This window comes from Mercenaria mercenaria, chromosome 10, assembly GCF_021730395.1.
Source record: "Mercenaria mercenaria strain notata chromosome 10, MADL_Memer_1, whole genome shotgun sequence".
NCBI lineage: Eukaryota > Metazoa > Mollusca > Bivalvia > Venerida > Veneridae > Mercenaria > Mercenaria mercenaria.
This window is the reverse complement of record NC_069370.1, coordinates 28,473,224-28,545,312: the sequence shown is the minus strand read 5'-3', so window position 1 is coordinate 28,545,312 and position 72,089 is coordinate 28,473,224. Positions and strand designations below refer to the sequence as shown.

Below are 72,089 nucleotides of genomic sequence, written 5' to 3'. Positions count from 1 at the left end.
GTGCGCACGTAATACCTAATACGTGTGCAGGTACTAGTACAAAAAACATCATCGCACATACTATTAAAAAACATCTTCGTACGTATAAAGTAATACGTGCGCACGTACTAGTACAAAACACATCATCGTACATACTATAAAAACATCTTCGTACGTTAAAGTAATACGTGCGCACGTACTAGTACAAAAAATCATCGCACATACTATAAAAACATCTTCGTACGTATAAAGTATATGCAATGAACCGATTTTTATTGTATATATTAACCATAATTTTGCTTTTTACATTTTTTTTTTATTTTTTGTATGTTTGCCGTGCCAATTGATCTCAACAACATATAAGCTGGAATCTTTGTATGAAAGTTGAATTACAGTGCATGACATGGTACGATATATGTCGGCGCGCGCGCGCTCTGCGGTGCAGGAGCGTAGCCCAAAAAATCGGATGCCTATGAATTGCATCGTCAAGTTTCCGTTTTTTTTAAGTAACAGGAGAAAATATGCCATTTCTTAAACGGGAGATTTGTGGACTTTTCACCTTTTATATAGGTAGGTTGAATTACAGTGCATGACATGGTACGATATATGTCGGCGCGCGCGCGCTCTGCGGTGCAGGAGCGTAGCCCAAAAAATCGGGTGCCTATGCTTTTGTCGGGTTTTCTGATACCGACTTTCTGAGGTCACCTCTGTCTCAGAAGTAAACAAATGTAAACACATTTCTAAAATGCACAAAGCAATGCACAAATCATTATTAGTGAACTATTGGTTTAGAAGAAAACTCTTACCTCTAACTCCTCATCCATATTTAATTATCATTAACTAGATCTATCCAAAAACAAGAAAACAATCGATTTAATTTACACACGTGTTGTTTGTAAACTTTCTGAAAAGTTGATGACGCACTGTGCTGATGACGTCAACTTTTAAACTGGTATTTCCAAATAACGTCACGAACGTCAATAAGCCCGGTTTTGCTGGAGAACGGTAATAATGTTTTACTAAAACGAGACCAGGACGGAGAAGTATGTTCTTGTGACAGCAATAAGTGCAAAAAACGTCAATACATAAAATATTAACATATATTTGTCGCGGGACTCATATTTCCATGGTAATGTATTTTCTTACATTTTAAGCAGCTGTAAATGGTAAAAGGTTTTTCGATGGCCTCAGTGCAATTTTCTTATGACCTAAATAAAATATTATGGCTAATATTGGCATAATATCGAAGACTTATCATTGTATCCTATCGCATCTTAATGTTAAAAGTAACCATGGCAAAAGGGATGTTTAAAATATCTTATATCTTGCTTTTTTCGTGATTTTATTTATCTTTAATGTGTGTGTGTGCGTACGTGCGTGCGCGCGCACGCGCGCGCGTGTGTGTGTGTGTTTCCGTTGTAACATTAATTTAGTTTACGAAATTACTACTGGAATATGGATAGAATTTGCACAGTTATTAGATTTTATCTTGCCTCCTACAAGTTTCTTGCATTTCTATTGGTCAATAACGTCACGTGGAGACAAGATATATTCCATATCCTGCTAGTACATTTCAGATATGAATTTTGATTAAAAAAATGGCTGCCGCTTTGTTAATTTACAAAATATTAGATTATAGCATGTAAGTAAAGGGTAGTCGGCAAGATAAAATCGTTGCACAGCTTGTTGGTGACAGGATACGGGATATACGCTGTCGAGGAAATCCATATCAGGCGAAGCTCTCGCCTGATATGGATTTCCTCGACAGCGTATATCCCGTATCCTGCCGCCTGATATGGATTTCCTCGACAGCGTATATCCCGTATCCTGTCACCAACAAGCAGTGTAACTTATAATAAATACAAAATTATTACTGAAAACGGAAAAAAAAGGAATTTAAAATTAAACTGCCAAAATAATTACTAAAAATTATTTATCAACATCCATTTTCATACTTTACGCATGCCATTTCAATACACTGAGTACAAAAAGGCCGCAAGATCCATGTTGCAAATGTTGTCTCTTGCTTTACAAAATTCTTTGTTTTTTTTATGCTGTTCCTTTTATATCAATATTTCACATAAATTTCGTACTAAGAACTGAACATTTTGTCATATCGTATCGTATCGTGTCGAGTCGTGTCGTGTCGTATCGTATCGTGTCGTGTCGTGTCGTGTCGTGTCGTATCGTATCGTATCGTATCGTATCGTATCGTATCGTGTCGTGTCGTGTCGTGTCGTGTCGTATCGTATCGTATCGTATCGTATCGTGTCGTGTCGTGTCATACCAGATTTATATAGCGCCATGTCATCAAGCAGTTCATTAAAATACAGTCAAGCTAAACCGTTAAAAGGACTTTAGATATGTCTATTCAAGATCTCGAAGGTTCATCAAGCTGTTACATTGAAAACAAATCATTCAAAGGGTTTTCTTCTGTTTAAGCCCCGAAAGCCCTTTAATACATTCAAGCGTAACCATTTGAAAATCAGCCATGCCACGATGTTGGAGTTCTGTCTGCTGTTCGGGGGTGTGGGGGAGGGGCGGGGGGATAGAGGAAATTAAAACTGGTATCAAATATTCCTACTTCATGTCAGTGTTAAATTTTTAATAACAGAGAGTTTGATCTTTATTATTACGCTTCGACTGTTCCACAAAAATAAATCTGTTTCGGTCTTTCAATAGTTGTATTTCAAAATGCAGAAAATGGAAAGATTCAGAATATTTATCCATAATAAACTGTTCAGCTGGGTAATATGGTATTTTCTGCAAAATCCTACTTCATACTTCTTTTCATGATTACATAATAGCAATAAATATCTATACATGACAATTATGGTCATTACAGCAAGTGATTTATTATACCAGCATGTGCATATTTAACAGGTGTCCCACAACATTGCAGCCAGACTGGGACCCGAACCCGTTCACACGGAATACCGGTTTGAGGCCCAAACCAATAGAGCTACAGGACCGTATACGCTTTCTCTCCCGAAATGATGATGTGACTAAATTTTATTTTGTTCTCCAGTTTATTTGAGTACCAAATGTCGTAAGACTAAGCAAGTAACCCCTATTGGCTGCAATATGTCCTATGATGAGGAACCGGTGCCTCGTAAGGGCTTTGTTACACCTCAAAATGGTAGCAACACATTTTGGTAGTCACTACCAAAATTCGGCCGAGTTTTGGTAGCGACAAAATGCGTTGCAAGGGTACATATGATGTGTTAAGGATCATGGAATGGAACGTATTTTGGTAGTTTTTTTTCTAAATCAGGGGCTGTGCTCATTTTTACATTACGCATAAAAGAGAGAGATAAAAGGAGGGAAGGCCTCCTATAAAAATGGTGTTGGAGGGGTTCGGAGTTACCCTCCCGAGATATAGTTTTCGTATAAAAACAACCAAAAATGTAGATTCCTGTGCGTGCGAAAGGGGCCTAAAACGACGCTTCTTATGCAATAACATTGTATTGTTTTGTTCTTTTAATGTGCTAGTGCTGTTGGAGGGATAGTCCACCGAGATTTTTTAAAGCACGGAAATGTTGAATTCTGTAAAACGAAGTATAAATGTGAGGATGGCACGTGGATTCTCCACCTAGATATTTTTTTAAAACATCCCACATAAACATAAATGGTGAATTCTGTGCGTGTTTTAAGGGTCTTAGGTAAATATTTCCGGCAATAAAATTGTTTTCTCTTTAAAGGTGAGGGGTTTCGAGAGTCCACTACAGATATCTTTGAATTACATCGTAAAAAAATGATAAAATGTGGGCGTGGGCTTACTCAAATAATTTTCCAAAAACTAAATTCTCCGTCGTTAGATTTAGATTTTTATTTGTATGTATACATGCGAGTGGTATTTTGGGGTCCTCCCCTAACAACGCATGGAAATGTTGGGTTCTGTATGTTTAGATGGGTAAGAAATATATCATTTACTCAGAAATGACGCTTCCTCATCAATAAGGTATACAATGTCATGTATCTTATTATTTATCTACATATATAAATGCGAATGATTTTCTCTAAATATTCATCGCAGATTTTGACTTTCTTCTTCATTCGTATACGACGTATTATGAGAACGGTGGCAAGCGGGCGGCAAGCGGGCGGCTGGCGGGCGGCAAGCAGGCGGCTGCAAAAGTTGTTTACTAACTTATTTGAGCAGTTCTTATCCAATGTTCACAAAACTTGGTCAGAATGTTAACATCTCGGGCAAGTTCGATAATCAGCCGGATCGTCCCAATAGTTCCGGAGTTACGCCCCTTTCATTGCTCAAAATTGCAAGTATTGACAGCGTCCGCTCTTTAACTTGAGCAGTTCTTATCCAATATCCACCAAACTTGATCAGTATGCTGATTTGCATTATATCTCGGCCAAGATCGATAACTAGTCAGATCATCTCAGTAGCTCTGGAGTTATGCCCCTCGAATAACTCAAAATGGCGAATGTTGACAGTTTCCGCTCTCTTACTTGAGCAGTTTTTGGTCCAATGTTTACCAACCTTGGTCAGAATATTTATGGGCATATTATCTCGCGCAAGTTTGATAACCAGTAGCAAAAATAACTGCTAAATTACTTCTAACTGACCTCTCTCACGTGTGTTCCAATGATCCTGCTTGACTGAATCTAGGGCCGTTATATTTTCAAGGTCAAAAGGTCAAGGTCGGATGAGCGACTAAGTTCCATCATGACTCTCTTTGAAATAATATTGTCCATTCGTCACAAAATATTCTTTTTGTAAATCATGAGATTATTATTAATACCGTTTTGCGTTGGATGTGTACATATCCAACGCATTTTGGTACTACATTTTTGCAAACTACCAAATTGCGTTGAGTGTTACGCATTTTGGTAGTGACTACCAAAACTCGGCCGAATTTTGGTAGTGACTACCAAAATGCATTGCTACCATTTTGAGGTGCAACAGGGCTTTCCGATGCTCAACCGACTACCATTTATACGGTGTTCCGTTAGGGCCAGCGCCTGCTCCCTTTGAACGCGAAGCGCGAAGGTACGACGATGGTGACAGTCCGTCGTAGTGTTGCGCTTCATCATCGTAGTGTCGCGCTTTATCATCGTAGTGTCGCGCTTTGCCATCGCACTGTCGCGCTTCACCATCGTAGTGTCACCATCGTACTGTCGCGCTTCGCTATTGTACTGTCGCGCTTCGCTATCGCATTGTCGCACTTCACCATCGTAGCGTCACTACCGTACTGTCGCGCTTCGCCATCGCACTGTCGCGCTTCATCATTGTAGTGTCACCATCGTACAGTCGCACTTCGCCATCGCACTGTCGCGCTTCGCCATCGCACTGTCGCGCTTCACCATCGTACTATCGCTTCCTGTTAAGCATGCGCAAAAGAATTCACGTCAGACGGAGGGACGTGCTTTGGAGTTACTTACTAATAATCTTGTTTAACATAAATCTACATTTTTATCAAATACAATTCTTCAATTAAAACTTTATGGTCAGTGGACAAAAAGACAGGGTCGGTCGGGTAAGAGGAAACTAACAACTGTATTCTAGACCTAATTAACACTTTTGTATAAAATTTACCATAAAGCTTTATATTATGCAAATTTATACAAGCGTGTTTATTTATTATTTTTAGCTGACAATATATACTTTTAACGTTTCATGGCTTGAAATGAAAGAGTTGATTAAATAACATTTTCTCACAAAACAATTAATTACATGTAAACGCATTATCATTTATTTTTCCACAGAGAGGTTAATTTTGAATACAATGTTATTTTGTTCATAAATAACACTCGGTTGGGTGATATTCTTTTAAACAACAACCTACCGGTTGATATTCATATTTATTATCGCTTAAGTAAACAATGTAAAATAGCCATAGACCAACGGAGCCTATTTTTGAATAGTACATTTCAAACAATATTAAGGTATGATATTTTTAATATCATCATGCCAGATGATATTCATTCGAGTGACACTCTACCGGGGAATTTTCAGTTGAATAACACCCGGATAGTATTCGTTTGAATAACAGCTGCCGGGTGATATTCATTTAAATAACATCAGGACTGGTGATATTCATTTCAATAATACCCGTGCCGAAAAGCGTTCCAATTATTTGATGCCAATACTATACAATACAGAGTTAAATTAAAGTCGGTCCTTAAGTAAACAGAGAAAAGATGGTTTTAGCGCGACAGTACGATGGCGAAGCGCGACAGTACGATGGTGACACTACGATTGTGAAGCGCGATAGTGCGATGGCAAAACGCGACAGTACGGTGATAAGCGCGACAGTACGATGGCGAAGCGCGACAGTACTATGGTGACACTACGATGGTGAAGTGCAACAGTGCGATGGCGAAGACCATCGTACTGTCGCGCTTCGCAATCGTACCGTCGTACCTTCGCGCTTCGCGTTCACAGGGAGCAGGCGCTGGCCCTAACGGAACACCGTACATGTATAATGCAAGATGTTTTCCTCGTATTTTCCATTTGTGTTATATTTACGATGCCTCATAGATGCCAGAAAGAATATTGACACTGTTATTTTTCTTCAGAAAATCGATGTTACGTTTTGGAATGTACTCGAAAGTGATCATATAATGAAACTGTCAGTAGGCATGTGTTTGTCATACACATCACCGCTCTAATTTACCAGATCTCGAATCTATAATCAAAGCTCTGAAAGGACTGTTAGCCAGTGCTTATTGAGTGATATTTCAATCGATACACCTGAAGAATCAACATTTCATTGTGCATAGACCCGTCATGATTTGAACAATGTTAGTAGAGGTCCACTAGACAATGCTACATGTCAAATATCTAAGCTCTGTACATTGTGGTTCAAGACAAGAAGATGTTTTCCCTATACAACTCTATGTAAAACTAAGTTTGGCCCTTCAACCCTAACCCTAGAGCGGAGTGATTCCGAATATTTCGAATGTGAATATAAAGTTCATAATTACTCTAGAATCCGTTGCTGCTTGTTTTTGTTGTTTAAAACAGTAGTCCTCAGTTGCTCACACACTCACACAATACCAAGGTTATAGGCATACAGACACTAAATAGCCTGAGCACCTATGAAAAATGGTAGTCGCATAATGGCGGATTCAAATAGTTCTCAGTTTTTTTTGCTGTAAGAAGGATTTTTCCTTGAAATCATTGCTATATATTGGTTGAAATCATATTGCATGCCTATACTTGACATGCTGGTAGCATTTGCATGTTGAAAAAAAGACTCCAAACTGATTTAACATGTGAAATTTATTCATACACCCCTACCCTAAATTGTGATTGTCATTTCAGTGTAAAAATTACGGTGTGTCCGTTTGACCAGAAATATTTTTCTTGCATCAAACATGACCCCTACTTTTCTTTGGATATTTTTACAGTATAAATGTTGCTCTACAAGAAAATGTAAGTTAAAGAAATTTGAAATGGGTCTAGGTGTGTATTGCAGCATTGTGAAAACTTGTCATTTTATATAGAATATATAGTGGCGGCTATTTAGTGTGTTATAACCTATAAAAAATAAATATGGGACTACTTTTTACACGTCCAGAATATCCGGTTACATAGAAATAAAAGGTAAACTCAAACGACGCGAGGTTGAAACATGGTAGCTGATTTAGAGCTATAGACTGGCTAAAAAGGAAATTATGATAGAACATATTTATTTATCTATGCTAAAACAGACATCTCTGTAAACAAGATATAACTAAAACTGAACAACATGGTGAAATAAACTGTGATCAATAAACTTGTGTTATTGGATCTATATCATATGAAAATAAGTGTAAATACTTATTTGAAGGAGGAATCTGTTTGTAACATACTTTGCACATGTTCCGTTACCATTCCAGTAATCTTGTTGATTGTATCGTTATTTTCTCAGAAAACAGTAGAGGAATATTTAGTTATCAAGTTATTAAATACTCTTACAAAATAGTTTAGTTCCATACTTCTCAAGCAATAAATTTGTTTCCGTAACGGCGCTTTAAAATACGTTACCACAGTACTTTGCTGTATTTAGAAATATACTTTAAGGTATTAATTCTAACATTCTTTCTTTACTTTTGTCAACCAAAAAATCACCTGAAACATTCATTACACATTCAATGTTCCTTTAATGCATCTATCAGTTTAATTATACTAATATCAGTTTCTTAATTATGTTGTTCTTTTATTTGATGGTTTCAATATTGTTGTCAATAATTACATTTTACATTGATTATGTATTTTATGTATATATTCTGTATATCTCAATTATGTATACACCCCTGCATCCATACACTGATAATAGGGTTACAATTTGGGGCTCCGATTCATGGAAAATGTGTTTTTAATGGAATATTTATCTTTGTTTTGTGTGATTGTGAAGTGTATCTATGCAGTTATTTACGTGAGAAATAAAGCATTTTGTTTTTGAGTTTCAGAAACACATTCATTGTATTGAGATATTTATGGGCTTATTAATAAAATATTCACTGTTGAAAAGCAGCACTGAACAAAAACTAAACAACAAAATGAAATATTCAGGTAATCTTTAGATTTAAACTTATGAAATTGCAAAAAGCTGTCAAGGATGTGAACAATATTAAGTGTTTGAAAACCAAAATTGTTAAGAAAACAAATACTTAATGCTATTCAAAACTTCTAGGAAGATACTGAGTGCCTTCTGAACGACACTTCAGAGTTGCTGAAAACATTTTGCAATAGACTTACGAAGATCCTTTAGAAGCAAAGAACGCAACCAAGCAAATACTAGTAAATAGCAAACTCAGTTGGATCAAGTCTGTTTATGAGAGGTAATGAAGTGTGAAATACACCTTACGTCCCCCTAGTACTGGCTTAAGAAGAATTCTGTTTTAGTATACATGATCAAAAGGTCCAGAAAATCTAACAACAGTGAAACAAAGTACGAGGAGACTTTTTACAACCATCACATGACACTTAAAGACTTTTTGTGATAGCAAATATTTATTTTTAAGATGGTCCTTTGGAAGCAGAACAACACAACCAAGCTAAATAATAGCTGACTTGATTTGATTGTGTCTGTTCATTAGATGTAGTGAAATGTGAAACTGCCCTCACGTCCCTAGCACTAGCTTAAACAGTGTTCTGTTATAGTAAAATTGAATGAATTAGTTAATAAAATCTGAATCTAAAATCAGATGAAATGTCTGAAAAATATGAACTGTAGACAATTTGAGGCAGCAGTGTTACAAGAATCACATTCTGTACGTCTTGATTAAGAAGTGACTTACAATATTTTCACTTTAATGTTACCTACTATAGCATATATGCTCTCTTGTTGGTTAACTGTTATGAATAATGTGTTGTTTTATAACATATTATTTATAAAATGGAAAGCAATTGACAAAAGATAATAGGTTTCTAAAAAGCACTTTATTTTTTTATGAATGACATTTGATTACACTTTGATTCTGAAGCAATTTGTATAAAGCTTTCGAGTTTCTTGCAAGAGTTTGAACTTTTGACAAAGACAGGTAATGCCTTTGTTATCACCTTTGGTACGTAATTTAATTGATAATCAAACTTTACTTGTTATGACTGATGCATAGTTTCTCTTAGTGTTTCTCTTAATGTTCCGGTATATCCAGGAATATTCCACCACATAGTACATTTAGTCCTTGTCTGTACAATTTAAAATATTAAAAAAAATATTTTGTACATTCTGTCATTTTTATAAATGTTTCAAAATGACTACAATAGTCTTCTTTAATTCATATCTATCAAGTATAAATTTCTTATATCTTGATTTGGTATCACTAAAAGATAACAGTTTTGTCAACCTGGTAAAAGTTTTAAAATCTAAAGTTCTTACTTTAAATACCTGCATATTTTCTTTTGTTTGTTAGTTTTGGTTTAGCACCACTTTGCAACAGAAATTCAGTCATATAATGTTGAGCAGTTAACCTAACAAGTGTCCCTGGATTCTGTACCGGAACTACTCAGTTCTCTACAGGCAAGTGCTAAGTTCTCCGTATTATACAGGTGTAAGTCTATTGACTTCAGACGAATCGTCATGGAGAGCAAAGGCCTCATCCGTCTCAAGACCCTATGATTTGTCCTGTCGAGCTAGGGTTGGTTTTGTATACGTTGTTATAATGCTACTATTTTTAAAATTCAAAAAAACACTTTTTATAAAACTTGATTTTTACTCACAGGAATACTGCAAATTAAATATCAGCTGTATTATCATAATATTATAAATGCACAGATGGATATTATTGTATGTTTTATTGAAACTCCATCTAAAATTATAGTTACATGGATAGTGCAATATATATTTTAGGCAATTTCTGAAATAACAGAAGAAAACCTTTTTAAAACTTACCGCTAACAGTTTAAATAAATCAGTATGTGACAATTTGGGCTTCGATTTCTTCTTAAATATCTTTTAAAAAAGCAATGATAGTGGTAACGTATTTTAAAGTATGATACGGAAAAAATCACACTGTCTGACAAGTAATGCATAATGTATTATTATAGTACAAAATAAGTAATGTTTATTTATGTTTCTGGAATATTTTCTAAATAATTGATGCAATACAACAAGGTTGTTGAAATGGTAACGTAACATGTGTAATGTATGTTACATTTTTATTCTTCCTTCAATTAAGTGTTAACTGTATGTCTGCGAACATTATAGACCACATAAAAATTGTTATTTCATTGATGACAAATAATTATATCATTTTATTCAGTTTTAGTGGTCTCAGAATTTTATTCGTTGTTTGTGACACTTGTTCATTTTATGCATATTAGCTGAGCACATCCAGTTTTGAGTAAAAAAAAAAAATACCATAAGAGTAACAAAATAATATATTAAAAACACTGAGAGACTTTAAGAACAAATCAAAGCTGATTGATCCATTTAAATTGATTTGAAACTTAGAAAACGTTATTTTTTAACAAAATTTTGTCATTTTGTAACATTCTATTATTAAATTATGAATTGTTTTTTAAATTTGTTTAATTTAACATTAAAAGCTAGCATTTTTAAGCAATGTATTAGCTCTTTTTACACCATTTTTATTGTTTTTCACCAAAACTGACCAAGACATGAAAGATTTCATTATATGATTTTACATTTCAAAAATGACGTTTGCATTGGAAACTGTGAAATCTATATATAGTTCAAAAAGATTATTACATGAGAAACATTTTTTATTTTGAAGAGTGTAACTGCCGAACTAATGTGGTACCTAGGAAAAAAAGTCTAGTGGGTGTGCATGTATATAATGTAGGTCCCATACTGTTATAACATAATTGGTTTTTTTTGTTATAATATAGATTTAAATCCCCATTGTATTTAACCAGTTCACATAATAAAGATCAAACGTCTTAATGTAAAGTAAAACTATTCCACCTAGAACTGTGTTTAAATTCAATAGATCTGTCATATAAAAATCAAATGCATAAATTTTAAGATGCAAGCCCATTCGTTCTACCATGTAGGAAGAGAATACAGTGTCTGACAATAAACCCAAGGAAATAGAATCATTTTATCAACTTTAGAGATATTTCGACCTGATATTTGAAGTCATAATTCGCTAATAATTAGTGGCTCAAACATTGACCCATTTGTTACAAAAAAGACAGATTTAGAATAAATAAAGCAACCATGTATCAAAAATAATTATTGCAAATTATCTAACATTGTATAATAGCAGTATTTATAGAAATCATGGCAGATTATAATTTATACTGCAGTGAGATAATTATTACTACAGTAGGATATCAATGCATCTCCGCTCTTGTTTAAGCGCCATAGCTTCCATTTTTATCATGGACATGTTTTATTCAAATAAAATGAGCATTGGTTTGTGCGTATAATTTTTATCTATGTACGTTAATATTTTACAAATATAACAACAAAAACCCAAGTGTATAGTTAGAAAAAATAGTAATAATATAGTGTCAGTCGTTGGCCTTCACACGCAAAAATATCTTGTGTTATTTTAATTTTGCCAAGAAACAAAAAAAAAATTCTTTATAGGAACTTGAACAATGCTCCCACAAAATAGAATAGAGTGATGTGATTAGGTTAGCCTAATATTATTAAGTGTCACCAGTAAGAAAAAGAAGTACAGAGCATAGGAAGCAAAGGAAAATAGTTTCTTTTTGCAGATATAGTAAGCTGCCATGGGTTTTAACTAATGGTGATTTCTACTGCAGATATAGTTAGAAGCCAGGGTCTTTAAGTACTGGAGATTTCTGTTGCAGAAATAGTAAGATGCCAGGGCCATTACTGTTACAAACATAGCATGCTGCAAGGGTCTTTAGATAATTGAGAATGTTATAGTAAGATTCTAAAGTCTTCTAATTAATGGTGATTTCTGTTGCAGATATGATATACTAAGTTCTTTAAGTAATAGAGAAACTGTTGCCAAAATAGTAAGCTGCCATGGTCTTTAATTAATTTTAAGTTTGTATAAAACCCGTTCTGTAATAACAGAAATATAAAATCCATTTGGTATCAACAGAGAAAGTGTATTTAATTTTTAACCTGAAATATTAAGTAAAAAGGGGAATAATTCATCTAAAATTGGTGGAACAGTCATGACCCTTGTGTCACATGAAATGGTGGATGATGTGGAACAATTAGTTTAAGTTTGAATTAAACACCTTCTGTAATAACAAAAATATAGTGAAAATGCATAAAAAATATCCTATACTTCTAAGTAAAAGAGAGACATATTTCATGAAATATTGGTGTCAGAGTTATGGACCTTTGTGTCATATGATGTAAGTTAACTGATTTAAGTTTGAATCAAATTCATACCTCTTTTATATCATAGTTACCTTTTGTCATTTAATAATTGATAATAATGTAGATTTATTATATCCATGTGATAATTCCAAGCTTACATCTTAACAATAATGCATTATATTTTTCTATTAAACCGAAGTAAGTTATTCAAATTTTGACGCCTTCGTCAAGCTCTCTGCTCAGTTTGACAATTTAATGAACATAATATTGCACCCAATCAATAATGCAATGTGTCATTCTCATATGTTATGTACTATGTCATTCCTTTAAAGACATTATGTCCCTTTCCTATGTTTATCAGTGTGTAGTGTTACGTGCGTTTTTAATAAATAACCTAAATTTAGACAGCGTGACGTCACATGTACGGAATTAGTGTGACTAAGGCAACAGCCATTTACATGGTAAACGTTAAACCGTATGACAACGGACAGATACATCACTAATTGCTGACACGATTTGCCCATTTGTTTTGTGGGAAGTTATTTTGAATTGTGTGAAACACGTTTCTACTGTCACTTATTCAGCGGACTGGAAGGGAACAACTATTGTTTTCGTTGTTTGTTTGAATTTTTGTGTGTGTGTTTTTTTTTCACTTTTCGATCTGGAAAACTGGTATTTATTATTTATTTCATACCTTAGCACAACACAGAGAAACACTAAACTATGGCTCGAAAGTTTGTTTTTTCTTTTGTTGTTATTTGCTCAACAGTTTTGAGTTACGTTTATAGTGAAACAGGTATTGTTAGTGACCTTATAAAAGATGCGGTAGAAACGTCTAAAGACCTTTTCGTGGAGCCGCTCGGAGATTTGGCTGAAAACACAAAAGATGTTGTTAAAGACAGTATAGAGAACTCCGTAGATACTGTAAAAGATTATCAGGAACAGATTTTAGATCCATATAACGAAATCTTGGAAATGTTTATGGTAAAGACGGAACAAGAGTTTACTGAGAACATATTGGATTCTTTTCTTGACAAGTTTACAGACAGATTACACTGCAGCACGAGTTTAAACAAGCGGTCTTTATCTTGCACAGCGGCAATGGTAAGTTATTTGGCTCCATAATATCAATATTCTGTTCTGTATAAAAATTACAATTACCACCTAGGAAGACCATTCCCGTCAAAAACTTGACAGCAATCAAATTTTGTGAAAAAAAAAGATGACAAATCGCATCATGTACTAGTACGGTATATTTTTAATTTGAAGGTAGGTAGTGTTTCCATATTTTAATATGAAGGAAAGTAAAGATTCTGAAGTCTATATTTTTTATATGAGGTAGGAGATGGTCTTGTCTATATTTACTAATTTGAAGTGAGTAATGTTATTGTCTCTGTATTAATTTGAGTTGTAGTTGTGTTGTCTCATAGTTTTAATATGAATTAAGTAAAAAAGAAAAAATTCTGAAAGATTTAATATTTTCATTTGTGTGGACAGACTTTGGTTTTGTCATGATTATTTACTATGTCGCCAATTATTGACATGTTGACATACTGTTATTGTTCTGTAATTAATGGTTGGTATGTTTGTGTTTGTGTTTACTAACGGGTAACTCTGTGATTACAGCCTTATCGTCTTAAAACGACATTGTTACTAATTATTACATGACTCCTTATACAGATCGCCGGTCTAAAGAGTGTTCTATCGATACACAGTAGTCAAAGAATGAGTGAAATTCTTCGAAATTTATATATCTTTTAAAATTATGAAATAACGAACATAATAGTTCCAAACGAAATGCATTAAAAGAGAACAGTAAAGACCTATCCATTCCTATGAGGCCTTCCCGCGAAAAACAAGCATTTTTAAGTGATACTAGTCCGACAGTTGTAAAATTCATAATGTATAAATGTATTGTTTCAGTCTTATATAAAGATGATACGGCCATGCTTTTGATGATGAAGAAGTTTGTGAGTCGGCCACAACTTTATTGATTCCATTATCGAAATACTTGCACTTTTCATACAATAAGATATATTTCATTTTTATTGTCCAAGTCTTGTGCCAGTTGTGTCAGTACCATATCTCGTATACTGAATTATGTTCATAAAGATCTTAAGTAAGATCTGTATCAAATTACTCTTCTGGATAGATTTACGGCAGATTTTCTGTACATTTGTTAGAATGAACCTGCCCGTAAACGTACATATTGTAGATAGCACGTGTTTCCCATACGACTGCGGGTCGCCTATTATTGCTCCCAACTTAATTAGCATTGACCAACACGGTACTTAATGAGATGTTTCTGTGATATAAGAAAACCGGACAAGCGTTAGCAGTGACGTTATTTAATTTAGGAATAACATATGTAACTTTTACATTATAATTGATATTGTTATTTCCTATTCCACATCACGGTAATATTGTGAAATTTGTACGAGTGTGAGAACTCCATATTTCTTAAAATTCGAACGATATACTATATTCATTTAACGTTTTGCTCTATGTGCAGCAGAAGTGATCGAGATTTTTAAAGTTTGTAGTTCAATTTGTAACTGAAGGTAAAGATTAAACGAAAAAGCTGTACTGACTGTCACATGTACGTGTACTTACTGTCACGTGTACGTGTACTTTCATTAATCAGCGTATTCATCAACTTGAATATGATGAAAGTACAAGCTAAGTGAACTATTTCCGGGTGATTTTATTAGTCTGTGCATATTGCGTGAAGATTATATGAATTATTACCAACCGTTTTACTGTATAACTTAATACGAGGAAATAAGTCCAGCTATATAATATTATGCCAAAGTTTTATATTTCGAAAAATAAACAATCACAATACAACATCAATGTAAGCACCAAATATACATATTTTATGTATAAAGTGTATTGTATGTTAAGCTACAGTCACACATACGGATATGTCCGTGCGTTGAGGTACGGTGCGGATAGGGTTAGTCTGTGGGTGCATTATACCCCAGTCACACATACGGCGCGGATAGCTACGTCTAGCCACGGATAGAAACGACGTAATTCGTATCGATCCGTATCTGAGCCGTACCTCAAAGTAGTAATCCGTATCAATCCGTACCAAAACTTAGGCAAAAACGTATTCAAGACTTATCCCAAACTTGCAAGTTTCTCCAACTTTTGAACATGCACAAAAGTTTGAGCGATCCGTAGCCATTTGAGCGTGACTTTAGTCCAACTTGGTTGAAACTTATTCATCAGTAGTTAAACGTACTAAAACGTAGTTATCCGAAATTTCTGAAATGTACATTGCGGTAGCTGAACGTAGTTATCCGAGGCTGTCCGTACTTGAGCGTAGTTCAACGTAGTTCACCACAGACCCGTCCGTGCGCTGGGCAAGTTGCCAGGCGCAGTAAAACGCAATTCAACGTAGTACCCCGTACCTATCCGTACTTATTCGTATCCTGTACTGTTTTGTTTGATCCCCGTTTCTCACAATTTTTCCCGTACTAAGACGTACTTCTCCGTACTTATCCCCCCACAGACCAATCCCATCCGCACCGTACCTCAACGCACGGACATATCCGTATGTGTGACTGTAGCTTTAATAGGTTAAAATAGGACACACTCATGTCACTAAAGCAGAATCACTTATTTATTTATATTTAGTGTCAGATTTCTCCATGTAGGTTCGCCTCCCCTGCATGCGCGGCATACCAAATGCACCGAAACAACTTTGAAAAAGTAACGTGAGATAACCAGAGATTACACAAAAACAGTTTTTGAAAAAAAAATATTTACTGTTTTTTCTAGATAATGTGTTCTGGACTAATTAAGCTGTCATCCATCAGTCAGAAATGACAATAAAGACGCGTTTATGCCGTAGGCTAGATTATAAGTAACTATGTAAAAAGCTAAAAAAATGCATTTCTGAAAAACAATGTCTGAAAATAAAATAGTAAGTGATGAGCCTTTTCCTCTATGGCATGTCAAAGTTGCTAACTTATATTTGTATGTTATTATTATTATATGTTTGTTATTGTTATTCAATCTCGTGTCATTCATATTCTAAGTCTTACCATTGTTATTGTATATGTCGTTATTCTTATTGTATGTTCAACATTCTTATGGTAAACGTCATTATTGTTATTCTATATAGAGAATAATAGGTTAGTGCCGTAGATGAGAAAGTTTATCTGGCGAGGTGGAGGAGGTTATCGGGTGAGCCGAAGGCGAACCTGATAACGTCCGGAGCCGAGTCAGATAAACTTTCTCCATCTTAGGCACTAACCTATTATTCTATTTATCTTGTCATTACTTCATTTTCCGATATTTGGCAATTTATTTTACAAAAATGAGTGTGCGACAACCGCTTTAATAACGTCATATTCGTAATGACGTCACTTATATAATGACGTGATTACCGGCAAAATCGCAATAACTTCTTCGTTTTTAAATAAAAACTCATTATTTGACCACTCATTTTCTTAGGTCGGACTTTTCCAACACAATGATGATGGTTTCCTTGCAAAATTTCTTAAGACAACAATATCGATCATAAGGTCACATGATCAACCGACCGTATATCACTGGTCACATGATCAACTGACGGTATATCAAGAAAGATATACGGCACCCTGATATCGGGTCGAAAATACTGCAAGTGACAGGATAAATTTCGTTATTGTTATTGTATCTTTGATATTGTTATTCAATGTCGTGTCATTCATATTCTAAGTCTTACCATTGTTATTGTATATGTCGTCATTCTTATTGTATATTCGACATTCTTATTGTATGTTCGACATTCTTATGGTAAACGTCATTATTGTTATTCTATATTTCGTTATTGTTATTGTATCTCTGATATTGTGGTTCATTGTCTTGTCATTCATATTCTAAGTCTTATCATTGTTATTGTATATGTCGTTATTCTTATTGTATATTCGACATTCTTATGGTAAACGTCATTATTGTTATTCTATATTTCGTTATTGTTTTTGTATCTTTGATATTGTTATTCGATGTCGTGTCATTCATATTCTAAGTCTTACCATTGTTATTGTATATGTCGTTATTCTTATTGTATGTTCGACATTCTTATTGTATGTTCGACATTCTTATGGTAAACGTCATTATTGTTATTCTATATTTCGTTATTGTTATTGTATCTCTGATATTGTTATTCGATGTCGTGCTATTCATATTCTAAGTCTTACCATTGTTATTGTATATGTCGTTATTCTTATTGTATGTTCGACATTCTTATGGTAAAAGTCATTATTGTTATTCTATATTTCGTTATTCGTTATTGTATCCGTCATTCCGTCCGTCATTTCGTTCGTCCACAATTTCATGTCCGGTCCATAACTCTTTCATTCATCAACGGATTTTTATATTACTTGGCACAAATGTTCCCCATAATCAGACGACGTGTCAAACCCGGATCCCAATCTCATAGGTCAAGATCACACTGGTAAAAGGTAAACTGGACTTTCTTTTCGCAATTTCGTGTCCGGTTCATAACTCTGTCATTCATCAAGGGATTTTATTATTACTTGGCACTGATGTTCCCCATAATCAGACGACGTGTCATGCGCAAAATCCGGACCCCTAGCTCAAAGGTAAAGATCAAACTTAGAGGTCAAATATAAACAGGGCTTTTTATGCAATTTCATGTCTGGTCCATATATCTGTCATTCATCAAGGGATTTTTAATATTACTTGGCACAGATGTTCCCCATAATCGGACAAAGTGTCATGCGCAAAACCCAGACTCCTACCTCAAAGGTCAAGGTCACACTTGGAAGTCATAGGTAAAATGGGCTTTTTAATGCAATTTTGTGTCCAGTCCATAACTGTGTCATTCATCAACGGATTTTGATATTATTTGGTACAATTGTTTCCCATAATCAGACGACTTGTCATGCGCAAACCCGGACCCAAATCTCATAGGCCAAGGTCACACTGGTAAAAGGTAAACTTGGCTTTTTTCGCAATTTCGTGTCCGGTCCATAACTCTGTCATTCATCAAGGGATTTTAATATTATTTGGCACTGATGTTCCCCATAATCAGACGACGTGTCATGCGCAAAACCCAATCCCCTACCTAAAAGGTCAAGGTCACACTTGGAGGTCAAATGTAAACAGGGCGTTTTTATGCAATTTCATGTCCGGTCCGTAACTGTCATTCATCAAGGGATTTTTGATATTACTTGACAGAGATGTTCCCCATAGTCAGACGACTTGTCATGCGCAAAACCCGGATCCCTACCTCAAAGGTCAAAGTCACACTTTGAGGTCAAATGTAAACAGGGCTTTTAATACAATTTGTTTCCGGTCCATAACTTTGACATTCATTCAGGGATTTTTATATTACTTGGCACAGGTGTTCCCCGTAATCAGACGACGTGTCGTGCCCAAAACCCGGATCCCTACCTCAAAGGTCAAGGTCATTATTTCTTAAAATAGAAGTAATCTACAATTCTTATCTTTTTAATTAACTTTTGAATTGTAAGGGGTATTGGGTTCATACTTTGGGTTCTTACCAAACCCCTTGTGGGAATTCTTTTGGCTGGGGTCAGGTCAAGGTCACTTAGGTCATTCTTACTAAAAATAGAATTAATAGAAAAAAATGGCTTCTCTCAGGAACCGACACGCTTCTAACCGGCAAGAAAACAAAATCAGCAATGATAAGCATTCTTAATAATCTGGTAATGACCAAACCGTAAAAGTAAGAGAATATGTTCTCTCCATTTCTCGATGGAAACGTGGTCTACTTTCGTTTATGACGAGCCGATGAAAAGCCTTGTTACAAAATATGGGAAATAATTACATCATTCTGAGGGATATAAATAGCACAGCGACGATATACAAATACAATCGCATAACGTAGAATATGAATGACACGTTTTGTAACTAGAATCATCAGATATTGAACAACAATAATGACTTTTACCATAAGAATATCGAACATACAATAAGAATAACTACATATACAATAGCAATGGTAAGACTTAGAATATGAATGGCACGATATTGAACAACAATATCAAAGATACAATAACAATAACGAAATATGGAAAAACAATAATGACTTTTACAATAAGAATATCGAACATACAATAAGAATAACGACATATACAATAACAAAAGCAAAATTAAGGATATGAATGACACGACATTGAATAACAATAATAGACATACAATGACAATAATGTAGGTTATATAATTAAGCAACGTTTGACATGCCATATTCCTCGGTCACGCAAAAGCACAGAATTTTGGATCTGCTTTCTATTGCATAATTTCGTTCAAAAACCACTGCAACATTTTGTTTCGAGGGGCTAATAAAGAGTATTTTTAACTGTTCAATAACGGTCCTCTGATATTATGTGATATGTCAAGCATACCTATCATTGTTCGAAACATACTTACCTACCAGACAGGAGGAAACAAAGTGTCAATAGTTAACAATTCATATTTTTGTTTGTACGTCATCTTCTTGACAGCGTTTAACAACAAGACATAAAACAAAATAATAAAGTCCTACATTTATCATAAAAGCTTTATTCAGTTTTTTTCGGCATGACTTTTCTCTGACTCTAACTACAAACTTCTGTGCTCATGAAAACTGTACTCCGGTTTAATAACCATTAAAAGTTTGTAGTATTAATATACGACCATTATTTAAAACCTAGGTAAATAAAAATCTGTAAGTTAGAAAAACGTCTTAATATTTTCCCGTCGGTCAGACAGCTGATCCAAACATTCCCGAACCCTACAAGTTTCTTAAGATCTGGGCACAATTTAATGTGTAATTTGGCAAACAATTACTTGAACTAAACGTTGAGTAGTTTACAGTTTTTCAGTAACACAAGGAAAGTATTGCCGCAAAACCTATTCTAAATGTGTATGTCAATGTGTCTTAACATCCTTGTTTGTTCAGTGATGCAGAGAAGATATAACCTTAATTTGGCAAGTTCATGTCAGAGCAAAAGCGGGTGATGTATTGCATAATATATGATACAGTTTATTTTGTCACAGTACAAAGATTTAAGGCCAACCATTTCCCTTGTACTGCCGTGCAGAGGTATCACGTATATTATACAGAAGCCTTTGTTTTAGCACGCAGGTAGTAAGCAAGCACCAGAATATCACGAAATATTGTACAGATTACTTTCTTTTAGCACGAAATTAGTAAGCAAACATCAGACTTTACAATTTTTTTTTACAGATTTCTTACTTTTAGCATGCAGTTAAGCCAGCAACAGATATTACGCACACTGGTAATGCACAGACATTGTTTTAGAATCAATAAACTGATATATAATGATAAGCTACAACTGAAATAAAAAGTTTTCAACATAGCACTTTATATCATCTAGGAAATATAAAGTTAAACAAAAAGAACTAAAAATATCAAAATTCACTTTTTTCTAAATAAATCTGTTATAGGAACGGTGACCCCAACTTTTGTTCTTTCCATTTTGAAGCATTTGTGTGTGTGTCATTAAAGCTTCAAAATATTTTTTAGAATCTTAACGGCAGATTTTTTTTATATAAATTTAAATACGTTTTTCCATTGAAAATAAAGTGGGTGGGCTAATTATGTCAGCATGTAAAAATTTAACCTTTTCTACAACATTCAAAGAAACTTTATCAAACAATGTATTCAAAGAATATAACGCCTTTAATGCTTGGTTAGACAATGATTTTTGAGCTTGAAAATAGTTTCCATCCGACGACGACAGCGTAACACCTAAATACGTAAATATCTTAACAACTTTCAATTGTTCATTATTATAATACAATTCTACATTCTCTAATCTGTTACCAAGATTCAAGATTTTTATTGGCTCAAACATTTTACAATGTCTGTCGCCATACTACAATCGATGGCGGTTATATATACAAAATATGGGAAAAGTATGTTACTACAAATGTGTGAGAGACATATATAAAATTGACATATATTAATATTTAATTCCATTACCAGACTTAAACACCATAACGACTGTTTTATCAACATTTACAGTCAATCCCCATTTGTTACAATAAGTTTGCAGTTGGTTAAGTAACAATTGCAGGCATTCCTTAGAATATGAAAATAAAGCAGTGTCGTCTGCAAACAATAAGAGATATATTTGTAATTCATCCAAGGTGAACGTCTCATTAGTATCATTTTGCAAATTTTCATACATGTCATTTACGAAAAAAATAAACAAAAGAGGCGAGAGTGGTTCCCCTTGTTTTACATCCATATAACTGTCAAAATAATCAGACAGAGACCCATTCGCTTTCACACAAGATTTAACACAATTGTACATACTTCGCAACATAGATACTACTTTGGAAGACACGCCGTCATTAGCAATTTAAACCAAATACCATTCCTGTATATCATATCAAAACATTTTTGGAAATGTATGAATGATGCATAAACCTTTTTCTTTTCATGTTTAATTATTTTATCAATAATAGAACATAGAGCAAAAATACAGTCTACAGTAATTTTATCCTTTCTAAAGCCGTATTGAAATTCGTTCAGTAATTCTTCAGCCCATTTGGGCAGTCGCATATCTAATAGTACAGAAAAAAATCTTAGAAAATATACTGGTAAGAGTAATGCCCCTATATGTAATTGTTTACATCGTTTAAGTTGCCTTTTTTAGGTACTGGTATTACAATACCCTTACACCAAGATTCAGGATAGGTGCATGTATTAAATATATGATTGAACAATTTACACAAAACAGGCGCTATGACAGTCTTATTTTCTATGAATATTTCAGGGATGAGCTTGTCAACACCAGCACTCCCCCACCCCCTACCCCCGCCCCGTCTTTAAGGAAGAAATGGCCGTTATAACATCATCAATACAAAAATCACAATCTAACTGTTCTACATTTACAAAATTAATTTCATCACTACTTAAATTCTCTTCAACATTTACATTAATAAAATAGTAAGGAGTGAAAAATGATACAAGACCTAAGACTATACCCGTTATTGACGAGCGGGATATGTACCCGCTCCAAACCGGCTTTAAATATAATCTTTGATATATATTAATATTTTACAACAAAAAAGTTTATAAAACTATTTTTAGGTATTTTGTTAATCTAGGACATCACTGATTTGGAGGGAAACTGTTGTAGCGGGTTTGATATTTGTTTTCTTTGCGTGGAAATATTTAGACTTAATTTTATCATCACAAACATTGTCATTGTCATTGTTTGGAGTTTTGATGCAAAAGGATTGTATCCTGAAGGCGTAGCCCGAGGGATGTAATGATGTGCATCTGAACGACAGACAATTATTTTGTTCGGGGGCAGATCACTGTTTTAGATATATTGTTTCTTTTTAACAGGTTAATAATTTCTAGCTTGACTATTCAAAGAATAGATAGAGCTATTGGACTCACCCATGCGTATGCGTCCGCGTCCCGATTTGGTTAAGTCTTTGTATGTAAGCTGGTATCTCATTTGTGGGAATGGATTGAAGCTTGACACACTTATTCACTGTGATAAACTGACTTACATTGCACAGGTGCCATAACTCTACTTTGCATTTTTACAAACTTATGCACCTTTATCGACTTAGATGTTTTTGGTTAAGTTTTAGCATGTAAGTTGGTATCTCAGTACCCACTTATGGAAATTGATTGAATCTTCACACAATTGTCAATTGTCATGAGTTGATATGCACTATACAGGTTCCATAAACTTGTTTTGCAATTTTACAAAATTAAGCCCATTCATTCAATTGACAAGACTGTTGAATAGTCGAGCGTTGCTGTCCACCGACAGCTCTTGTTTAGATTTATAGCTAACATGGAATATAGTCAGGTTATTAAACTTTCAGCATTTTAATGTTTAGATATGATGTTGAAATTTCAGGAATGTGTGATAGAGTATTTTAATGTTTTACTTAATAGTCTCTACAATACTATGAATGGCATTGTACTTTTTATGACTTTTATATTTGTATGTATGTAATTATTTGTACAATGATGAGACTCAAATAAACAATAAACTACATACAACATTCAAACAAAAATACTTTATGCAAAAATTGAACGTAGCATGTCGAGAATAATGCAAAATAGTTGTATTTGTCACGCAGAACATGTCTTTGCCCAAAGGCAAATAAAGTCATGTGTTTACAGACTGTCACGATAATATGTTACATGCTGAATTATGTTAATATGCTAGTCACGTGGTCATCTGTAAAACAGACAAGACAGTAAACATATTAATCATAATTCATTTTACTTAATGATTCGACTTTATACCAACATGCATCCGAGTTGAGACATTGTAATTGCAGTAATTGTAATTGAACGTAGAAAAACTGCTGAATTCATTGAGTTATTTACGCAGTAGTCGTATTAGAACATACATGCAAAATTAAATATCATTCATTTATAGTTTGTTTCAATTCAACCTTTAACCGATTTTAAGCGTTTATGTTTCTGCTACGTAAATTACATGTATTTCAATGCTAATATGTTTATATGTAAAACTATATCAAATATTGTATTACTAGTTTCCTGCCTGAATAAGACTAAAGGTCGTTATCATTTGTGTGCGTCATATTAACCTTTTTTAAGTTTCTTCACTTTATATATGAATATATTTGTTTATTTCAGTCTTATCTAAGCACGATACAACATGCATGTGCAAGGTAATAAAACACAGTACTGCACACAGCCTTTCTTGAAAACGACCTATAAGATCTTTAATTATATTTACTATTAAAAGTGATTTTCCGTCCTAGTACACTACAGTTATACCTGTACACATTCTAACATGTAAAAACTGCAGGATAAAAGTTAGACCATAGCTGCTAAAGTTACTACACATTGTGCCGAAATGCGTTTAAAATAATACTAGTAAACACCAATGAACAGTTTTGAGAAATGCAGCATGATCACAATAAAAGTTTGTATTTTCTTTGTTATTTTAAGCATATATCACCTTTGTTGAAATTAGGAGAAGATTAGGCGATATTTCTCAACATGGATAAAATCAAATTGTTAATTTAAATAATGCATATAAGGCTTAAATACAGAACATCAGAACATATAGTTTATTAAGACTTAAGCCTAACAGCCCATCGTCATAAATAATACAATTTTACAAACATGCAAACACAAAGAAATGGTAATACATGTCAATACAGTCAAAACTTGTCAAAACGTGTGAGAGTGTTCATTTACATCGCCCAATAAATGTATAACAATCGTGGCAAATGTACATCAACTTTAAACTACAGGCGGTACCTTGACATTATAGATAAAAATATCAACAACCAACTTTAAATTATGTTTACCTGGTTTCTAACCACAAATGCTTGGATACAAAATTTAGCTAGTTTTATTAATACCGATTTCCTGTCCGAGTTTATAAGAGATATAGATTTAAAAACGCTCGGGTGTCTTACATAATATCTTGGAATAAACAGCTGTCTAAGATTACTATAATATGGACATTTTAAAACAAAGTGAAATTCGTCCTCTAAATCATTCAAATCACACATGGTACATTTTCTTTGACTTCTATCTACTTGTCTATGTCTTCCCGTTTCAATAGCAAGATTGTGTGAACTTAATCTTAACTTTGCAATTACATTTCTGTATTTTTTATTGTCTAAAATTTCTAAGTATTCAGATTTTACATATGACAACTTAATTTCTCTGTATATGTATAACGATGTACACGTGTTCATATTTGTACGCCAGTTCTGAATATAAATATCTCTCAGTCTTAGCCTAAATTCTGGTATAAACATATTTATATTTACAGATTCCGGAAATAACCAAATTTCTTCAAAACCCGAGTCTTGCAACAATTTTCGCACTTTGGATGTCCAGTTACTGACATTTTGATTGTGTTCTATACTATATCTTTGATTCTTTACTATATGATAGAGAATGCAATTTTCACTTTTAGATGTATTTAGCATTTGATTGGCAAGGCTTTAAAGGCTCTTAATTTACTAACGTACAATTGTAAAGATTTCGATCTTAAGCCTAAGTTATTATGTCAGTTGTTTGACTCATTTATAGGATCTATTTTATCACACTCTTCAGAGGTATGGGGCTATACGAAATCTAAGGAAATTGAACGTATTCACATTAAATTTTGCAAACGAATTTTAAATGTTAGAACCAGTACATGTAATGCAAGTATATATGGCGAGTTGGGACGATATCCCCTATATATAAACAGATATGTTAGAATAATCAAATATTGGTGTAAATTAATAAATACAGACAATATAATACTGCAATCTATTTATGAGTTAAATGTGTCTGATTGTCAAAAAGGTCTGAATAATTGGGTAACGAATGTTAAGAATATGTTAGATATGTATGGTCTAACAGAATATTTTACTAACTGGAATAGAATAGATTCTAAACTATTTCCAGAAATGTTTAAACGTAGAGTTATAGATAATTATCTGGAGAATTAGCTATAAAGAAACCGACTACATATCCATATCATTTATTTAAATATCTATTAATTTACGAGCTATATATATATATATATATATATATTTTGAAATGATCATGTAAAGTTTGGCAGTTGGTTGGCTATGACTGACTCTCATTAAAACTAGCATGTCAATACTAGATATTTGCAAATTAACCAAATAGCACAAGTATATAAAATTAAGCATTATTACTAAATCATGTATCTACAAATAATGATATTTCCATGTAAGATGTGAGAATATCTGATAAAATAAGCACTAGAATGCCTGAAACAGTCTTATATATCAACACCAAGTCACAGTTCATGTCCACGGATATTGGATGTCGTGGTGTGGTATATAACAACGCGGACACATGTCTTTATGTCGGCACTGTGTATTCCTTATTACCAGTTTGAATATCAACACTATGATAGATAACAGCGCCAGCACGTCTTTATGTCCACACCATGTGTTTCTTTATCGGTTTAATATAAACATTATGCAGAATACACAAATATTACCATTTATCACAAATGTCTGAAGGTTTAAAATATGGTAAACTGCGTTGTCAGGCATTCCATTGTGTTGTCAGCCATGCCGAAACCTAGATGTTGTTAGTTCTTTCTAGTCATATCTACATTTACACACGTGACCTGGAATATAAATTCAGAACAACGGCGCAGTATTGTTCCTAAATAACAAAAGATATAATAAGCTGGTGGGGGAGGGAGGGTTTTCAACATAATTTTAATGAGAGTTTACAAAACGTGACCTGTTTGTTCGGCTTCCCAGACAAAAAGGAGGAGCTCTGCGCGTTTCTTCTTGATGACGCAGGCTTGATGACGTAGTTATAAACCGCGTGCATGCCAACCAACAAGACCGGAGGAGTTAGCTCCCATAACATCTCCAGATAAAGACATCTATTTGGAGACAAGCTCCAAATAACTGTACTTATATACAGGTGTGGCACGGTTCTGTAGAAAATAGTTTAGTCTTAGATTTGTATAAACATTGTAAAAAGACGATAGCATATGAATATTATCTCGATGTAATGCCTAAAAGTCTTAGATTCAATATTACAAAAATCAGAGTATCCGCACACGCTCTTAGAATCCAAACCGGTAGATATGGCCAAAACAGAATACCACGCAACGAAAGATACTGTGTATGTTGTAGAACATTAGATATTGAAGACGAATATCATTTCATCTTAATATGCCAGTGTTATAATGATATAAGAAAGAAATATCTTAAGAAATATTACTACAATAGACCATCAATGATGAAATTTATTGAATTGATTACTACAAATAAAAGGAATGTTTTAAGCAATTTAGCTAAATATATTACAGAATCCATTGAAATAAGAAATACTATTATTAATGCTAATGGTTAATTGTAGCTTTGTGCCTAATATAATATGAAGTTCCAATTATATCACAGATGTTACGGTAAAGCCTTTGCCGATTCGTCAACCATGGGGAACCTACACCTACGGTGGACACCGCCGTAGGGTAGGGGGCACTCATGTGATGCTCACTGGGCACCACAGGGTGTGCAGCCATGAGGATGGTCTAAATGTGACCCTCTCCTGGCGGCTTGACACCTCGGCATATGGCGGTGCCTACGGTTCGTTACATACACTTTTCTCAATTCATTTGTCAATTTTGCATTTTGACCAATATTGTTATTTATGATTGATATAACCTTTGGGCAATATACTTTGCTTTGTACTCTCAAATGTGTACGGTTAACCTGTCATATATATTTGGGTACAGGCTACAATTGATTGGAACCAGTGTTAAGATACCTTTTATGATGTCGGTTGTATTATTCATCCTCAACTACATGTTAACTTACACTTTCACACGTGATACCATGTTTAATTGTATATTATGTACTATGTACAAGTCAAAAAAAAAATGTATGTTCTGTATTTAGCTTTAACCAATACTTAATAATACGAACATGCCTTTCAATATATAAAGGAAATCTACCACATTCAGCATACAAGGATAAAGTGTTAGTAGTCATTTTCACATTTAGTAACCGTTTACAAAATTTCTTATGTACACGTTCTATATTTTCTGCCTACATAAGTGATATTAAGATTGTTTATATATCTACTGTACGAAGTATTGTTTCTAACTTTTAAAATATTGCAACAGGTCTAATCTAATCATATCTGGGAGGGTAAACAGAAACTCGATTTTATCAGTATCACTAAGTGCTCCGAGATTACTGTTTACAAGGTTGTTTTTTTTCTCAGATAAATACAAATACATTTGTATAGCGAAAAAACTTTTCAAAAATATTCTATTGCACTTTGGCCACGGGAAATTTGATGTCAAAGGAATATAAAATTTCATATATATATATATAAATTCATTTACGACCGCATGATGTGATCGTATTACACATTGAAATTTGTATAATTTCCGTTTTTTATGAAAGAAATATATTTGGCGCTTATGTTTTGATCAGTCATACCTTTATATTGTTATGCAACATTCAAAACAATAAGTGGGACGCTTGAATTATCTGTAAACTGCAAGCGTCTGTTAACACAGTTAAGACTTAGTACTATAATCCTATGTGAAGAAACCCGAATATCACCGATTCCATCACATGCCACGAATTTTCAAGTCGTCAGTATACGATATGATATCAGTATACGATAGAATAAGAATAGTGTTTTCATTTTCACACGTCTAACCGTAATGCGACGCTATCGGTGCTTTATAAGCAGCTTCTCCACAAATGCAAGTAAAAAACTGCTATAAAAACGTAGAATATCAAAGACGGTTTACTTATTAAAACTTTGTTCCAAGTTAACGAATTATAATGTGTACATTAAATGCCAGCTGTCCCCACACATTAAAGTAGGGATAAATACCACCACACACCAGGTAAAAAAGTACTTGTACTTGCTGTAAACACATATTTATTTGTTGATGTCGATAACTGAATCATTTATCTGTGTAAAATTTACACTCAAACTAAATGTTTATACATTTACTGCAAAGGTCTTTGTGTTTTATTGCGCTTTATTAGCAACTGTCCCCACAAGTAACAAATGCTGTGTTCAAAACATTGCAGTGTAAACACTTATTTGATACTGTTCCCCCGTACGTGTCCTTGTACAATTAATATTGATTTTTATTATATACCTATATAAATTCTGTAAAAATTCGGCTTGTATTTCACAATTAAATATGAACAGACAGACAAATATTCCGTATTGTACCTTTAAAATTCCGTATTGTACCTTCCGTATTGTATGCCGCCGGACTATTTTCATAAATATGCATGACCTGACATATTTCTATAAATAGCGCACATAAAAACTTCACTTAGTTCCATTTAATATCGATAAACTCTAAGATTTCGTTCAAGAACGAAACAAGAATCAAACTGGTAAAGGTATATAATAAAAGGGTCATTATAACAGTAGCTAGATCTGGGACTTTGTATTCGGCTCTCGTGAATTTTGCAAGGTCGGATCACACTCGGCGCTTGCGCGCCTCGTGAGATCCGATCTGGCAAAATCCACTCGAGCCGAATACTGCATCCCAGATAAATGATTATGCAATAAAGCATAAATAAATAAATAAATAATGATCAATATGAATCATTACCAACAACTTCATTATTATTATGTTTACTTTTATTATCATTATGACGATGATGATATCATATTCATCAACATTTAAAATCTGAAACGACACATGTTCAAGCTGCCATCACCTTGTTCGCAGTGTATTAATCAAAGCATTGTAAATACTGGAGGACGGATTTCTTGAAATGTATTGATTCAGTCAGGTCTGAGATTAGCAATGTCCCTTTTCTGTTGGGACTGTTATACTAGTAAATGTCTTTTTTTCTGTTGTTATTTACAACAATGTTACCATTTCCTTGCCAAATTTCTATGTTCATTGTGAATTTAATGACTAAATATGAACAATGCAGACTATCATTATCAGACTGCACAGATGTGCATGTAGACACATACATACACTTACAAAACAATCATACATTTTGTAATAACTTTTGTGGAAATATACACCAAACTATAATAACAAAGGGAACAGAATTGAAACACGTTTTTAAGGTCACACAGGGACGATCAGACTTTTAAAGAATACACATGTAACTGATTACCGTGTTGCAAATTAACATAGACTGTAATAGCCAAATCATTTGAGCATGAGATATTTTGATTTTGCTCTAGAATAGTAATAACTTTTACAGATTTACCGAGAGCTAAGTAATATTGTATTCGGCAATATGATAGATTCCTTTCTCAATAAATGTCCATGTATCAGAAATCATTGGAAAAGACTTTTACTTCTTTTGATTATCAAAAGCATCTATAAAAGTTCTATTATTCTATTTCACTTCTTTGTGGTGACTAAAAATAACAAATATCCGAGCTTTTACTTCCCCTAAATTCTTAATTTTTAGTACAGCTAATTTATTTGTGAATTCCATCAATGTAAAATTCAATGAAAAATCCGTCATCCAGCGATAAGAACACTGTCTCGTATATAAAGCGTGCTTACTTTATTGGTCAGCGGGCACATTGTCTGCTCGAGTTTACTACACTAATCCTCTGCACACAGTTAAAGCTTTAGCTTCGGACTACTTAAGACCAATGACTACTAAATCAAATGTAAGCCTACACTGGTCTATTCTCAAGTAGTCCGTGGCCTTTCTTTCTTTCCTCATACCCTTACCCAGTAGCATTGTGGTTTCTTTTACACTTCAGTGTTTTAGTATTTATTAGTATCAAAATCTGCATGTTGTTATAGCATGCTAGATAATACTGGCAGCGTAATAATTCTACATCCCGAAAAGTGACACTAAAAGAAGCAAAAATGATTTAACTTAAAGGTTAGAGTTAATGAAATGTAACTTTATTACGTAAACGCTAATTCCCATTTTTTACTTCGTCTATAGTAATAAGTCTCGACTTGAAAATCTAAACTTCTTGAAAATGTCGGAGTATTTAATAAAGAACACCCTGATTTAGCTGTGTTGAATCAACAGTGTAAAGTGTACAAAGTCGAAAGCGACTAGTTTTCGTAAATCACGTACACATTGTAAATAGCTATCTAGCGTTGTCGGCAAGTCCAGGTCAAAATATAAATCACATTAAACTTCAGTTCAGTTGCGGTCGAAATATGGTTCATTTTTCAGTAACAAATTTCTTCCTGAATGACGGCAGTGAAGAATAATGGTTATATATGTTCGTGTCAAACGCCCATAACTTCATGTTATGTTGGTATAGAATTTCTTTCATTAATGGTTTCCCGTCGCTCATTGGTTTTGACTAGCGGAGTTTCGCACAATATGCATGTTTGTTAACATAGAATATTTCTATAAACATAATATATGTTTGTTGTTCTATGATTTGAATAATTGTTGAAGAAGGTCCAAACATTTAAATAACTTCCATAACTTGATAATTCAGAATAAAGTATTTTTTTTCAAAAGACCTTGTTAATTCTCTTTATGCAAACACAAACATTTGAGTCAGTTACTGTGTGTGCTTGATTAATTGATCTGTTTTATATTTCAGTGCTTCAATTCAAGCAATTTATTGAGTATTGCCGGTGCTGGCCTTCCATACGTAAACAAAGATTCATTCGAACAGATTTCGACTATGTTGTTATACTACGCTACAAATCTAAAATATTACTGTCATCACGATATTGAAATAGACGATATTGTGGAATTCAACAATAAAAGAGCTGATCTCTTAAACGCATTTAGTGGTGGTATGTCTGGATTTTTAAATCTCCAAAAGATTCAGGAATCATTAGAGTCCTTGGAAGACGTTTATGATGATCTTGATGACAAACCGGACGAGTCACATGAAGACAGCCATGATCACGAGCACGATGATCTTAATCTTACTTTGGAAGACCTTTTAGGACCGGGTTTCGATGAAGGAATGTTTGGAGGTGATGCCGGCCATCACCATGGTGCCGATCACGGCCACGCACATTCTCGAAAGAAACGAGGAAGTGGGATGGATGAAAGCAGAGAAGGCCTTTTGGAAACCTCTAAAGGTATTGTATTGTTTCGCAAAGAGCATAACATTTTCAAAGACATCTTTATAGACCCGTTTTGGAAAAACGGGGGTGCGTGTTTGTCCGTCTTTTCGTCCTATATCGCTTCTAGAGGATACTTTAAAAACCAATCAGGGTATTGCCTTTAGACTAGCATATAGGTAGGCTGCGATTAGACATTATGCAAAGCTATATTAACGTGAAATAGATCTACACTCATCTGAATCATGTAGATATAATTTTTTTTGTCATTTATTTCTCTGGAAATTACAAAAACTCTATTTATAGGTATAGGCTTAGAAGCTTATCATGGTCTGTTTCTTGTCTGGTCTTGTCTGGTCCATAACTCTGCCATTTATCAAGGGATTTGAAAATAATTTGACAAAAATGTTAACCATATTGAGAAGGTGTGTAGCGCCTATGACCCGGGTCTCTCAGGTCAAGGTCAAGGTCACAAAACGATTCATACCTAAACTATTCTGGCATATTGTGTGCAGACACCTGTAGCATTCTTGGACACGCTTCAGGGGCATTTGTCGCTAATAGTGGCAGCTCTTGTTTTTAAAATTAAATTAAAACATAAATGCATGTCCTTATCATTATTTTAAATTTGCAAGATAAAACAGTATGGCCGCTATGAAGGATAGCATTAAACATGTTATGATGTAGATGCTAAAATAGAATATTTATCCAACTTTGTGAATATATTTTAACGCTATCTGGTTCTCCGGCCATAATCTAAGTTCTTTTGTACAATCGTAGTTCCGGTACAAAGGACTTGTTCTGGGTTGGAAAGTCGTGTGTGACTATTTTAGTAAAATACAAATGATTTTATATCGACCATAATTAAAAGCCTCGTTTGCAAATTTTAGTTTTGTCTGTTTTCTTGAACAAAATGTCATGTACATTTACGAATGGAGAAGTATAAGAAACACATTTCCTTCCAGTAATAACGGATGTTTTCTTTCAATCCTGAGAGACAATTTAGCGGAACATCCTGATTAAAATATATCTTGCTGTTTATACATCAGTACTGGCACGTCAAAAGCAAACGAGACTCTCTCCGGAACTCTTTAAATAAATTGCCGTGACGAATTATTCTCGGCTTGTTAGCAGTTTGAATTCTAGGACCCTGTGTGTCAAGATATTCATTTGGAGTGTTTCTTAATCCACACATTTCAAATAAAAGTGGGGTTTTCGTGCTCTGTGTTATGTTGGTTACGGAAGAATCATTGTTTTATTTTATTATTATTATTATTATTATACCAGATTTATATAGCGCCCTTTTCATGATCAATTTCACGTTCAAAGGCGCTTTACATAGTTCAAATGCAGCCACACAGGGCGCATAATTCATCCTCTACTAGTACAGACACAGAGCGATCTGACCAGAAGGACAGAGTGAGAAAAAGCTCCCATGACAGAGAGATCAGAAATCAGATACAGGCTTGTCCAGCTAGCTTAGCCTAGCTCGTTGCAAATAGACAGCCTGGTTCTTTAACGTGCCCAGTGATACACGCAAGGATTGCCTGGGTTCCTGACCAGTACACCTCTAGTTGGGTGGGAAACACTGAGAAGCGTTTCTGAAAATTCCCGAGTAGCTGCCGGGGATCGAACCCCCGACCTCAGGATTGGAAGGCCAGTGTGCAAACCACTGAGCTATCCGTCCACCCAATTTTACGTAAACGATTCTCAAAATTATTTTGAAACATTTCATATTAAGCAACCGTCTGCTCGCCTTTGATATTTTAGATTTATGGTATTGATTGGTATTATGACACAGATAATGATACTGAAAATATTGTGAGTATCCGCTGATTGCTTTAATGCTTATACCGTCAAGCTAGCATCCCTAACTAAAAACTAAATTGACAATCTAAATACATTGTTCTAAGTAACATATATCGTCAGCATCCGTCAAATTTAGATTCTGGAAAGTGTATTATATACTGACTAAATATGCATTTATTTTATTTTTATGTGATCTACGTTACGTACCTGTATAAATTTTGTCAAAAATACGGCTTGTATTTTACAAGGAAATACGAACTGGCAGAAAAAAAAATCCGTATTGTACGTTTTGTGACTACTTTCATTTAATATGCATGACTTCACAGAGTTCTATAAATAGCGCACACAAACAAACAAGACGTTAACACGTTGAAGATTTCATTCGATTACAAAGCAACAAACATAAAGTCACAGGTATGTAATAAAAGGGTTATTATAACAGGTTATTATAATAGTAGCCAGATGTGGGATTTTTTATCCGGCTCTCGTGGATTTTGCCAGGCCGGATCACACTCGTGAGGTCCCAGCTCAATCTACTATTATAAAAACCATATTATCCATGTTCTTGCAGAGACTTTTCAAACGTGGCTAAGATTAAATTGATTTCCTCATTAAACTGAATTCTAACACGACCCGATTTGTTTTCCTATTAAACAAAGAAGGCTGAAAACTGTGTGTTATTATTCAACAATTCATTTTTCTGACTTATTACGACATAGCGTTAGACGGCATAGCGGCGCGCTGGAAAAGAAATCAGCAGAAATCAGACACATATTTGATGGATATAGTAAAGGACGTACATAATTATCCTTGATAACGTGTTAGAATCGAAATAATATATCTCAAGCAATGATTTGCTCATGAATAAAATCATTGTCGTTTAGATGCTTATTATTATATCACTCGGGCTGCGCCTTCGTGATATAATTTTAACTCCAAACAATGATTTCATTCAACGAAAAATCATTGTTGGGGATATATTATTTCTTAATTAAATTGATACACTTCTAACGTCATGTAATACCGCATATTGTTCACACTCACTATTACGTAGGCCTATTCGGTACTACCGAAGGACCCAGTTCACTATATTTACATTCGCGATATGCTTTGTACAGAAAGAAAGCGTTTGTTTTCCAATAGGCTATAAACAACATTGGTGTAATAATATCAAGGGCGGTCCTTTCCACAAGATTACGTGCGCAATGTCATTCATGGAAAAAATTGTCGTTCGAAAAAAAAAATTCAAAGCTGGGCACCAACATTTCAAAAGTAGGGCCTAAGGATATTTTAGATAAAATTACAGGAACTGTGACGAAATAAAAATTAAAGTGGGCGGATCTTTCTGACTGTTCTATTTAGATCTTGAAAAGATTGATATATTTATTTTATTTTTTGATAATCTTGGAAAGTAAACTACTTAATTTTGTAGCAAAGTACTCTAAAAATTTAGATATAAGGAATGAATGCTACGTTTTTGTGCGCTTTGACGGGTATAAGCCATAGCGCGATTCTTGGAATTTCCTGAAGTGCCAATATGATTAATACCCACATAACGCACAAAAAATGCATTTAATTCTTAATTTAACACTCAGAAAAGTGAGTTACTATACCGCAATATATTTCTTGCACGCTGGACAGGATTTTCCAGTGTTATCGCCGGCGCTATAATATTTTTCTAACACCATAGGGTGTAAAATATACAGTAATGTATTTCATAGGAACGATTTTATGAGACTCGGGGAACAGCTTGCCAATATCCAACTTTATTAAGCAAGTTTGCCCTTCTGGACTAACAGTCGTATTTGGAAAATGATACTATGACTTTCCTTTGTACGACTGTAGTTCGGGGGCAACGGACTTGATTCTGAATAAGGCTAATTTGCTGACAAATTGCGGTCACCCATTATAAATAAGAATTATCAGACCCGACACTGACGATACTTAAAAGCCTCGTTTGTCTATTTTATTTTGGACCATTTTCTTAGGAAAATGTCAAGTACATTTACGAATTAGTTACTAATTGGTAAAATTTACGAAAACACGTTTCAGTCCTGAAATAATGCAAGTTTTCAATCAATCTTGAGAGACGATATGAGCGGAACTGTCTTTCCAAGGGTCCTCATTGAGAGATGGTATGAGCGGAACTGTCTTTCCAACGGTCCTGATTAAAATATATTTCACTTTTTCTTACATTAGTATTGACACGTCAAAAGCCCACACGACGCTCTCCGGAACTCTCGAAGTAAATTGCTTTGACGAATTACCCTTGGCGTGATAAAGCTGTTGAATGCCGACTTCTAGGATTCTATTAGCGTTATTAGTGACCACAGTTCAAATAGAAGTAGGATTTTTTTGTCTTTTTTTTTTGTCATCTGGTTGCGTTGCACAAATGTTACAAATATTCGTTATTTTTGAAAATGTTGATATTACAATTGTATGCTCGCTGTGATATATTTAGGTTTAACACATTATTGACGTAATTAATGACTGCTCTACGTGCATCAATCTTTGTTATTATTACATAAGAAGATCTATTGTTATTTTTACCCCGCATGCATTTCTGATATTTAACTATTGCAGAAATTCTTGACGAACACATGGATGTCGGACACGATCATGAACATGAAGTTAATGAGCACGGTCATGGAGATGATCACGATAATGAATCAAGTGAAGAAGATGACCACGATCATGATCACGAAGATGATAATGACGACGACGACGATGATGATGATACAAGACTCATTGCGAATAAAGTACGTTCTTCTTACTGACGTAACATTTCTAAGTTTTTCATTCAAGTTGTCGTACTATGGTATATCGATGTCAGGATTTTTTAGTACGATAGCATTTCTACGTCTACGCAAATGGCGTGAAATGACATATGTAATCCTCTTTCAAAAATACTTCATCGTTCACTAGCTTTTTGAAGAATATACATTCTTTTTTCATGTGGATTGAAATCGAGAAAAACCTTCTTACTCAAATTAATTGATTCCATGAATGTTTTTAAAATAGCAGCCCACATTCGTAGGTTGATGGTCAAATTGTATATGAAAATCTCAAAAGAACTCTATAAGGGGTCAGGCCCGAGCGGTGACCTCAATATTATTGTCCTTGAATTGAGACAAATCACGCACTACATTTGCCACGTTAACACGCTAAATGTTATTTCCTGAATAACCAGACGACTGTAATCAAGGGTGAGATCATTTTTGGGGCGATTTTAGAGCCCCAGTGTGAACAATACGGTTCAGGTTCTCTTAATACCATATGCCTAAGAACTCAGTAAACAATTGCCTCCGAAATAATCATAACATTTCCGCAGAACAGGCATATAAATATGTATAGTTGTCCAAATATAGAATACTATAATTTTTACGTGATTCCGTATATGATTATGTCATGCAGCTCTGTTATCCTTTCAGATAACATTAGAAAATATTACGTAACGAAGGTAAATTAATTCGCCCCCTATGAATGAAATATCCGTATGAATGGAACTTTTTCGTGTGACATAATGCACACACTGTGTAATATGCAGAGATAAAGTAATAAATCATGCGAAATGTAAGACTTATTTAACAAAAATATACAACACATCGAATTAAAATTGTATCGAAAGATTTAGATAATGTTTATGTACGGGATTCCAGCGACCACTTCGTTATAACTTACGACCTCGGTCCATAAATAGCTTATCAAACAAGCACAGTTTCATTCATAACAAATGTCAATGCGCATTATCAATTATATGTTTAATAAAAGTATTACTTTTACTAGGTATGATTTTGCATATAATGCAATAAATAATGAGCACAAAATATGAATAATGTAAAATGGGAGCATAAGTTTTAAAATAAATTCTTCCAGATCAGTTGCTATATAGGTTCTAGGGGAGATAAGCGCTGCGTGGAATTGCCACAGTAACGTGAGAAGAAAATTTTACGATTTGTATACCGAAACAGCGTAGATCTACATGTTATATTTTACAATAGAAGTAACGTTTACACTTACAATAGAAACTATAAAATTGTTTGATTTAACGGGCAGTTTGTTTGTGTTTTCTGGCAGTTTTTATACTAAACAAGTTCGTTTTAGAAACATTAAAGTAATATTGTAAAAAGTGCTTTTCAGTGGGGAGGGGGTGAGGGGTATAGATGTAAGCGATTTTTGTTTAAACACCCGTTTTCAGCTGTGTTTCAGGTTATATTAAGATAGTGGACCCGTAATGGTAATGTTTAATGATTGCATTAACTTGATAACATTGTTTTGGCAATGTGTTGCATTTTTAAACAACTTTTACCGTGTCGTGTTTTTTGTGTGTGTGTGTGTGTGCTTTTTTTTAAATTTTGTATAATTTATGTTATTTCCTCAAGCTCAAACAGAGACGAATTTTACAGTGATAACCACTGCGGAAAACGACCGCAGAGAATTCATTATACCAAACATTTTGATAAAAGAAACCTCAAAGTATTGCGTAACAATTATAAAACACAAAATAAAACTGTCGATAACATTTTTTTCTGGGGAGTCTCAAGTAAAGGGATTCAATCGGATAGAAATTACGCTCCAACACTGAAAAATTATGGTCTTGCTCTCTGCATTTAAAAATAATCATAGGCAGAAGTAAAACCTACCTATATTTCTTTCACATTATGTAAACTAAAGAATAAATGCAAAATAAAGAACATTTACCACACGTAACTCAGTATTTTCAAAGATGTCTAAACCTTCACCCTTCTGTATCAGACATTAAATTCACTTTAAACAGCAAGAAATGACTAATCAAATGAAAAATTTCCGCTTTTGTACAACAAATCAATAATAAGTCTTGAAAAAACAGTTTATCTTACTAGATAAAAGAAATAATAATGAAAAAAAAAAAAAGCGTTTGGTCCTAGTGGGGCTTGAACCTACGTCCTCCCGAAAACTTAGTTACAGTAGGTTTCTGGTAGGAATTGAATACGAATACTCTTCAAAAAGGAGGTACACTATTTCGGGTCCATCAATTTTCCTAACCATTGTATTAGGAAAGGAATAGGACTAGACCATAATCATTAACAGTCCGGTTGGTTGCGGGATTCGAACCTAAAATTGCCCTCAGATCGACAAGAAAATCGCCCATTCAGTTCTTCAGTGCTTTGATTTGTAAAGTAGTGCGAGTGGTCTCTGAAGGTGAAGTAGACGATATATTTTTTCAGCATTTCCAAAACATACATTGATGGCAACATAAAAGTTAGACAAGTTCAGCAATTGGCCAAATCGGCCTGATATCATCAGATTTGTGAAATACATTTAACTAAATAGACATATATTTCGTTTTCTGTTCTTGTTTTTCTTCCAGCTATCGGGACTTGCCGGTAGCTAAATAGTTTTCGCCTAGTTCGCGGAATCTTTGTATTATTCTGATATTTCTACGGTTACAAGGCCTGATTTGCTACTCCTTAGAGGTGTTTTGCCATGATAATACAGTTTGAACCCTGGCGCATGCTTACATTAAACTGTAATCAAGAAAGCGAAAAACTTATGTTTTAAATAAAGAACAAGGAAACAACTTTGGTTCAGTTAGCAAATCAGTCCTCTGTTTCATGTTGGCTATAGTCTTTGCAGTATATAGTATGTATTTTTGTGACTTTTATTTTCAGTGTGTGGGCGCAGACATAGTATATGACCAGTTAGGCGCGGATATAGAAAGTCCTTTAGAAAGCGACTACATTGATAAATTATCGTCGGTGATCGTATACCATATGTTAACAGGTACGTGAGAAAAAACACTGATCCCGCTTCAGGTTTTTATCAATAATTATCAGGCAATGAAAAAAGACATAGTTATTATGCTATAGATGCATGTCCCCTCCCCCCACTCCTCGCATTGAAGTTATCATTATTGTTTGTTTATAAAACGTATGTACTCTTTAGAGTTCAGTCTCATTTATAGTTGTTATGCTAACAACAGAACAACTTATCATTGTCCAGTAATTATCTAGCATGGTTTATTAGAATCATTGCCTAACATTATTTCGCTCCATTTCGTTGTGAGCGTTTGGGTAAATTTCGCTCTTTCGAGAGCCTGTTAGAATACGTCGTTTAGAACAAAGCAACAGATCAAAACACTTTTATGATTCAAATATCTCATTTTGTTAAACAGGTGCCAAAATATCCAAACAGTGTCGTCTGCTACCAAGACAGATATTCTTCGCTAGAAGTGTCTTTAAAGAGTTGAATGCGGACAATGATGTTCTTAAATACGAAGGTATGGGCATATGACATCTCCTCTATTTTTTATTTCAAACTGAAAGTTCATGTAATATACCTGAACTGTATGTTATGACCCTTAAAATCCGGAAATTATTTACGATGAACAATTATTTTGAAGAATTTCTAATATCAAATAAAAGGTGGGCCCTATGATCATTTGTCAGAAATGTATCCCGAAGAAAAAAACGAAACAAATTGAAATAAGGTTTAGATACGGAACACATAACATAAAATTAAATAAAATAAATAAAAACTTGAAGAAAGGGTCCAACCTTAGAAGTGTCAACGAAAAATCGTAAACCGTTTAACAAATGTTGATGGTGATTGCTACCTCTCCTTTACTAATATAGTAACTATAACTGAAATGTTCCGCAAATTAAAGGCAAAACCTAATTAGCTATAGCTGCGAAATAGTTCCATTATTGTGATACAGCATCTCTTTCATTTCTCTTTATGACCGTAAAGTTACACAAAGAAAAATAGAAGTTAGATATCAGATATGTCTCAAATTGTTTTTGAAAATAGTGATAAACTTATTATTGACATTACAAGAAATAAAGAGATATGACCAATCGGCAAGATATGAAATTAGATCCACACTAAACGTTTGTTAATGTAAAACTATGTTAATATTTGTTTAATGTTTTGTGGTCGAAATTTTCCCGATTTATTGTTTTAATGGGAGGACAGGATAACAGAACTGTATCAGTGACATTTTATTATTAAAAAATTAAAGAATTTTGAGAGGCTTTTTATTCTGCCATCAGATCTTTTGGAAAGTTGTCTTTCTTCTCACGACTTTGATTAGTCTGTTCTGAATTAAGAATAGTGTCGTCACCGATAACTTAAAATACAATCGCATGGCACTATAAAGATGAAACACTTAAGTTTTTCAACCATTTTAGTATGAAGAGTCTGATATATTTTATAAAATAATAAAAGATCTACGTAGACGTATGAGCAGTAATGTAAACTTCTTGAATTTTAAAGATATCTTTACTAATGATTAATTGTATGACCAAAGTGTACTTTTTGTATAGATGTCTAGCCCGCAAAAAGTTGGAAGAATTTTGTTTTTAGAACTGAACAATTTTTACAGAAACTGTTGCTTTTATACTCGCATAGATATGCTGATATATATACAAAAGGAATTCGTCGAAAAATCTAGACAACAATGTCGTTGGATCAACAGAAATTTCGAAAGTGTTTCAGTTGTTTGATTCTAAATAAAATATTTCAAAAACTCCTGTTCTAAAACACGGCGCTATTGTGCCTGTAAGTATGAAACTATTTTTTAACACAGACTGGTTTTCGATATTGCATGCGAGGTAAATGATATCCCCTGCTGGTGGGGCTACGGGGATTTTTTTTTTGTTTTTGTTTGTCCTGTTAATTCCTTCTTTATTCATTTGTTTGCTTGAATTATAAATTGCATAAACACTTGTGCATGTACATACATTGACAATCCCTAAAATTGACTGCTTTTAAGAAACTATGTTAAGTGGACACCTCCATTAAGCAGTCAATTTTGCCCTGTCCCCTTGGTGGCTGCTTAAGACAGGTTTGACTGTATTTGGTTCTCAAATGTTATAAACCCCATATACGGAACATTAACAAGTAAATAGATTTTACAGACGATTCATCATAAAATCACCTACGACAGTATTTTTGTTTTAAATTATAAGCAACTGTGATGAACGTTAAAAGAAAAATAATTCTTTAAAAACACAAGTCAAAACATAAACAACAACATTTCAAAAACAACAGAATGAAAACAGGATCTGCACCATCAATTATTTAGAAAATGTTTTATCGGTTTATACGTCGATTACCCTGAGGAAGACTGTATATTAAAACAAATCCTGAAGAAACTATTTGTAGACTACTTAATCATGATTGGTTTGCCTTAGCCGTCAATGTGCAAATAGAATAACGATCAAAATGGCAGATGTTTAATCTAGAAAGGAATAACAAGAAAATTATTATGATGCAAGATACATTTCGTTCCCCTTTACGACTTCATGACTTACACATCGAATATATCCCTTGTGCGTTTCAGATTCATTTTATATTCAGAGATAGACATATGAGAATAATAACATGACAGGATGCTATATCACAAATTGAAAAGAAATGAAATAAACACATGCTATAGCATACGAAAAAATCAGATGAAATACAAATATCCCAAAGGTCCTAGACAAAACGAATTCAAACTTATAATTTAGACTATATAATGTAATACGGTCGCAGGTCGCCAAATTGACTCCGTATAAGGGGGACTGTTAAAAGATGCTTTGGAAGTAGAGAACTAAACTAAGCAAAATAATAGCAGACCTGGTGTTTGTTTAAGCCTGTTCAGGAACAAATGCACTTACAACTGAAATTTATTTAGATAACCTAACTTTAGAGCATGGGCGTTAAATTAAGCCATCAGATCGAATGAAAACTAACTTTGCTTCTGGCGCCTCCACCAGGCATAATTACTGTTCTAAAATGTTATCGTTTGGTAGGAATTGTGTCGTCGTCGATTAATTAATATACTATCAGCTTTTCATATTATAAATATAACGAGAGCACCACTTGCAAGAACCATAGTTTGTCCGTAACTAAGTGCTTGGCAAAAGCCAGAAAAGAGTTATGGTTCTTCACATTCTTACTTGCCTTTTGGTGATAAAACAGTATAAAGTTTCAATGCTTCAAAAAAGGGATTTAAAGAAAACAAAGTTGACAGTTTATAAAGGCCATTTTTCTGACAAAATGCAATATAGAGTTATAGTTCTTGACCTTCTTACTAACCTAATGATAATGAAAGTGTACAAAACTTCAAAACTATTGCTTTCATAGTATTTAAGAAAATTAGACCTACACAAAAATTTAAGTTGAGAATATACAATTTTTCAAGTAAGTTTCATAATTCTTACGAAGTTCATATCGTAGTTATGGCTCTTGGTCTACATACTTGCCTTATGATGACAGACAAGTGTATAAATTGTCAAAGCGGAAACTCTTTGTTTTAATGTTAAAGTAAATGACACATTAACAACCTTATATACAGAAATTCAAATTTTATACGTATAAATAGAGTTAAATTATGACAAAATTCATGCGAGAGTAATGCTAACGTACTCATCTAATGATGATAATTTAGCTTGTGAAGTTTCAAAGTTATTGCTCTTGTAGTGTTCAAGAAAAGTGGACCTAAATAAAAATATATACATGTACCAGGAAATTCCAATTGGATAGTTACAAAAACGACCATAATTCTGACAAATTATGAGTGTTGGCCCAATTACTCACCTTATGATGATAACTACAAAGATATAGCTCGTATAGTTTTTGAGAAAAAGCGGACCAAAACACAGATCTTACCCAACGACGACGCCGACGAACAAGTGACCACAATACCTCGTAGAAATCTTTCAAAAATTAGAATGGCTAAAGCGCATTCAAAAGTCTCATTAAATACTAAGTTTGCATGTTAAATTGAAAGCAAGCAAAGTCGATGAATTGGTATCCCCCGCCGAATGGGTTTGTGTTGAGGAATAGCAAAGAAATATATCCGGTAAAAAATTTAGGACCAGGGTGGTAGGGGTGACCGGGTGCGGGTACACGACTTCACATGTTGATAATAAATGTTCATGGAAAAACATGAAAGAAATTTAATGAAATTCTACCAATTGGTTAGTTTGTAGTGTACAAGTATGTGGATTTTTAAACAATTAAAGGGCAATAACTCTAAAGTTACTAAAGAGATCCTGGCGAAATTGAGTGTGCACTACCATATTATGGTGATCTAAATTCAGTTTAAGTTTCATAGTTCTAGGTCAAATATCTCACAAGTTATGAAGCAGAAATTGCCATATTTATAGTACCCTATATAGTTAACACTAGAAAATTCTAAGGCCCATAACTCTGGTGGTGTTACTTGGGCAATCTGACTGAAACTTGACAGGCCGTATTTCCATATAGTGGTGAACATGTATATTAAATTTTATTTAAATATTCCAAACCACTTCCTAGATATGGCTACGGACGGACGGACGGTCGCACGACGCCAAAACTATATCCCTCCGGCTTCGGCGGGGGATAATAATTGTATTGGAGATGTTCTAATATACGTTAATAACTTACATTGACGAAATGAATTTCAATATATACTGCAAGAAACAGTTTTTTGTTTTCGCTTAAGCACGCATGATGCCATTTGTCGTGTTTGTGTTAGCTGCCTTTTATAAATTATTGCAAAACGTTTGTAATAACCTCTATACACTAGTGAAATTACCCTCTATAAATAGCACGAAGAAACAGCTGAACAGTCCCTGCGAACGGATAATAATGCCTAGGTTGTGGTAAAGATTTTTGTCAGCCAGATTTAAATTACTTGTATAACATATAGGTGTTAAAAGTAGACAGAACTACAAAATATCAGAAGTACCAATATAACATGGTATTTTATAATGTTGATTATTCTAAATTAAAATTTATACTCCTGTTTTCATTTATGTATCTTACTGTTAATGACTGAGATTTCTTAGGAATTACCTACATAATTGATATATGTTACTTACAGCTGGCTGTTCAAAAAATATATATTTATTTCCAGCCTTTCTAGTAGGTCTAATACATAACTTTACTTCACTCTGTTTTCTTTAGATTTCAAGGAACTGTTGACAAAGCTGAGTATCGGACAAGCAGTAGCAGCGGAGATGAGTATGGTTGATGGCCATGGACATGAACATGGGCACGCTCATAGAAAAAAGAGGGCGGTTGACACCTCAGTATTTTCAGAACCTTCAACATGGGTAATTCAACGTTCAAGTGTATGAAAAGCTTATGGTCATGAGTTCATTTTTGCATCTCTCATCATACGCAATAGTTACTAAGAATTGATCTATTTTTAATAAAAAAAAATATAATACATTTTGTATTTTAATAGCAGATCGCGTTTTTGTTACAGATAGAATATCTCCCTCAACAGATCTTTTTTTTGTGATATATTTGAAACTGGTTTAAAAAGGTACGTTTTCGGAGAAACTACCTATGATATTATTATTATTATTATTATACCATATAGCGCCCTTTTCATGATAAACACGTTCGAAGGCGCTTTACGTATAGCAAACGCAGCCACACAGGGCGCGAAATTCATCCTCTACTAGTACAGACACAGAGCGATCTGACCAGAGGGACAGAGTGAGATAAAGCCCCCAGAACAGTCAGAGAGAACAGAGAGAGATACAGGCCTGTCCGGATAACTAAGCCTAGCTCTTTGCGAATAGACAGTCTGGTTCTTTAACGTGTTCAGTGTATAGCACCGATACACGCGAAGCCGTCTTTCCTGGGAAGAACCAGTACAGGCCTCTTAGTCAGGTGGGAGACACTCAAGAGCATCTCAGAAATTTCCAGTTCTTGGAACCCCGGACCTCTGGATTGGCAGTCAAGTGTGTTACCACTAGACCACCGGCCCATGATTCGTTTTCGTGCAAAATATTGCTATATCCTTTCCGCGCCTGTAACGTAATAAAGCGTCTGATGGCCCTTTCACTCTTCCGTAGAATTAACATTTATTAAACGGATTTCATTTTGAAACTATTTCTGAAATGTGCAGGTCAGCAGCTCTCAAACACGGAAATATCTAACATCCGAGGCATATACTGACGCTTTTAGACAACATAAAAAATGACCATTTGAATGATTTGACGAAAATCCAAAAATCTCCATATATCCTTTCTCCGTTACGGATCCCTGTGGGATTTGTGTTTATTCCGAGTTCAAATAATTTTTCGTAGATGAAAAAGAGGTCCACATTTAGACGGGGTGGCCCCTACGCGTGACCCCTGACTATAGACCAATGCAAATGCGACTTTCGTTTTCAAGTTTAGCCAGTTTACTTTCATTTTCTTTTCTTCCGGAAACAGCTGAAGTTCGTCTGACGTCACTTTCTGTGTTGTAAAAACATACGTATGCCTGGCGAGATTGTATAAAAATGTGCCCGGTGTTCTAAGGATATCTCTGAAAGCTGTAATGGATCTAAAATACTTACAAAATATACAGTATATAGTACCGATCCTCAAACATCTTTGCATAAAATGCAAAGTATTTTCACACATAAGGAAACATTACTGTAACGTAAATGTATTTAATTTTGAAATAATTTTGTTGCTTGGTTAAGATCAACAAATGTTACATTTGTGAGAAATTATTCTAAGTAAGATATTGCATTTATTTCTTTCAGAACAATCAGTGTTACACTGCCGAACAAATTTTGTCCGTATATAAAGTGCAACCTACAGGAATCCCCCTAGCACAGTTCAAGGAAGTTTGCCCTTCTCTCATTCAACAACAACTGTCCGCTAATTGCAAGAAAGATAGCAGCATCAAACAACAAACTGTTGCTGGACATCCAACTGATGCTGAACGTATGTATTAGTATCTAATAGTATATGTTCCGTTTCTGTACAAGATCTATAGATTTTTCATTGGCATATCAAGAGCTTTGATAGGGTCAAGTCTATAACTTTGAATCATTTGTAAGATAAAAGGTAATGATGTATTTTAAGCAATACCGGTATATCAGATTCTTTGTAAATGTTTTGAAAATTGTAACAGTGGAAATAAACTGTCACTGGACTTGGCTAGCAATAATTCCCTAAAGTTATCTTCAGATGACACTGATTTATCATCAGATTATCATTGATTACACACACTAATCTATAAATGCTACAAATACAAACCTACCATGGCCTTGTATCTTTAAAAATATATTTCTGATCTTACTTTAAAAATCAACTTGTAACAGTCGATCATACTAAAATTGCCATTGGGGTTTAACATGTTCTTTCACAGTTCAAATATTGTGTTGTTAAAAGAACAGCTTATCACGTGATTTACAGTTATGGTTAGTCCAGTGTTAGAAAAACATGATTGACAGTAACACATTTACATTGTAGCAAAAATACAGATGATAATAGATGTACGATTTTGACTTTATGGTACATCTTTACATGAAGAAAGCAATTGAAAATATAAAAATATAAAAAAGAAATCTTTAAAAGAATTTAGTCGGGCTAGATTTCTTGTGTTAAGCATAAACAAAGTTCATAATCAGTATGTAAATTTCCAGTCAGTTTATTCTGTTTTAAGATTTCCTTATTCACTGGATCAGAACATTATTGGACAGGGTCATCATTCTAAAAACATCTTTTACAATTAAAATAGTGCCTGATTTTAGTTCCATGTTAGCCTAAAATTTGTCTTTGTAATTTACTGGTAATATGATATTAACTTGAATGATTCTACTTTATTACAAGTATAACGTTATAACATACAGTCGTAAAAACAGAAAGTATACTTTACTAGCAAGAATGTTTCGCTGATACTCTAATAAATCTGTATAATTGCCCAGGTCTGTTTTCCTATTGGTATAACTCTGAATACAGACATAAAAGATCTGGTTGATATTCTAATGTAGCTGTCTTCTGATTAAGCACTGAATATTGAATTGGAGATTAAACAGACAAGAAGATCGTACAGGCTGTCTAATTTCTCTGTGTAAAATTACCACCATCTTTTTTCCCACTGAGATCTTTCTAAAACGGCGATCATTAATTTAGAGAATTGGAACCATAGTCTTACCCCCGAGGAAATGTTCTAAGATCATTGATTATTTGATATGGCTTTTGAATAATCAGTTAACGGTAGGACAACTCAGAAAATCCTTTTTTACATTTTTTCTTTAGCGATATTTGTAACGGATACCGAAGGCATGCTTTCTTTCATCGGTATTGCTGTTTATAATTCAATGAGGCTTTTATGGAATCGGGTTATTTCTATTTCACATGATATGGACACGGGAAGTTGTCGTATGTTTTGTATTATATATGTTCTGTAGCCGGTATTGCTGTATGTAGTTTTCTTGGATATCTATTGCAAGACGTTATCTATGTTTTACAGGATATGGACACAATACTTCGTCGTAGGTTTTGCGTTGTTTGTGTTCTCTAGCCAGTTTTTCTGTATAAGCTATTGAAACCTAAGTCCAATGATGCCACTTCATTATCTCATATATGTTTTGTATTATCTCTGTTTTCTAGCCAGTATTGCTATATATAGATTATTGTGCCCTTTGTCACAAAAGCTCATTTCTGTTTTACAGGATATGTATATGGGACTTTGTCAATGTGTTGTCTTGTCTGTGTTCACTAGCCAGTATTTACTGTATATGAATTAATGAAACCATTATTGAATGACGATATTTCTATTTAACAGGATATGGATATGGGACTTTGTCGTATGTCCTGTCTTGTCTGTGTTCACTAGCCAGTATTTACTGTATACAAATTAATAAAACCTTTATTGAATGACGATATTTCTATTTAACAGGATATCGTCTGTGTTTACTAGCCAGTATTTACTGTATACAAATTAATAAAACCTTTATTGAATGACGATATTTCTATTTAACAGGATATGGATATGTCGAATGTTCTGTCTTGTCTGTGTTCACTAAGCAATATTTATTGTATACATATTAATGAAACCAACGATATTTCTACTTAACAGGATACGGATATGGGACTTTGTCATATGTTTTGTCTTGTCGGTGTTCTCTCTAGACAGTATTACTGTATATAGTTATTTGAATGATGATATTTCTATTTAACAGGATATGGATATAGGACTTTGTCGTATGTTCTGTCTTGTCAGTGTTCTCTAGCCAATATTGCTGTATATAGTAATTTGAATGATGATATTTATACTTAACAGGATATGGATATGGGACATTGGCAAATGTTCTGTGTTGTCTGTGCTCTCTAGCGGGTATTATTGTATTACCATGCAGCAGTAAATCGGTGTACAGGATCCTCATTGCAATATTTGTAGGCCTTGCCGTCTCCACCCTGTCTGCAGATGCTTTATTACATCTTCTCCCAATGGTATAATTACAGTATATTTGTCAAACATTATCTATTGGTAAATTTTGTTGAATATCATGTTTCATGTTATCATGCGTTAGAATCATTATCAATAACATCAGATATGATAAAATAGAATTTACAAAATAAACCGGTATAAAAATTATTGCTGTTATATTTAATTATAGCATTATATATGTTTAAACTTAGCTATTTATTTGTTTAGTTCTATATGTATACCGCCTCGGTAGCCTAGTGGTATAGCGTCCGCTTCGAGTGCGGGAGGTCGTGGGTTCGATCCCGGCGCGTCATACCAAAGACGTAAAAAATGGTACTAGCAGCTTCCTCGCTGGCGTAGCATTTAGAGGGTAGTGCTAGGACTGGTCAGCCCGGGTCAGTATAATGTGACTGGTGGTATCATGTCACGTTGTCTACGGCGTGATATTCCAGTGAGGCAGCACTATAAAGTTGGGCATTGTGCTCACTGCTACAAGTAAAAACCGTCGTTTAGATGACTGAAAAATTGTTGAAAAAGACGTTAAACCCGAACACGAACACGAAGACGAACACACACACACGCACGCACGCACAAACACAAAGAGTTCTGTATGTTAATGGAAACAAAAACTCCCTCTCGTATAAAAACTGAACTGTTCCAAAAAAAATAATACAACTTACTGACTTCAACATATATATAGATAAACTGCAAGCAATTAATATATGATACGATATGCCTTTAAGGGCGAAGTATTCTATTAAATCGTAAAAAGACATGTAAATGCAATATCCACCGGTATTTGCTGCTCTGTCGGTCTTAACTTTCCGTTCTGAAATACTAGCACATTCAAAGCGAGTGAACAAAATGTTTTACATAATTTTCGTAAACGTTTTTTAATTTTTGTCACTTGTGTAACATGGTATCGTAAGTAAGGTCAAATAACAACAACACTATTTATCATATAACTTGTCGTTTTTTACGCGTGTTTACGTCATTACAAGATTCATAGATAATACTACAGATTCTTGTTTGCTTGTCAACTTTGGTGGATGTTAAAAATGTCAGTGTCAGTTGCATTTTTCCTTTCCCTGAATCAGTACAAAATTCGAAATGTTTTTTTCAAATGTTTAGCACAATGTATCTAAACACGTTTGACCCGTGTATAAATATCTTACAAATCATACGATTGCAGGCGTTTGACCCGTGTATAAATATCTTACAAATCATACGATTGCAGGCGTTTGGTGTCCACAATCATAAGGAAGAGGATGATCATGGTCACGACCATTCGTCAGGGAAAGCACATTTTGAACCATTCCTTGGATACAGCCTCGCAACACTTGCCGGAATTTATGTTTTCTATCTGTTTGAAAAGCTAATGTCAATTTATAGCAATTCAAAGGTAAGGGAAATGAAAATTATGTTAAAAGTCTTGAAATACAATTTCATTTCAATACAACTGTTTCATTTAATGTGAAAACTGATACCGGTTTCCTGCACATTATACAACAGAACGTGAAAACTGATACCGGTTTCCTGCACATTATACAACAATCATTTAATGTGAAAACTGATACCGGTTCCCTGCACATTATACAACAGAATGTGAAAACTGATACCGGTTCCCTGCACATTATACAACAGAATGTGAAAACTGATACCGGTTTCCTACTATACAACAGAATGTGAAAACTGATACTGGTTTCCTGCACATTATACAACAGAATGTGAAAACTGATACCGGTTTCCTGCACATTATACAACAGTCATTTAATGTGAAAACTGATACCGGTTCCCTGCACATTATACAACAGAATTTAATGTGAAAACTGATACCGGTTTCCTGCACATTATACAACAAAATTAATCTTAAAATACACACTTTCATAATGAAGGTTTATTTTTTCCAATTTAGCTTTTGATTTACATTAACACACACTTTCTTCTTGATGTGCGATATAACGCTATCTGGGCTTTTAGCATGTTATTTAAGCATACTCAATTATTACATGTATGTGTTTAAATGTTGTTCATATTTGTCTTTGTATATATGTTTGTTGATGTGTTGTACTCTTCAATAATGGAGGAATAAAAGGTATCTATGTATTCGAACGATTGAAATGTTTGCGTGTACTACTTTTTGTATTCAATGCGATGGTAAAAGAACACCTCTTAAGAAATTTGGGTAAACATAGTATAGAAAAGTGACCAGGGTTGGAGCTTTGTAAAAATGAAAAAGACACAATACATACATCTGTGGGTAATGAAATTCCCAGATATAAATTTAAACTTACTAATAATTTGTTATTTAATATCATGTTTTTCCAGTTGGATTTGTTTATTATTACCATCATCAGTCATATTAGTAGAAGCTGTTGCTTTCAGAAAACTAAACACGACGATCCACTTGAAATGGCAGTTGGAACGTACGGAAACTCTTGTGGAAAACAGGTAAAGTCTTGTATTTTATTTCAGTATCAGTTTGCCGTCTTTATACATATAAGCTGTTAACGAATCGATTAGGGTAGATACAAAATGTGTCTGTAGAAAGTGCTCGTTTCACGCAAACTTGAAAAGTAAAAGAAAATGTAAAATTGTAATAAACGCTTACAGGACACTGACTATTTATTATCGTTTTAATACGTACAAGCAAAATACATAAATTAGCCGGATGAGATAAACACCGTCTTGCAAAATAATGTATTTGCTAATACCATATCTAGGTTTCCTGTGCAAATGTTTGCGCCTGTAACTGTCATCAAATGGAGCTGTCTGAAATAGTCTTAGATGTTCGTTAAACTGTAAGAATCCCGTTTGACAACATACAAAATGTTGTTGGCCACAATATCCGAACTTCGGTTGAAATATGAATTTATTTTGTGCAATGTAGCATTCGAATGCTTGTGCATAAATTGTGAAAATTACATAAAAATATAAGTTAAAACAATTCTCAGAAATAGGTTTGTGAGAGCATGTCTTGGCTACAAAATAATTATTCTTATTTTGGATACCAGTATTAGTTTAAAGTTTGATTAACTACGTGTATGTCATTGTTTTTTTACGTAAGAGAGAACAAGTTACTGATGAAATATTGTTTTTAGTATGCTAGCGAAAATGGATATGGTTCGAACGCAAATCTTCCACATTACGATGGAGCAGACAGACAGGAAAAAGAAACAAGTGCTAGTGAGTAACATTCGTATAAGAAATGGCATTATGGAGAAATTCATACACTATATAAATATTAATTAGATATATTTACATTCGCTATATATTCTGAATGGAAAGAAAAGCGCTTTTATTTTTGTATAAACAACATTAGTGTAACGGTATCAACGATTTTTTCTGACGTAAGTTATCATAAATATATAACATAAGTCAGCAGATGGGCATTTGTAATATTTAAGAAATAATAAGTTCCCAAGCGTGGTTTATCATAGAATAACCCGTGTTTTGAGTTCTTGTGCGTAAAAATATATCACGAAGGCCGTAGGCCTTCGTGATATATTGTTTCGCATAAGAACGAATAACTCTGGTTATTCTACGATAAATCACACTTGGGAACTTGTTATTTCGATTCTAACACGACCTACTAGTATCAACAGTGTTAGAAAAAATTGTAACTACATTTTATGACATGAACTACACCGTGCTACGCACCTGAATCATTCTATACATAGAGGATGACGTCACTACTTTGCACGGGTTGTTGATTGATTTTCACCTATGTGTATATAGGTCATTTGCTGGTCGTGTTAGAATTAACATTACTCACACAGGAGAAAGGTACTCGGAAATATTTAACATTGGTCACGCAGCAGACGCGGAAAGGCATCGTTTACATTAATCACGCAGCAGAAACGTATCATAATTATATAACATTAATTACGCAGTAGAAAGGTACCGTACATATGTAACAGTAATCACGCAGGAGAAAGTTACCGTAGATATGTAACAGTAATCACGCAGGAGAAAGTTACCGTAGATATGTAACAGTAATCACGCAGAGACGCGAACATATTACATTAATCACGCAGGGAAGTACTAATATTAACATAATCACGCAGGAGAAAGGTACCGTACATATGTAACAGTAATCACGCAGGAGAAAGGTACCGTAGATATGTAACAGTAATCACGCAGGAGAAAGGTACCGAACATATGTAACATTAATCACGCAGGAGAAAGGTACTGTAGATATGTAACAGTAATCACGCAGGAGAAAGGTACCGTAGCATATGTAACAGTAATCACGCAGGAGAAAGGTACCGTAGATATGTAACAGTAATCACGCAGGAGAAAGGTACCGTACATATGTAACAGTAATCACGCAGGAGAAAGGAACCGTGCATATGTAACAGTAATCACGCAGGAGAAAGGTACTGTACAAATGTAACAGTAATCACGCAGGAGAAAGGAACCGTGCATATGCAACAGTAATCACGCAGGAGAAAGGTACCGAACATATGTAACATTAATCACGCAGGAGAAAGGTACTGTACAAATGTAACAGTAATCACGCAGGAGAAAGGTACCGTGCATATGTAACAGTAATCACGCAGGAGAAAGGTACTGTACAAATGTAACATTAATCACGCAGGAGAAAGGTACTGTAGATATGTAACAGTAATCACGCAGGAGAAAGGTACTGTACAAATGTAACATTAATCACGCAGGAGAAAGGTACTGTACAAATGTAACAGTAATCACGCAGGAGAAAGGTTACCGTAGATATGTAACAGTAATCACGCAGGAGAAAGGTACTGTACAAATGTAACATTAATCACGCAGGAGAAAGGTACTGTAGATATGTAACAGTAATCACGCAGGAGAAAGGTACTGTACAAATGTAACATTAATCACGCAGGAGAAAGGTACTGTACAAATGTAACATTAATCACGCAGGAGAAAGGTACTGTAGATATGTAACAGTAATCACGCAGGAGAAAGGTACTGTACAAATGTAACATTAATCACGCAGGAGAAAGGTACTGTACAAATGTAACAGTAATCACGCAGGAGAAAGTTACCGTAGATATGTAACAGTAATCACGCAGGAGAAAGGTACCGTACAAATGTAACAGTAATCACGCAGGAGAAAGGTACCGTAGATATGTAACAGTAATCACGCAGGAGAAAGGTACCGTAGATATGTAACAGTAATCACGCAGGAGAAAGGTACTGTACAAATGTAACAGTAATCACGCAGGAGAAAGGTACCGTGCATATGCAACAGTAATCACGCAGGAGAAAGGTACTGTACAAATGTAACAGTAATCACGCAGGAGAAAGGAACCGTGCATATGCAACAGTAATCACGCAGGAGAAAGGTACTGTACAAATGTAACAGTAATCACGCAGGAGAAAGGAACCGTGCATATGCAACAGTAATCACGCAGGAGAAAGGTACTGTACAAATGTAACAGTAATCACGCAGGAGAAAGGAACCGTGCATATGCAACAGTAATCACGCAGGAGAAAGGTACTGTACAAATGTAACAGTAATCACGCAGGAGAAAGGTACCGTGCATATGTAACAGTAATCACGCAGGAGAAAGGTACCGTAGATATGTAACAGTAATCACGCAGGAGAAAGGTACCGTAGATATGTAACAGTAATCACGCAGGAGAAAGGTACCGTAGATATGTAACAGTAATCACGCAGGAGAAAGGTACCGTAGATATGTAACAGTAATCACGCAGGAGAAACTGTTACGCATATGCATTACGATTATCTTCTTGAATCAAATATTACAAATGCACAGATGGGGCATTTTAAAGTCCTTGAGTGTATCCTTACTGTTATTTGTAGCAAACTGATCACAAATCATACCATGTTCATATATATGTTTTTTTTTGTTCAAATTGTAATGCTTCTGAATAAGAACATCCATTTATCCATCTTTTTGTTATAAATTTACTGAAGAAATATGTAAAGTGTTATAAACATTTTCAGTTATTAGAAGTAAACGTATACAGTAGGAAAACCTATACATTTTGAGTGTCTAATGCAAAATATAGGGATTTTCCGTTTTGGCGGCCATTTTGACAGCCATCTTGGATTTTTCAAATGCTTTCCTTCTTTGAAATATGCATTTAATGTTTATTTTGTTACCACTAGCAACAAAAATATTATATACACTAATAATCCTGTCCAAATCTTCTATTACTTAGGAGATAAGTCAATTTTGCATTTTTGGTGGCCATCTTGTATATTTCAAAATGCTCAATGATGACAAAGTTGCATCATCCAGTTTCTGTGTAGGTACATGTTGTAGAACCTTTTTATGCAAAAATATTCTGTGCATACTGTAATTTTAGGTTAGGTGGCTAATTGGCATTTGGCATACTGACTAATATATGAAAGTGTATTATGTAACACTTTATCTAGTACATTATACAATTATAAAGCATATAGTATAATCATACAAGTAAATATCTACCACTTTATCTACACGTCTCACGATTGAAAAAGTATTCATTATAACTGCACCAAATTTTGACTGTTTTGCACAACTGATGTATTGGTCCTGTATCATTTTGGTGTAGATTTGAATAGTAATGTTGAAAATATGAAAGAGATAACTTATTCGTAAATAATAATAAGTTACTATGTACATACAAACTCTTTATACCTTACTATACATGCATTATGTTATTTGCCTAAATCAGCTCCAATATATATTTAATCACGTACAAAAATCGTTTCCTGATATTTCTGCCTCTCAGTGGAAATAATATTCTATTAAGAAGTATTGAAGTACTTGCCAGTATGTCAAAATTGTAAATATTATTGATGAAATAAACATAGTTTCGCTTCCTTAATTGACACTTGCATTTTGTTTCGATGTTTTGGAGCAACCAAATTTTGCTGTTGACTAATTGGCGATGGTTTATTTTAGCGTACGTAACGTACAATGTACCTCGACCACCAATAGCACCGCAAAATTGCCGCGAAAATTAAGTGTTTAAACACTATACTAGCCAAATTAATTACAACACTTATTTGCGTAACAAATATCTGGAACTCAAAAATCCCTGAAGCAGATTTTCCTTCGCTGAAGGATACATTTCTCTGAAAATCACCAAATCTGGTATTCCGTAAAAGCAGTTGTTGTTGCATCGTCTTGTTGTAGTAGCTGTTGTTTTTGTGCAAGATAGTTGTTGCTGCTTTCTTTGTTTTCATTATGTACCTCGGCATACCTCGGCATACCTGTACATTTAATCAGTGTTTAAGTAAATTAAGTAAGTTTACGAAAGAACACGTAACTTGAGCGTTTATTCATTCCATATCAAACTTCAAATGTATGTTCATATACTACTATTTTAGAGCAAATGAAATTTACTGGTAAGTTGTGTAAAGTTCGTCCCTGCTTTGTACAGGTAAAGGGACATGTTAAACAATGTTTTATTCTTGTACAGAAAATTTATCAGTTTTCATCATTCTTTTAATTCCAATTTCAAAAAAGAAACGTTCTTAGAAATGTAGAACAACACGCTGGAACTATTTAGTGAAAGTTGTTATTTTGAATAAGAATTGTTTGACAAAAATGTAATATCTTGGCAGGTTCTTAGGACTTACAACATTATATGTAGTACTAACTGTAGATACAAATTGTAAACAATATGTGTTTTATGTTGTTAGTTGCTAGTTAATTGGTGTTGCTTTCTTATTAGTGAAATAGATGCTCGAATTTTCAAAATATCTTTTACTTTTAATACATTTGGAAATGTCCAATCAGACTGTGTACAACATTCTTAGAATATGTTGAGACTATACCTCAGTGAAAAGGTTGCTTGTGAATATTTTCAATAATTACAATGAACAGAGGTTTCACACGAATGGATTTTCATATTGAAATTTTTAAACATGCAGGCTCTTATGATATTAAAAATGTTATAATACTGCTTAGATACGCACATGATTAACAGACAATTTTGTCTAAAATGCAATTAAAACGTGTGTTTATGGCCGGAAACTTTATACATAAAAAGATTCTATACAAACAATATCAGTTGAGGAAGAAAAGACTAACTGAGGAAGATTTTTAGACTTTGAAGACAAATAAAATCTATGGGAAGATCATTTGGAAGAATAGAATGCAAGCAAGCAAAACGATGTGTCCCATGAACAGGACTATCACCGTGTCCCCAATTAAAGCAAAAATCCAGCGTCAAAATGTATGAAAAGATTGCAGTACTTATAAGTATATCCCGAACAGGCATGTAAGCGAATCATACCGTTATTTAAAAATATTTATTTTCAGAAACTGACAAGCCTTACGATAGTGAAGTTCGGCTACTGGCTCTTATCAGTATTATAAGAGAAATCATATGGGGCGCCGTTTTACTATTTTCTAAGCATTTGAATGAAATGATTCTTGATATCAAGAAATCGAATTTCTGATATCTTGATATCAAAAAATGAATTTCTTGATATAAAAAAATCGATTTTTTGATATCGGGAATTCATTTCTCGATATCAAGAAATGCTGTCCATTTTTTGATATAAAAAAAAATCGAATTTTTGCTGTCAATAAATGATTTTTTTATATCAAAAATTCGATTTTTTGATATCAGGAATTCATTTTTTGATATAAAGAAATTCTGTCCATTTTTTTATATAAAAATTAAATTTTTGATATCAGGAAGTGAATTTAATGAATTCCTGATATAAAAAAAATCAATTTTTTATATCAAGAAATGAGTTTTCGGAATTCGATTCCTTGATATCAGAAAACCGTTTCTTGATATCTTGAAAAACGGACTATTTTTTGACAACAAGAATTCGATTTCTTGATATTAAAAATGGCCAGTATTTCTTGATATCAAAAATTCCCGCCTTTCTAAAAATAGACATGCAATTAGGGATAACCCCTATTTAACTTATTCAGTGCGGGGATTATACGATTTATATTTACATCGGGAAGTGCCAAAGTTTTTATATAAAAAATAGGCTTGATTTTTGTTATATCAAGAAATTTGTTTCTTGATATCAAGAAGTCGATTTTTTGATATCAGAAAATCATTTATTGATATCAAGAATTCGATTTCTTGATAGCAAGAAATATCTTGATTTCTTGATAGCAAGAAATATCTTGATTTCTTGATAGCAAGAAATATCTTGATTTTTTGATATCAATAATTCAATCTTTTTATATTAAAAATTCATTTCCTGGTATCAAAATTTCTATTTTTTTAATATATAAAAAATGGACAGCATTTCTGGATATCAGAAAATGAATTCCTGATATCAAACAATCGAATTTTTGATATCAGAAAATAGATTTCTTGATATCAGAAAATGAATTCTTGAAATTCTGATATCAAAAAATGTGACTGATTTTTTGATATCAAGAAATCGAATTTCTAATATCAAGAAATGATTTTTGATATCAAAAAATGCCTATAAAATAGTAAAACGGCGCCCATAACAATCATGTCTTATCCTGCAATACATTTAGACGCATCCATTTAGAAGTATGGTGTAAGATGTGCACAAATACATTTTTCTTTTGTTTTTTTTCTACTGTTGTCTGACACTAGTGACTCTAAAAGATTCACTAATATATCCCATTTATCGAAATTATATTGAACTATCTACAATGTAGATAGATAGAAAATAAGACGTTATTTTCCTGAGGTCTGTACCGAGGCGAAAAGCTTTCAAGTTTGTGTCACATCTTATAAGTAAATTAGACGCACAGTAAGTTTTCTACCTCAAATTATAAGTGCATGCCTGTAGGAGGTTTTTATCGTTGCAAATGAGCATAAAATATGGTTGAAATATCTCTTAATCAATTCCTTTTTGATAATTTTATATCAAAATTTCGAATTAGTCTCAAATGACGTACATACCATTGATCTAGAAATACATTATTTATATTTTTGCAAAAAAGAGATCATTTTTGACATTTCTTTTTTGAACAAACCACCGCCAGCGATTATTATCCTTCATATGCTGTAATGTTATCTGGGAAAACTGTAGCAGCAGCATCCTTACTGTGTAACATGATATCCTCCATAACCGAGTCCTGTGTAACAGTTCCTTCCCCGTGTGTAATAGCCATGAAGCATTTTAAATGACAGTTTGTTTATTAGGTTCTACTTTTTGTTTCGTAAATCTAAGGTTTTGTACACGTTATGTAATACAACGATTTCCGCGGAAAGGAAGAAACATTTACATGCAATGCTTTAAATGGAGTATTTTGTTATTTATGCTTCTGCCGCTACAGATCCATTCTTTCCTTCGTTGATGTTAAAGGTTACTTACCACTTCTGATGCAAACAGCATCTTTCACCTCTTATAGTGAATACGATACTAATGTGTTGATCCAGACGGATTGTATCATTTTTCGTTGGTAGTGGTACGTTTCGTATCGCATGAATTCTGAAGGACAGGGTTATTATAACAATAGCTCGATATGTGATGCTGTATTCGGCTAGAGTGGTATTTGCAAGAATCGATCTCACGAGGCGCGTAAATGCCGAGTGTAATCCGTCCGTGCACAATGCACAAATCTCAGATCTAGCTACTGTTGTAATGACCCTTTTATTATACACCTCCAACTTTTTGTTTGTTGTTTTGTTATTGAACGAAATCTTAAATGTTTATCGATGTTAAAGTAGGAATGAATTAAGTGTTCGTGTGCGCTTTTTATAGAACTGTGTCAGGCCGTGCGTATTAAATAAAAGTAGTCCGGCAACATAAAATACAAAAGGTACAATACGGATTAATTCTGCCTGTTTAAATTTACTTCTGAAATACAATCTGTATATAATAAAAAAAGTTATATAACCAACGAGGCATGATACAATTCGACAAGATCAATGCACTAGTGTAACTTCTGTTTTAATACTTATTAACAAATCTTGTTTATTTTTCTGATTCCTTATTACCTTAGTCGAACGTTTTGACGAACTACTTTTTGTCTAAAGCCGTATGCCGTCAAACCAACCGACAACGCTGATACGGATTCAGAATACATACAAGTCGATGATGATACAAGATGTTGCATAAAATTCTTTTTATAAAACACGATTTTGAAGGTATATCTATAGGCGGTCTTAAAGAAATTAAGAAAAATCCATTTAAAAATTGCCTCAGTTTACTAGCTCTACATGTCATTTCATTAGTTTTGTATGTGTTATTCTAGGTAATATTTGCTGGGAATATGGTTTAACAAAATACTGTTATTAAGTTAAATATTTCTTGGATATACATTGTACAAACATGATAAGGCTCAGAATATTTGCTTGTAAGTGTTGGGCTTTGATTTTGTAAGAAACTTTACCTTGAATATCCATATTTTAAATATCTATATCATTCTTTATGTTTATGTTTATGTATATGGATATACGCTCGTAAGTTAACTAGTAAAATGTAAGCAGAATTAACGTTATTGTCTGTTATTGTTTAAGAAAACATCAACCTCAGTTAAACTAACCTTACTGTTTCACTTACTGCTGAATATAGTTTAAGTTTTATTTCCTTGCGAAAATTAGTTACTGCTGTTTTTTTTCTTTTCTGTAAATGAATTTGCGCATTCTGTTTTAATTACATTCATATAGGCAAAACATATACAATATATTTCGTCTTTTCTACAAACCTCGATTAATCTATCTTTTTGTCTTCCATTATTGTTATAAACGTATAATTTCTTTTAAATTATCTATAATTCATTTGCATATCTTATCCGCATCTTTCTAAAGAACATTTCCGTTTTCCCAGTTGATATTGTATCTAAATGTTGAATAAGTTATGTATCTTGAATATATTATACATGTAGTTGCATGTTCTTGTTTTACAGAGATGCCTCCAGTAGCTATTATGGTAGTGATCGGCGATGCTGTGCATAATTTTGCCGATGGGCTTGCAATAGGTGCAGCCTTTACAGAAAGTATAAATTTGGGTGTTTCAACAAGCATAGCTATATTCTGTCATGAGTTTCCACATGAACTAGGTAAATGTTTCAGATTCATTTAAAAGCGTATTTGAATAGCTGTATTTCAGTTCATATGGATTGTTGCTCACTTTAATATATATATTTCATTCACCATTAACTATATACATTTTCTTAAAAGTAGTTTTATAGAATAGGTCATTACATGAGTAAAAAGGACATGAAAACGTGTGGTAGTTTTCTGGAGTGATGAATGTCAAGCAGAAATGCTTAAATCACTAGTCTACTGACTCGAAGCTCTCTGTATTTGGAGCTCGCAATGGAGAGAAAATTTGTTCTAGTTCGCTTTACGAAGTAATAATAACCAACCACATGGTTTGTAAAGGTCATCAGTACTCCAGTTAGCAGTCGTTTGTTTCATTAATTACAGGTGATTTTGCGATCTTACTCACTAGTGGGCTATCCTTTACTCGTGCATTGGTTTTCAATTTTGTGTCCTCGCTGACGGCGATGGTGGGATTATATGTTGGTTTGGCTGTGTCAACGAACCCAGAAGTCAGGAACTGGATATTTGCCGTCACAGCCGGAATGTTCCTGTATATATCTCTTGTAGATATGGTAAGCGTATGGATTATTACTTATTGTTAAAGGCCGGGGAAGAAATATAAAAAGGATTCAGATAGAGAAATGGCCACACTTTTTGTATACAGTGAGCAAGAAACAGCAGAGGTTTATATCAAAATTTGAAAGAAGTTAGAGCACAGATCTTTTTAAAATTTTGCACAAGTCTTCTTCAGCACCATTGTTATAAGTTGTGAAAAATATTATGTTGAATGAGTGTCTAGAAGTGTTCTTTCCAGAAAAAATATGGGTTGTCTGCTACAAGATTTGAATTTACCTCAAGTTTATTTGAGAGCTAATCATGTAAGAGCAGTTGTATGAGTCACACTCTCAACGTATCATTCGACATAAGGCGGGAAGTTTTCACATGTTTATGAATGTGTGTTACTGAATTACATAGAAAACTATTGTTCAAAAATTATGGCTTTCAGGAACGGAAATTGAACAGCTGTCTTCTCTTTATTGATAACAATACACAGCAATGCACTTGTCATTTTTATTTTGTAGAAAAAATCCAACATTTTTACATATGAAGCCAATTAGCAAATTTAACCCTATTCCACCATCACTTGCACAGCATTTTGTTTACCTTCCATTTGTCAATTGAATGGTATTTATCAAAACAAGAGGGCCATGATGGCCTTATATCGCTCACCTGAGTTTAATTGCTTGCTTGAACAAATTTCTTGCTAAGCTTAAAAACTAGGTGAGAAGGGCATGGTAAAGATCTTCAAGATAGTACTGAAATATGTTAAAATTATACAATACAAATCTCTTTGCAGAGCTTCAAACAAGAAAGTAGGTCAGTAGGTCAGGCTAGACTAGATAGTATTGAATCCTATCGAGTTAACGTGGTCCAAATTCTGTGCGTCACGATCGGTGTGCAAAACTGTACATGTCATCAAATTTCAAGGCTGTATCTTAAAAACAAGAAAGTAGGTCAGTAGGTCAAGGTCACAGTCAAGTGACCCCTAATTACTCGGGGTCATCAGGTAATTATAATAAAAAAATCTAGAAAATATGAACAGATAATTTTTGAAGTATTTTTTCCTGTATAACTCATATACAAGTGACCCCCGGGGCGTAGCCTCTTCATCCCAGGGGCATAATTTGAACAATCATGTTAGAGAACCACTTGGCAATGCTACATACCAAATATCAAAGGCTTAAGCCTTGAACTTTAAGACAAGAAGATTTTTAATTTTTTTCCCTATACAAGTCTATTCATTAGTCAAAGAAATGAATTCCATACAGAACTCTGGTTGTCATGGCAACCGAAAGGAAAAACTTTAAAAATCTTCTTGTCCAAAACCACAGTAGCTAGGGCTTTGATATGTGGCATCATCTAATAGTCCTTTACCAAGATTGTTCAAATTATCCCCCTAGGGTCAAATATGGCCCCGCCCTGGGAGCGGGGAGGGGGGGGGTGGGGGTGGGGGTCACATGGTTTACATAGATTTATATAGGGAAAAACTTAAAAAATCTTCTTGTCCAAAACCACTGGGCCTAGGGCATTGATATTTGGTATGAAACATATCTAGTAGCCTTCTACCAAGATTGTTCAAATTATCCCCCTAGGGTCAAATATGGCCCAGCCCCGGGGGTCACATGGTTTATATTGACTTATATAGGAAAAAAACTTTGAAAATCTTCTTTCAAAAACCACAGGGCATAGGGCTTTGATATTAGGTATGTGACATCATCTAGTTGTCCTCTACCAAGATTGTTCGAATTATGCCTCCAGGGTGAAAAGAGGCCCCGCCCCGGGGATCTCAAGTTTTACATAGACTTGTATAGGAAAAAACTGATTATGGTAATTGAGGGTTCATTATATAACTGAAATGCAGAACAATGTATGTAAACTATATTCATACTCGATTATTATTTATTGATGCATTTTAGCTCACCTGAGCACAATGTGCTCAGGGTGAGCTATTGTGATCGCTCACCGTCCACTCTAGTGGTCCTCTACCAAGATTGTTCAAGTTATCCCTCTAGGGTCAAATATGGCCCCGCCCTGGGGTCACATCGTTTGCATAGACTTTGATTTTTTTTGTCCAAAATCACAGGGACTATGGCCTATGGCTTTAGTATTTGGTATGTAGCATCATCTAGAGGTCCTCTACCAAGATTGTTCAAATTATTCCCCTAGGGTCAAATATGGCCCCGCCCCGGGGGTCACATGGTTTATATTGACTTATATAGGAAAAAAAACTTCAAAAATCACAGGGCATAGGGCTTTGATATTAAGTATGTGACATCATCTAGTTGTCCTCTACCAAGATTGTTCGAATTATGCCTTTGTGGTGAAAAGTGGCCCCGCCCCGGGGGTCTCAAGTTTTACATAGACTTGTATAGGAAAAAACTTTAAAAATCATCTTAAACCACAAGACATAGCCCTTTGATATTTGGTATGTAGCATTGCCTGGTGGTCCTCTACCAAGATGGTTCAAATTAATACCCTGGGGTGAAAAGAGGCCCTGCCCCTGGGGTCCTGAGTTTTACATTTTGATATTTGGTACGTTGTATTGCCTAGTGGTCTACTACCAAAATTGTTCAAATATACCCCTGGGGTGAAAAGAGGCCCTGCCCTGGGGGTCACTTGTTATATGGGTTATATAGGAAAAAATACTTCAAAAATTATCGGATCATATTTCCTAGACTGTTTAATTATAATTACCTGATGACCCCAAGTGATAAGGGTCACCCGACTGTGACCTTGACCTCCTGACCTACTTTCTTAATATTTTAGCATCAGTTTAACATTTGAAACATGTAGCCCATATAACCCAGGTCAGCGACCCAGGGTCATCATGACCCTCTTATTTTTCTACTTATTGAATACATTTCTTTTATGTTAAGGAACGAAAAATTATCCACACGTTTTACCTCTTCATTTTGTATCAAAAGCCTTAGTAATTAATAAATGTACTGATCAGTGCTGCTTTTCAGATAGAAAAGAAATAAAGTGACTTAATTTATCTATTGCGGCCGACATAAGCAATAATTTCAACCAGTGTAAGATAATATGGATCAGTAAATGTGACATTGTTCTTTTAGCTCCCACAGTTGCTTGAGAAGGATAAGGAGAAACCCATTTTGAACTTTATATTTAACAATGTTGGAATCATCATTGGGGCTACCATAATGTTACTCCTTGCTGTCTTTGAAGAACAGATAAAAATCTAGGTAATATTTTCTTTACTTTTGATATATTGTCGTTGCACGTAATATTTTGATTTTGTTGGTTTTGGCAGATTTACAAACATTATGTCATTTTGATGTTAATGATAAATTTATAGTTCACTGCACACCTGATGGTGTTACTTCCGTAAAACCCAGACGTGCACGTGTTGCGAAATATTCACAGTGTACAGTTTAATATGAAAAAAAAGTTCGTAACGGAGGATGGTTGTTAAAAATCTATTACTAGGAAAAATGCATGTAGCTTTTGGTGAATATTAATAAAAATGTCTTATATTTAATCAAACTATTTAGACTGGTGATTATATGATATTGTCAGTAAATGCTACGATATCTTCTTTTCAGATCGTGATGGGAAGGTAGACTCGTTCTACAATGTGCAAGCCAATATCTGCGTATCGCAATATTCAAATCAGATGAAAAAAATCAATTAGATTTACAAATATTTGTTTGCTTGCATAATTTTCATATGTCCTTTTCAGTTACCATATCTATTAAATATATGTGACATATTAATGAGGTTGTGCACAATTTTTATTACAAGTACTTGTATCCTTTAACAAATATGTAGCAAGACCAAAAATAAAACCACGAACTACGATCATCCTGTCTTTTTCGTTTGTTTATGTAGCTATTCATTATCTGTATATTGTAGATTTGTTTGTTTATGTAGCTAATCATTATCTGTATGTATATTGTAGATTCGTTTGTTTATGTAGCTATTCATTATCTGTATGTATATTGTAGATTCGTTTGTTTATGTAGCTATTCATTATCTGTATGTATATTGTAGATTCGTTTGTTTATGTAGCTATTCATTATCTGTATATTGTAGATTCGTTTGTTTATGTAGCTATTCATTATCTGTATGTATATTGTAGATTCGTTTGTTTATGTAGCTATTCATTATTTGTATATTGTAGATTCGTTTGTTTATGTAGCTAATATTCATTATCTGTATGTATATTGTAGATTCGTTTGTTTGTATAGCTATTCATTATCTGTATATTGTAGATTCGTTTGTTTATGTAGCTAATATTCATTTTCTGTGTATTGTAGATTCATTTGTTTATGTAGCTAATATTCATTATTAGTATGTATATTACAGATTCGTTTGTTTATGTAGCTAATTTTCACTTTCTGTATATTGTAGATTCATTTGTTTATGTAGCTAATATTCATTATTAGTATGTATATTACATATTCGTTTGTTTATGTAGCTAATATTCATTATCTGTATGTATACTGTAGATTTCTATTCTGTCTCTGTCTAACTTATTTATGTCACAACTAAAGATTGTCTAATCTCACGTTCAACGTTGGTCCTTCAACTTTGAGCTGAAGTAATAACTAGTAAAGCTGGACTAGTATTTTGTTATATAGCAATTGGCTAGATTTCTCAAGTGGCTAAATTTGTATTCGTTATGGCAACTCGTAGACGTTTAATTCGTGCCGCCATTGCCAAAGGTTCTTTATTTTGAAGAATTACATCATATTTCTAAAACAACAAAAACAAAACACATACACGCACTCCTCGGGGACGCTTTACACTTTTAATGCTACTTCTCCAAATATAAAAATACTAACACGTACTTAGCATTTTACAATAATAACTTTAAATTCCACAGGGCATAGGGCTTTGATATTAGGTATGTTATTAGGTTATTGCCCCAGCCCAGGAGGGATTGTGGAGATGTTATAACATGAAATTAACATGCGCTACGCTATTCTGTTGTCATTTCCTTTTTCAATTATCCGTTTGGGGGGCCGTAATACATCTACGCTTTGCCACAGAACGCACATATATAAAAAGGTGTGTTACACCTCAAAATGGTAGCAACGCGTCACTACCAAAATTCGGCCGAGTTTTGGTAGCGACAAAATACGTTGCAATGGTACATATAATGTGTTAAGGATCATGGAATGGAACGTGTTTTGGTAGTTTTTTCTACACCGGGGGCTGAGCTCATTTTTTGCATTACGCAAAAAAGACAGAGATTAAAGGAGTGAATGCCTCATAAAAATGGTCGGAGAGGGTGTTCGGAGTTTCTCTCCCGATATATAGTTTTCGTATAAAACAACCAAAATGTAGATTCATGAGAGTGTGAAGGGGGCCTCAGACGACGTTTCCTATGCAATAACATTGTATTGTTTTGTTGTTTTAATGTGTGAAACGGAGTATACATGTATATGTGAGGAAGGCACGTGGGTCCTCCACCAAAATATTTTTAAAGCATCCCACATAAACATAAATTGTGAATTCTGTGCGTGTTAAGGGGTCTCAGATAAATATTTACGGCAACAAAAGATTTTTTCTCTTTAAAGGTGAGGGGTTTCGAAAGTAAATCACAGATATCTTTGAAACACAACGTTAAAAAATGGTAAAATGTGGGCCTGGACTTACTTGACTAATTTTCCAAAAACTGAATTCTCCGTCGTTAGATTTTTATTTTTATTTTGGTGTATACATGCGGGTGGTATTTTGGGGTCCTCCTCGGGTAACACATGAAAATTGTGGGTTCTGTTTGTTTAGATGGGTAAGAAATATATAATTTACTCAGAAATGAAGCTTGCTCCGCAATGACGTATACAATGTCATGTATCTTATTATTTATGTCTCTTAATATTTATCGCAGATTTTGGCTTTCTTCTTCATTTGTATACGACACATTTTGAGAACACCTGCGGTGGGCGGACGGCTCCAAAACTTGTTCGCTTTCTAATTTGAGCATTTTTTTTTTATCTAATGTTCTATAGACTTGGTCAGAATGTTCTAGAGTTTCGCCCTTTTAATTACTCAAAATTGCAAGTATTGGCAGCGTCCACTCTTAAACTTAAGCAATCTTATCCAGTATCCACCAAACTTGGTCAGTATACTGATTTGCATTATATCTTAGTCAAGATCTATAACCAGGCAGATCATCTCAGTAGCTCTGGAGGTATGTCCCTCGAATATCTCAGAATTGTGAATGTTGACAGTTTCCGCTCTCTTACATGAGCAGTTTTTGTCCGATGTTCACCAAACTTTTTTTATTGTTCACCAAATTTGGTCAGAATATTTAAGGGCATAATATCTCACGCAAGTTTGATAACCAGCAGCTAAAACTAAATGCTTTCCTTTAGCTTTGCATAGATGTACCATGCAGTTGTTTAAATGTTTTGTAATCAAAATAACGTATATTTTGCATGTGTTGTGAAAATTATTAATTTCCGTAGAATATTAATCACATGATCAGCATTTTCCTATTTCTTACAATTCTTGATTGTGTTTTGCCTACATTTTAACTCTTAAACTTGACAGTGCATACAATTGTTTAAATGTTTTGTAATCAAAGCAACGTATATTTTGCTTGTGTTGTGTAATTGTTTAATTTTCATAAAATTTAATCAATGGTTATGACGACCTGTATGATGATGATGATAACAGTAGTGATGATAATGATGATTTTGAAACTGATAATAATGAAAAATGATGATTATGGGGACGAAACTGAAGATGAAAATAATGATGACGACAGTTTACCTTACTGCAAAGTAAAGCTTCGTATAAGATCCCTCAAAACTTCATGAAAAGATATATATAACATATATCGTATTTCTGATTTTCGTTTAGATATGTTTAAGACCCGCTCAGAATTCCAACATTTTTGGTTGTTATATCCCCTTTTACCTCTCCCATTCGTGTGTATCATTAAAACGAGCCCAGCCCCTGATGTAGACAAAACTGCCTCAAAATGGTAGCAACGCATTTTAGTAGAAACTACCAAAATTCAGTCGAGTTATGGTAGTCACTACCAAAATTCGGCCGAGTTTTGGTAGTCACTACCAAAGTTCGGATGAGTTTTGGTAGTCACTACCAAATTGCGTTAGAACGAACAAAGACTAGTGTATCTGACCATCTTGGTTCCTTTATCACATTTTTATTTCTAAAATTAACCACTATTTCTTCCACATTTCAAAAGAATCCTCCGAACGGCAATTCTTTGCGGGACTTCCTCTACTATGCTTTTGGAAAGGTAGATACTGGGTCTGAGAATTCCTGTAAACTTATTTATTTCTCAAAAATGCTCTATTCTATTTTTAAAAACAAATCGAATTTGATGGATTCTCCTTCAGACAAATTTTTGAATTTGTACGTGCAATGGTAGCACATCAAAGCGAAATATAGAAGTACGCAATTTTTTATTCCTATGACGCTGTCTCTCAACTAATCGTAGCAAAGTAAAAGTATCCGGCTGAGAATCTGTATTCTCTGGCTGAGGATCGGTACACTTTATCTGAGGATCAACAGAATCTGTACGCTCTGGCGCTTAACTTTCAGTATTCTTTGGCGAAGGATCTGATTACATGTAAATTTATAAGTGGACGCCAACTTGGACGCTGGTACCGACGCCACCTCTGTGGAGGTCCTAATGTGATATATGGTTCTCGTTCCAAGTCGCATAAAGTATTTATCCTGAATATTCAGTTATTATAATAAGGCTCATGTTTCAAAGATAACAACATTTAGTCCAGTAATGGACAGACGCTTAGCTAATGTGCAACTGAACCTCAACTTTAAAACAGATGTAACAATTCAGGAGTGTACATTTGTGCATTCAGTCCAACGGCAGTTCTACTCCCCGGGGTGTACGAAAAGATTTTTCCAGCACCAGGTGAAAATACGAGAAAGTCATGCCCGGTATACAAAAATACACGTGCTTGATATTTACTCTGCCTATCTCTCGGTGTATAAATTAATCGGTAACCCTCGGAATCAAATTCTCTACGGGATTGGATTATTTAATTGCATTTAAACTTCACTATATTAAACAACATTGAAAACGTCTAAAGATTTTGGTGGATAAATGTTGCATGTCTACCTTGCATATATTTTTAAAGGTATTATACAGACCGTCTCTCATGAATCGCTAGAATTTTAACCTCAAACAGTCTATACTTACTTATGAGCGTTTGTGAAACCTGTCCCAGGTTCGGGTCATGCGTCCTACGCATCAAATAATTGTGGTAAACAGTTGTGCCAAGTTCCTTCAATATCTCTCGATATATGTCAAAGTTAGACTCACGTGTGTTCCAATGGTCCTGCTTGACTGAATATATTTTAAAGATTGAAAGGTCAAGGTCGGATGAGTTCCATCGTGAAACTCTTTGAAATGATATTGCCCATTTGTCACAAAATATCTTTTTTTTTTGCAAATGATGAGATTTTTATTAATACCGTTTTTCGTTGGATGTGTACATATCCGACACGTTTTGGTACTACAGTTCTGTAAACTACCAAATTTCGTTGAGTGTAACGCGTTTTGGTAGTGACTACCAAAACTCGGCCGAATTTTGGTAGTGACTACCAAAACGCGTTGCTACCAATTTAAGGTGCAACAAAGGTGTTTTAACAGTACGTGAGCGCGAGAATGACTCTGTTAAAACACGTTTACTGTCGTATTAAAACACCCCAAAAAAGTGACAAAACAACAGTTTTATGCTAGAGTAGTCGTTCCTAATAATCACATACATTATATCTAAAAAAGGTTTAAAAAGTATAGATATACAAGATTCAAAGTTTATTTCTTGTAACGTATACATAAAGTATCTTGTTACAGACAGATGTATTAACAAATACAACGTGACATATTCAAATAACGCGCACACGTACGCACACGCACACACACATGCTCACAGACTATAATAAGATTGGCATATAACTGTAATTGGTTATTGCACAGAAAAGCAAATGACATGTTCCTTAATACTTTAACTAAAGAGGATGAACTTATGTACTGCATTGTAATCTCACATTAGCACTGGCTCTAAACTGGCGTTGCTATAGTATTAGTAGCATACATTGTAATTAATTAAATAATCTCCTACGATTTGCAACGGTACGAATTCAGTTCTGTAAAGTGCAGTTAAGAGTTACATTACAGTATTTAACACGCACATATGAACCCCTTTAAGATGGTTAATAAGCGTGGCCTGCAGATACTAGCAAAAGGATAATAAATCTAAATTGAAATACAAAGCATATAATATCAGATATGTTACGCCAGAGGTTTTTAACATGTAATGCAGTGTCTACAGGTTAAACTGCACATATGATGAACTGAACTTGCAATACTACCTTATACATATAAATATAACTTGAGACATGTAGGTATAATTCTACAGACAAATAATCTATCATATGTACAAGCAATTAAGCAGCTTATTTCTTTATGCAAAACACTATGCATACAACGATCACGATCGATACGCGAAGCATTAAAGCTAGCCACGTCATAAGCCTTACCGTACGTTAAGCAAGGCTTAAGGTACATAGAATACTATACTGGTACTGATGATAAACCCGGACAGATGATAAAGTCGACCACCTTGGAAATATTTGATTGCAATCGGTTATTTATAAAATTGAACACACCATCTAATAGTTTCCATTTACAACACCAACTGGTGTAAATAAAAACAAAATTGGTAAAAATTCTGTATAAATAAATGACTTACATTTATCTGTATAAAAAATATTTATCCAAAATTCCTGGGGAAGAGGGTGTTTTTTGGCGCATGCTCACTGTCGCCACATGAAGGCCTGACATTGGGTCACTTTTCATTACTTGATCAGGAATGACTGTTGCAGCTTTTTGGGGATATTTCAATATAATACTACGAAAAAAATTTTGTAAACGACAAAGTGTTCGAATTTATCATCAGTCAACCTGCTTACGGTTCCCATTTTACAAACCCCTTTCAGGGCCTCACTTCGTGTGAGTTTGCTAACAAAATATAAATTTGAATTATGTAACGTTTTCAGCAAATGTTAAGCTTTATTTTGATACCGACCATTGATTACAGATTACAGAAATAAAAAAGTTACAGGTAAAAATCCTCATTTTCTGTTCGGGTTTATCATCAGTACCAGTACAGCACCGCGTGATATTTTTGTTTTAGAGTGCGTGTGATTTTTGTTTTAGACGGACAAAGATTAAACATTCATATTACAAATTTTTTCTTCATGTACTTGAATTTATCTTTTCAATACAGAAACTTCTCAAATGAAATGTTATGTCCTATTTAACTATCCAGTGCGCGATAACTCCTATGACAGTTGTTTTATTTACCGTGAAATTGTTCTTTGCGCATGGGTGTAGTTTCATATGTAGGCTCATATT

General features: G+C 34.1%; 2 protein-coding genes across 3 annotated transcripts in view; one reads left to right on the top strand and one right to left on the bottom strand.

Annotated features, from left to right (window-relative positions):
• The window catches only part of LOC123549786 (uncharacterized), a 10,966-nt gene extending 3,150 nt beyond the window's left edge, over positions 1-7,816 (bottom strand). The window contains exon 1 of the mRNA XM_053516838.1: positions 7,795-7,816. Within this exon, the coding sequence (XP_053372813.1) occupies positions 7,795-7,816 (22 nt within the window). The remainder of the gene's footprint in view (positions 1-7,794) is intronic.
• Positions 7,817-13,163: 5,347 nt separating this feature from the next.
• Positions 13,164-65,530, top strand: LOC123559580 (zinc transporter ZIP12-like). Of its 2 annotated transcripts, XM_045351520.2 has the most exons (16): positions 13,164-13,802; positions 31,735-32,227; positions 36,602-36,777; positions 39,670-39,781; positions 40,173-40,277; positions 44,939-45,087; positions 46,521-46,704; positions 49,052-49,221; positions 50,436-50,600; positions 51,584-51,649; positions 52,300-52,384; positions 56,529-56,546; positions 61,009-61,161; positions 61,532-61,719; positions 64,783-64,911; positions 65,272-65,530. In XM_045351520.2, the coding sequence occupies exons 1-15, from the start codon at positions 13,422-13,424 to the stop codon at positions 64,909-64,911; spliced, it is 2,574 nt and encodes an 857-aa protein (XP_045207455.2). In that variant the 5' UTR covers positions 13,164-13,421; the 3' UTR covers positions 65,272-65,530. The 2 variants fall into 2 exon arrangements, with proteins under 2 accessions (XP_045207455.2, XP_045207456.2); XM_045351521.2 differs by lacking the exon at positions 56,529-56,546 and having other exon boundaries at positions 13,166-13,802.
• Positions 65,531-72,089: the final 6,559 nt, after the last annotated feature.

Bases quoted from the DNA above. Each gene is read 5' to 3' on its own strand.
- LOC123559580 (XM_045351520.2), top strand. From the start codon at position 13,422: ATGGCTCGAAAGTTTGTTTTTTCTTTTGTTGTTATTTGCTCAACAGTT. The intron at 36,778-39,669 runs GTACGTTCTTCT...TTTTATTTTCAG, and splicing joins CAAGACTCATTGCGAATAAA to TGTGTGGGCGCAGACATAGT. The intron at 49,222-50,435 runs GTATAATTACAG...ATACGATTGCAG, and splicing joins TATTACATCTTCTCCCAATG to GCGTTTGGTGTCCACAATCA.